This window comes from Lathyrus oleraceus, chromosome 5 (assembly GCF_024323335.1).
Source record: "Lathyrus oleraceus cultivar Zhongwan6 chromosome 5, CAAS_Psat_ZW6_1.0, whole genome shotgun sequence".
Taxonomy (NCBI): Eukaryota; Viridiplantae; Streptophyta; class Magnoliopsida; order Fabales; family Fabaceae; genus Lathyrus; species Lathyrus oleraceus.
The window spans coordinates 250,843,249-250,915,337 of record NC_066583.1 but is presented as its reverse complement, the minus strand read 5'-3'; the positions used below and the strand labels follow the sequence as shown (position 1 = coordinate 250,915,337).

The 72,089-nt window shown below is 35.8% G+C and overlaps 1 protein-coding gene across 1 annotated transcript; it reads left to right on the top strand.

Annotated features, from left to right (window-relative positions):
- The first annotated feature begins 35,454 nt into the window (after positions 1 to 35,454).
- Positions 35,455 to 38,295, top strand: LOC127080032 (uncharacterized). The gene is made up of 5 exons (XM_051020368.1): positions 35,455 to 35,598; positions 35,689 to 35,883; positions 35,977 to 36,087; positions 36,178 to 36,241; positions 38,275 to 38,295. The coding sequence occupies exons 1-5, from the start codon at positions 35,459 to 35,461 to the stop codon at positions 38,293 to 38,295; spliced, it is 531 nt and encodes a 176-aa protein (XP_050876325.1). The 5' UTR covers positions 35,455 to 35,458.
- Positions 38,296 to 72,089: the final 33,794 nt, after the last annotated feature.

Genomic DNA, 72,089 nt, shown 5'->3' with positions numbered 1-72,089 from the left:
CTCCACACAAACAAATGCAAGAGGATACGGAATGCCAATCGCTGGTCTTACATCCATCTCCTAACACACACAAGAAGGTTAACAAACAAACAAGTTAATAGGGAGTCCGGAACTCGAGCCTAATAACTGCCAAGCAAACGCACATAAAAAATGAAAAGGGTGCTCGGAGAGATCTCGCACGATCTCCTGCCTACGTACCTCATCTGGTATGAGGATCAGGGCGACGTAGTTCCCCTTAACAGGGAAAAAGGACTAGCCTAACCAGAGACTGGGAAATGACAAACTAGAAGGGAGACTGGCTCGAGCCTAATAGTTATCATGTAATCCACAATAGTCCTAGGTTGAGGTTTCTATCTAACTTGCACAGGTAGCAAGCTATCTTAAACAACACAAACAGTCATAAGCACAAAAACAAGCACACACACTATATACAAACAGATGGGCTCACACAAGGCTAGGCTTTAGTCAAGGGGTCATGTCAACCTCGACAAACAAGCCACTGTAACAGGGTGGTGTTAGCTCTTAACCCTAATATTGAGAGTTAGGGTGAAGCAGATGAAATAGGAAGTGAAGATAAGACTTCACAGCTCTTATCCCTGGCCTGGGAGAGCTTCAGACAAATGAAAGTGTGGGAGTCCAGAATGTGGGACTCTACTCCACATGACTGACACAACAAAGATCTTGGGTTTTGATTCATAGTGCATCAACACAGTGGTGTGAGCATGATGAATGACTTAACTGAATAGCAGGGGATGGATTGCACATCCCTTGTATCTGCCAATGCCTCTTCACTTAGGAGGTCTTTGTATGTACAAGGCACAACATTAAACAATCACAAGCATTGCCTCTTAAGGAGGGCTTCAGGCAGATGCCTGCCCACATAACAGGACAGGTCTTCCAGACTACATGAAGAAGAGATATCATACCTAAGTGGTTAAGCAACCAAGCAAAAGCAAGTTCAAATTGAACTTAAGCAACTTATGTACCTGTTGAAACATCACACAAATCAGTTCAATTATACAGACAAACAAACAACAACTAATATCAAACAGTCAAACCCAATGAGCAAAGGCATAAGCCACAAGTCAAACTCAAATGAGTTAACAACCCTACAAAACACACAAGGTTAGTAGTCAAAAGTAAACATCAAAGGCTCAAGTGATAGAGCATCAACAACTATGGAACTTGAATGCTCAACCTGAAATCAAAGCTCAAACATAAGCAACTAACCACTAGGTCAAAGCCTAGGGTCAAAGATGGAGAAAACATTTAAAACAGAAGCTGAAATTTAACATGAATCAACTTCAAACACATCTTGAAACAATCCAAAAGGTCTCATCTCAATATCAATTACCAAATCCATTTCATGATCAATTGAAGTTCAAGGCAATTTTAAAGCTCAAAAGTGACCAACCAGAATGAAAAATCTCAATTAAATCATAAATGATCCAAACAATTCCAAGAAAATTCATGCTCAATCACAAGATCCATAACATGTATCATACAAAAAATCAGGGCAATTGGAGATCATTTGGTATGGCAAACACATCACATAAGTTGAACATCAAAAGGTGTGACACAAATTGTCACACCAACTTAACATGATCATAAAACAGAAATGACACATGATAAAAATACCAAATCAACACCAAAATGTCAAGCAATGAGTCTAGTTATAGCATGCAAAAGTTTAGAATCATTGGATCAAAGACCAGTATTTCACAAATGATATAGCAAGGCAAGGTCAAGCAAGCATACATGTCCAAACATCCTAGCACAAAAAATTATCCAACCATGCACAACTTTGGAATTAATGCTCAAAAAATAGTAGACAAAATCGGATCACAATGAAAAAAACCTCATAATTTTTGGATCCGTATTCAATTTGTTTTGATTTTTTGAAATTTGAAAATGAAATGAAATAAAAGTGTGACAATGGAAATGAATTAAATGAAATAATATTTAAATTGAATTAATTGGCGCTGAAGGGATGAAACGTCGCATTTCATTAAAACGCTGGCAGTCAACACCAGTCAACGCGGGCGAGAGCCAATCAGAAGCGTGCATGGGCATTGACATGCACCAATCACGTGCAAACCCTAAGAAACACAATAGGCAACGCTTTTTCGTGGTACTAACAGATCAGAACCGTTGCCAAAGACCTGCATTTCATCTTCTTCATCGTGCAACAGAGGAACAGTGTATTGTTCATACACTCAAGAACAAATTCTCCATATTTTAAAAATAAGCACATCAACACACAGCATATTCATCATAGATCATGAATCAAGCATGGATTGAGCATGGATCATCACATTAAGGTCAAATCGAGCAAATCAAGTTTCACACATGAAAATTCAAATTAACCTAACTCAGTCAATATTGCATGGAAATTCATGGTTCAAAGCTCAGAATGATCAGCACATCAAGATCTACAATATTATCATAATAATTTTGAGAAATGAGAGATTCGATTGGTGACCTCTTGTAGAGCAGATCCTTTGAATCGTGTTATCCATGCCTTGTGATGCTCCAATATTCCTCTATGAAGCTTGTGAAGTTGATTGGATGAAAGCTTGAGGTTCAATTGCTCGTGATTCAACCAGAATTTGGATTCACCATTGTTGAGTTCAAGCTTGCATATGCTTCAAACAGGCACGAATTGCTATGGATCTATGTTCAATCTTGCTCAATGATGCTTCTAGATGATGATTCAACCAAAGGAAATGCAATTTGTTTGAAGAAATTGAAAGAAAATTTGAGAGAAAAAGTGTGAAAATTTTCGATCTAGATATGAAATTATGAGAAGCTAACTGAAAAACAGTTATGGTTTAGGCTTATATAGGTTCCACTAACCAAGCTTTAATCAAGTTTAAGCCAATGCAAAGTGTAATTAGTAAGAATGAGGTGTAAGTGCAAAATGAGTTTTTCACCCTATGCATGAAATGCATGGTGAATAGTGCATGAATTCTGATTCAAATTCACTTAAAATGCTGTTTTGGAGCCAATGGAAATGGTGTAATGTTCAAATAATGCATAAATTTTAAATTCCATATTTTCCCTCCAAAAATCAAAGGAATTTCCAAATGCTCATGTGAATGTAATGCATGTCATGTAATGCAATATTTGGAAATTATAGGTCAAAATAAGAACAATGCAAAAAGAGCCATCCAATTTGGAGTTTTGGTTGAGAAGTTATGTCCATTTGAAGTCCAATGCATACTTTGTCAAGTTTTGATCATATATCCTTAACCACACATGAGAAATTGATGGTCTTGGACTTTTTGGAAATGGGAGAGAAAGATCTACAACTTTCATGTTCAACAAAATTTCATTTGAAGCTTTCTCGATGATGTAATCTTGAGTTGAACCTTTCCATTTTTGGCAATTTTGAATTATAGGTCACTTTCTATTTTTGGCAATTTTTGACTGGACCTCAAATTCATCAATGTTGATGTTTGAAATGTCAAATGAGACTTGTTTGAACATGAATGAAGTATTTCTAATCACTTCCCACCTCCAAATCTAACAGTTGACTTTGCAGTTGACTTTTATGGTTGACAGATGACTTGAACATGCACAGATGATTTTGAGCCTCAACCACTTGATGAAATAACTCCAAAATGAAACCCTAGCTTGTACAAGCTCAATAAAATCATATGATGACCTCCACCTCAATAAGGACCTCATCTCCTTGAAAAACCCTGACTGGTATAATGCAGCTGATTAGGGTTGACCAGAGGTCAAAACCCTAATCCCAAGGAATCTGATCAGAAATAATGAACCCTGATGATGATGTACTATTTCCATCAAGATAATACTCAATCTCCTTGAGAAACCAAGAAACCCTAATTGAAGCACAAACCTCAGATGATTAGTGATCAATTCAATAAGACCCTCAGGCTTGCATCTCTTAACCCCTTTATTTTCTGAGAAAGACCTAGGAGGATGACTTGCTTATTTCACATGATATGCGAAGATGTAATGCCTAATGTCCTAAAAAATGAAATGCAATATGCTAAGCTAGTCCCAAGAGAGGAGGGCAAATTTTGAGGTGTTACACTAGAAACCCTGCATCCAACTGTTTTTGCACTTCTTCCTTTATCTTGACAGCCATCTCTGGTCTTGTTCTTCTGGGCTTCTGCTTGACCGGAGGACAATCCTCTTTGAGAGGCAAACGGTGTACCACGATATCTGTGTCAAGCCCGGGCATGTCCTGATAAGACCAGGCGAAGATGTCAACATACTCTTGCAGCAATTCAATCAACCCCTTCTTCACATTGTCTTCCAAAGCAGCCCCTATCTTGATTTCTCTCTTGGCGTCCTCGGTGCCAAGATTAATCACTTCAACAGACTCTTGATGCGGTTGAATAACCCTTTCCTCTTGTTTTAATAACCTGGTAAGTTCTTCAGGGAGTTCACAGTGTTCATCACCCTCTTCTTCAGCTTGAAAGATTAAATTTTCAAAGTCGAAGCGAGCCATAGCAGAACCGTTATCAATAGGATCCGGTGATGTGCATCTGCATGAGTGATGGTATGTGCTTATGAGTGTGAAAAAAAAGTGGAAACTAAACAAAAAATTGCCATTTTTTTTGAAAAACTGCAAAAATAGAAAGACAGGGAACGAAATATTTGAATGCAAAAAGACGTCCTTTATTTATGATAAAAAATGCAAGTGTCACATAGATGAGCCCTACAATGAGTCATTACGCCCTGGCGGAACGTAAGACTTGGATATGCATGAATAAACAAATAAAATTACTCCTCCAGACAAGTGGCTTGGACAATCTCCTCAGAAGACCAATTGTTGAGAACTTCACCCGGGATCCTTGGACGCACCCAATTATCGATGTCGCAATCACTATCCCCATCTTCATTGTTGACCGCAGAGACTAATCCGACTTCTCCTTCAACCATGTTAACGTTGGCTCCACCATGTTGGGGCATGGGATTGTTGACGACATTAGGAGTTGGTGCAAAGTTAACGGCCTTTGAATCAATGAGGTCCTGAACTACGTGCTTAAAAGCTTTGCAGTTCTCAATATTGTGGCCAGGTGCCCCAGAGTGGAAGCTACACCTAGCGTTGGCGTCATAAACCATCGGAAGCCTACCAACGGGAGGAGCCAGAGTGCGCAACTGTACAAGTTGTAGTTGTTGAAGACTAGAAAGCAACTGAGCGTACGACATTGGAAGAGTGTCGAAACGCCGGTCCATCGTCCTTGGCCTCGGTTGATAGCCGGGTCTGTTACCCGGTTGTTGTGGTTGGTACTGAGCTGGTTGACGTTGTGGTTGTTGTTGTTGTAGTGCTGCTGCAGCTGGAATGGTCACAGCCACAACGTACGGTTGCTGATGATAGTTCTGAAAGTTATTCCTCTTGTTATCCCTGTTCTGATAAGAAGATATGGCACTTGCATCCCCTTCTCTCCTCTTCTATCCCTGAATGAACGGCTTCTTCACCCCTGATGAGGATCCATCTCCACTCTGGGTCTTGTATGTCCTCAGGTAATTCTCCACCCTCTCTCCGGTAGAGACTACATCAGCAAAATTGGAGGCATTGCAACCCACAAGGCGCTCCAAATAAGGTCCTGGCAGAGTGTTCATGAACATGTTAGCCATTTCCTTCTCCAACATAGGAGGTTGAACACGGGAAGTTGTTTCTCTCCAGCGTTGAGCGTATTCTCTGAAGCACTCATTGCTTTTAAGAGACAGATTTTGAAGTTAAGTTCTGTCCGGAGCCATGTCTGCATTATACTGATACTGCTTCACGAAAGCCTCAACCAAATCCCTCCAGCAACGGATATGGGCTCTGTCCAGCCTCATATACCATTCCAGGGATGCCCCAGCTAGGCTGTCCTGGAAAAAATACATAAGCAACTTTTCGTCATCGGAGTATGCAACCATTTTACGGAAATAGGCTTGCACATGGGTCTTCGGGCAAGAGTTGCCATTGTATTTGTCAAATATCGGGACCTTGAATTTCGGTGGCACCCTCAAGCCTAGGACCAATCCCAAGTCAGCAACGTCTACTCCCAGAGGATTCTGTCCTTCCACTGCCTTCAACCTCTCTTCCAATCTTCTAAACATGGGGTCCATACCATGATCCATACCAAAGTCTTCCTGAAGCAGTGGAAATTGATCGTCCTGATCATCATGGACGGGTGGTTGACCGGAGGTGACATGTAGGATCGGGGTAGGCCCCGGTCCATTGGGTCCGTTAGCCTCTCCAGCTGGAGGATCAGTCAACGTCTCTGGTTGAGTAGTGGAGGGATTCCTCTGCATCATCTGCCTGAGCTCTTGCTGTCCCTGAGCCACCCCTTGAACCACATCCATGAATTGGTTCATGCGGATCTTCATCTCGGCGAACTCTGCATGTAGGATTTCCATTACTCTCTGTTGGTTTCTGCGGGTACCGTATCGGTGAATGCCTGGGTCAGCTATCCTGCTAGTGGAACACCAAATAAACTGAGAATACTATGGAGATACCTGTTATGCACGACATGCTAATGTGTATGCAAATGCAATGACATGTTTATCAGTTCCACAAGTATTCTACCCCCTTGATTCCAGTCTCACATTTGATAAACAGTGTAAGAAAAAAAAACCCGACTAGAATCAAGAAGAAGATATGAGCCCCTGGGAATAGATAAACATGTGTTAAATGATATGAATGAAAAATGATGTGAATGCAATGCAGTGGCATGGGAATCCGGATAACTGTATCTGCTTGAACATCTGTCAGGTTGCACTGTCTGGAGAGAAATTAAGAGCACACCAACAAAGGTCATGGGATGGATCATGTTATCCTTAATATCAACCACCCATTTTGGTGGATTATGGCTTACACCTTATCAACACCCAAGTTTCATTGATATTAAGGATACCTGATCGGATCAACCATGAATAAAGGGTTTGTTGCAAGTCACGAGCATGGAGTTTAGGTTAAGAACCACCCAAAAGGAGTGTACTAAGGTTTAAACCTGCCAAACATGTTCTACAAAAGGTTCCCATAGTCATAATCCCATCTTTCAGATATTATCGGAGGAACGACTACTCGTATTCCAAAAATATTCTCAAGAGAGACTCTTATGAGTGTAGTATCGCATAACAATCGTATCAAATCTTACACTTGAACGACTTTTACACTACGTCCTACGAATAGGCCAAGATGGGTTTGGTAAACTAAGGTCCTCGGCTTCTAGGGTCTATATTGGAAAAAGTAATGTCTAACCACAACTTACTTGTGTGACATTATTGATCTCAACATGACCTCCACCAAGTGAATGGGCTTGCAAGTCAACTTGCTAAGGAATAACTCCACACAAGTCGACAAGACTATGCCATTCTCCTATCCTAAGTGCACTCGAGTTCGGGTATAGAACTCATCTCACAAAGATCACCAAGCAGCCATAGCCAGCCAACAGATACAACAATGATATGTACACAATGCAATAAGGTAAAGCAGGTAAATAAATAATTGTACAAAAACATGAACACCCAATAAACAAACAAACTACAAAAGCTAGGAGGGACTCGCTTAGGGAAACCGGATCCCCAGCAGAGTCGCCAGCTGTCACAACCTGAAAAATACAGTGTGCGAAAAAACAACCGGTGAAAGAAAATGACAGAAGAGTCGCCACCGTGCGTTATTTATCCCAAAGGAGGGAAAGGAAACGCTCGAAGTAAACCTGGAAAAAGGAAAGGAAAATACAAGGTCTCGCAACCAAATCTTGGGTTCGGGACTCGGTTATATGAAGGGAAGGTATTAGCACCCCTACGCATCCGTAGTACTCTACGGGATCCACTTTTGTAGTTCTTGTCTAAAGGGTGTGAGTTTATCTTGTGCTGTTTACTAAAAAAGGGGTTAAATGAAAATGACTCGCGCGGATGTGGCATCCACTGCATACGTATCTCATCTGAATATGAGAATCAGAGTCTTCGTAGCTCGGCTGACCTATGGGTTGGGGGGGTATGTGCTCGCTAAGACATCGCATCTTATGCCTACGTATCTCATCTGGAATGAGAATCAGAGCAAGCCGTAGTTTGGCTAACTATGGGGTTATGTATTGGGTTTTGGACGAACGACGTTACTACGCAATCTACCGGATGCTCGACCTTTGGAGACTTACTCACCTGTAGTAGAAGGAGTAAACGTGTGTTTAAGAGAAGAAAAATCAATGAAGGGTTAGGGTTTGGGATGCTCATGCAAAAAGGCAGTCCTTGACGAAGGAACCGCGCTACCTGCGGAGATACGAACACATACAAAACAAACATGTATAAAGTAAATGTGCCAACAAGGCAATCAGAATAAATCTCCCAAATGGTATCCCACAAGAAAAGTGGAATATCCAGCGAGCTATCCCTGCAAAAGTCATGTGAGCCTTCACAAAAACTCAACAAAAGGGTTAGCGAAACAAGATAAGGATTAGGAGAAAACATGCTATGACAAACGTAAGTCAGATTAGAGCAAAACAATATGGTTTTTCATGGATAACAATATGGTTTCAGAAACCTCAAACCCTATGGCATACACTTCAGAAATTAAACGATTAAGCATTCAAGGCATTATTTATACATTCATACATAATTATCACACATTTAGAACATTCAAATTGAAGGCGTAAAATAATGGGAATAAGGCAAACCTGACTGGAGAGCTTGATTGAAATTGAGTTGCACCCGTGAGGTTTACAAAACAATCTTTAGGGTTTATGTGAGGCAGAGGTGATTCTGTGCAGTTGAGTTCCCTTCAGGGTTTGGAGGCTGCTCTGAACTCTGTTAGCTCTTCTCTCACTATCTTTTTCCCCAAAGTTCTTTTCTCACTATCTTTTTCCCAGACAGGGTAATAGGAATAGAATGAATATTTGTTTCACTGAAACTCTGAATTTATAACCTGATTTTTGTGGACCTGTGGGCTCAAATGAGAGAGGTCTTAGTCCAAGATTTTTCTTTTTATTATTTTTTTTTTCGTTTTTCGTTCTTTTTTCGTTTTTCGTTTCTTTTTTTGTTTTTTTTGTTTTTTTTGTTTTTTTATTAAAACACGTGGGCTTCGCCTAGCGAGCATGACAGCTCATGAACAAACCTTTGCTCCTTCAAGATTAACGTTTTGACCGACGAATAGACCCCTGTTGGAAGTAACTCAAGTCTTTCCCTTGTGTTGACTGGTTATCTAAATAGAGCCCACAAAGTGTCCTGGATGATGTTCAAGCTTCTTGGATCCGATTCCGATTGCCATGATGAAATGCAAATGCTAAATGACCTAAAAATGCATGCATGCATGAGGTGTAAAGCGTATGCTTCCAGAAAAAGTGAAGGGTAAATTTTGGGGTATTACAATGAGTTGACAGTATGGAAAGAAAGATATCATGTCAACAATTATGTTTCTTGCACGCAACACTCAAGTGTTTCATTTCTCAAGAATGATCATAATTACGCCTCAGGATAGACGTTTGACGTTCCAAGAAGAAAAAAACATAGAGAAGGGTGATCGGCAGTCAAGGATGAAATTTTCTAAACCTTCACCTTGATATTCAAACATGAGGGCTTATGAAGAAAATGTTCTAGACCGGCCATACCCCTCTCCATCCGACTACCTTGAAACAAAATGCTATGGATCAAAATGTGTCAACCTGATGCTCAATCATGCTTCTAGAATTTTCTCCTGACTACTGACTATCATGTACCTTGCTATAAAAGATTTACGCCTCAAGCATATCCAACGGTCATCCGCATTCCATGCCTGGAAGATAGAGAGATTGTTATTTCTCCCCCACATATATAGGGAATGACGTCATTTCAGCTGACAAGTTTCAAACACTATTTGAATACTCTATACTCTTTCACATGCTAACTTGAGTGTTGGAGTTCTAACCCTGCAGGTACATCTCGCTCTGTCACATCGGAAGCGCTACTCCTCAGCAGCTTCCGTACTTCATTCTATTTCTGATTCCAAAACAAAACAATTATTATTTCATTAAACTTAAAATTATCCAAAAAAAATAAATTTAGCTCATACTGATTAAAGTAATCATAAGAGAGCAAAATCTTAAGCTACACATTTCTGAACAAGAAGATAGAAATGATAAACCTAAGGATGACACTTTAATCACTTCCAAATTGTTAATCAGTCAGTGACGTGTTCTGTCACGCCTCCCAACATTGTTTTCCTTTAGATCTTATGAGACCAGAGTCGCAACAAAACTCTGGCTTTTACATAATTTCTCTTATGCAAAATTATTTCTAAATTTCAAAACCTCTTTCTTCATTACATTGGAGATTTATTTATATAGGTTTCCTCAACGGCCTAATGTCTCTCTATTTGGATCTTAAGCCTTTATAATTATCCATTAACTTAAGACCAAAGAATAAATCATATTATTTTATGTTTTATTATGATAGTACAATGCACATGGGAGACAACATGGTATTGTGGCAGTGTTGCAAATGTAGCAACAACGTAAGAGTAGCAGTAAGCAAGCTAATACAACTTTTCAGACTTTTGTCCTCTAGCGTTCATCCTTATCTCTTTTACTTTAAATTGTATCCCTAATTTCTTCCCTTTCAATGTTTTCATGTCAGTCCTAATGTTGGTGATTCAAACCTTCTACTAGCATTTTTTTTCATCAAGGTCTAGTGACTATAAGTCATAGATTTCTAGCGTGATAGAACTTGTGACCAAAGCAACTTCTAAATATAAAAACAACATAAAAACTAAAAGAAATAGAACTTAGTGCTCTTATCACTAATTAAATAAATACATGAAAACACAAGTAAATAATCCTAAATAAGTATAACTTAACTAGATAATTCAAGTATTAACGAGTTAACTATCTCATGATAAATGAGTGATCAATTTCATGACATTCAATTTTACAATTTAGAGTGTCAAAAGTTATACAATAACCCTTATCACACCATGGACTAACGTTAAGAAGATTACTTTAAAGGATTTTCACAAACAAAACGTCATTTAGGTGATTGTGGAGGGATTTTTCCATAAATTTCTAAATATCATTTACAAAATTCTATAATTTTTCGGACTCCACGACAAGTTACTCTCCAATTACATGATTTATAGAATTCTAAACCTTTTCTATAGAATGAAACTATTATCTTTTCAGCGGCAACTTATTTTATGTGGAGATCAATCATCCATTCCAAAGAGTCATTTCACTTCATGATTCAGACATCATCGTCATTACTTTGGGTTAGTTATAACATTTTTCTTCTTCTTTTTGACATACAAATGTTTTACATTTTAGTTTTGTTTTATTTTATAGTATAAAGTAGTCTAAAATTCAACATTTTTTTTTAGTATAAAGTAGTCTAGATTATTCATAGTATAAAGTAATCTAGAATTCAACTTTATTTTATAGTATAAAGTAGTCTAGATTATTCATAGTATAAGTAGATTATTCATAGTATAAAGTAGTTTAGAATTGAACGTTTTTTCTTAGACTACTTTTTAGAGATAAATTAATGGCCTTCTTTTTATATTTTATGTGATTGATTTTCTTTTCTCTCAATTTTATTTTATTTGTGTTTTATGATTTTGCTTGTGATTAAGATTTTAAATAATAGTGATAAAAGAAAATGTGATTTGATTGTAATCATTGTCTAAATTTTAAAAATAGCTATATAAAATATATGTTTTGAGTTTTGAATTCTTAAAATATATATTTTCTTTAAATGGTAAGAAAGAACATATAAAAAATCTCATTATGATTATAGAAAATGCATATTTTATTCAAATTTATTTTTTAAAAAAGTGGTATTCTCTTGAAAAAAAGTGTGTGAAATGTTTAAAGAAATTGAGAAAGAATTTAACTTTGTGTCGGTAAGTTTAAAGAGTTGTTTAGTGTTTAAAAAATTGAGAATTTAAATACGTTAAATAAATGTTGTCATACTTTTTACTAAAACTAATTCTTTAAAAAAAATCATTTTAATAAGTTTTAAGAAAGAGATTGAATCATATAAAATTAATTTTATTATAAATTATTTTATTTGAAAAAACATAAAAATGCAAAAAAATTATATATTCACTATTTTTTTTATAATCATTTATTCAATCTTTTCGTGTTTTTTATAAAAATTATGTATTCAATCTCTAACTATATTAATTAAGAATTTTCTCTAATAATCCTAATTAAAAACTAACTATAAGAATTTAAAAAACATAATAAAACATATATTAACATTATTAAGATATATATACATAAGACTTGCCCAAAGTAAACAATTAAGAACAGTAATTTATATAAACATACATATCACAAGATATATGCATGTTCACGTGAAATAAATCATGATACATACCTATCACAAAATATATATAACTAAAAAATAACAACCTAAAAACAATTATAGTATGACAAGTGGATACATTTTTTTTAATATGACAAGTCAATTATTAAATTTTTAAGTTAGATTTTTATTTTTCTTGTATTTTTTTAATTGAAACTCTATTTAAATGTTCTAAAACATTTGTATTTTTAGAAAAAATAAAAATAAAAAAATTATTATAAATAAAGGTTTATAATTACGATTGTTCTTACTTCGACCGATGCTATAAAAATACCCGTCCATTACGATATTAAATTATGGATTTAATTGAAATACATTGACAATTTAAAAGAATTTTACACCATCAGTTAATCTTAGACGTTGATATTGGAATAAGTTTGACTTTTATTTTAAAAACCTATAAAGTAATACAAACGGGTGATGATAATAAATCGACATTGTAAATCTTTTTACACTGACAGTGCATAGTAATTAATCCGTTAAATTATAGTACGATTTGTCATGAGTTTTATTTATTAAAAGATTAATCAACTTTAATAATACATTGTTATCTATTATTAAAGTAGCTAGAAAATAGAATAAACACATGTTATAAAATTAATATGAATAAAATGTATCAAAATAACTTATTCATAATATTTAAAAAGAATGACTCTTTTATTAAAACTTCTCATTATTCAACAAAAATAAGTTTAGCTCATATTGATTAAAGAAAATACAACAGAGAAAGATCTTAAGCTAAACATTTCTAAGTAAGAAGATATAAATGATAAACATAAGAATGACACTTCAATCATTTATAATTTGTTAGTTAGCAAGTCACATCTTTTGACACGCCTCCCAATATTGTGTTCCTTCAGATCTAACAAGACCGGAGTCGGGATGGACCTCTGGCTCTTACATCATTTCTCTTATGCAAAAGTCTTTCCAAATTTAAGAATATTTTTCTTTATTGCATTGGAGATCTATTTATAGAGGTTTTCTCAACTGCATAACGTTTGTCTCTTTGGATCTTGGGCCTTTACAATTATCCATTAATTTAAGACCAAAGAATAATACATATTATTTCATGTTTTACTATGATAGCACAATGCACATCGGAGACAACATGACATTGTGAAAGTGTTGCAATAGTAGTAGCATTGCGCAGGAGTAGCAATCAGCAGACCAATACAACTTTTTAAATTTTTTTCGTTTAGCATTCATCCTTATTTCTTTAACTCTGTCACGTGAGTCCTAATGTTGTGATTTAAACCTTATAGTAGCATTTTCTGCCTCAAGGTCTAGTGATATAGATCATAAATTTCTGTCGTGACATATGTTGTCACCAAAGCAACTTCTACATATAAAAAACAACATAAAAACTAAAAGAAAGAACACTTAGTGTTCTCATCACTAATTAGAATAAATACATGAAAATAAACACAAATAATCCTTAATAAAACATAAATTAACTAGATAATTCAAGTATTAAGGGGTTACGTATCTTACAATAAATTAGTTATCAACTCATGATATTCAATTATACAATCAACGCGTCAAATGTTATGAAATAACCTTTATCGCACAATTGATTAATGCTAAGGAGATTATTCTTAAGCACTTTCATAAACAAAATACCATTTATGGTGATTGTGGATGGATTTCCACAACACATTCTCCTAATATTTTACATTTGTTATTGTCTCCATATGTAACGAAGTCGCTCTATTTCTTAATGAAGTTAATGAACAACGATGTTTCTCATGTCCCATAACTTGAACATCCACTATCTTGGAACAATGTCCTATTTGTGTTAGAACAAGATTTAGTTCAACATCTATACCTCGAGTTTTGATGAGAACAATGTTGTATTTGTGTGAGAATAATTTTGGCACCCTAATGGTTTGTTATTGTGTAGCTTTAATAACCAGTTCTGATTCTGAGTTTATGATGTGCAACATCATCAGTTTCTGAATATTGTGTTCTAAATTCCGCTTCTGCACTAATCATGAGAAGTTCTGAAAGATGTCAAGTTGTTGCTACAATGATCTTTCTACTTTGTGTTGATTCATTCCTGAGAAGTTTCTGAAGAGACGTTATGTTGATGTTGCATTGCTATCTTCGTTTATGCTTCTGGATGTGACTCTGATCATCAAGCTTCTGAAGAACGGTAAGCTTCTGAAGAATGGTAAGCTTCTGAAGTTTTGTTACTTAGCTGAAGATTCTGAAGATCTCAATCCAGACGTTGAGGTTATCAAGGTTCTGACTGAAGAGTCTGAAGATTCTGAAGATACTAAAGATCTCAAGCCATAATGCTGACGCCATCAAGGTTTTGACTAAAGACTCTGAAGTTTCTGAATCCACCTGTATGTTTCTTCATCTCATGCTTCATCATCTATTCTTCATAAGCCAGTGAATTTGAAGATAAGATCAAAATGGGTACGTGATCAAAAGTACATGGTACAAATCAAATATTTTTTCCACTACCTGGTATTGTGCAAAAATGACAGTACTATACATCACACTTGTCACTGATATTATGGGTGAAGGAGAATACTATGTATCACTCCTTTCACCAATCTAACAATGGACAACCACTCTATTGGTATCCCCATTTTACCCTCCAACGGTCTCTTTTCTTATGCTATATAAGTAGGACTTAGAGACTTGAAGAAAAAACTGAGACACACTACAATATTTGACAAGTATGTTTCTTCGTGAAAAACTATCATTTTTTTACACCGTTTTTCTTTAAGTGTTTGTTTTTCATTTATGTAAAATCTACTTGTGTAGAAGCAACTTGTAAACACAAAAACCTTTGATTCAAATTTGTTGTTTGTGATTCCTTAAGAAGACTAAGGTATAGTCGGATCCTCGAGAAGACAAAGAAGGTTATTCTTTTTTATTATTGTAACCAGTTGATTATAGTGGATTAAGTCATTGTGTATAAGACAAAATCACCTTGGAGGATGGAATGGAGTAGCTTTGAGTTTCAAGCGAACCAGGATAAACATACTTGTGCTTTTATCTCTTTATTCTTCTTATTTGTGTGGTGTTCTTGAGTTGGTAAAAAGCGTTTGTTTTTAAAACCCAATTCACCCCCGCCCTCTTTCTTGTGTTTTTCACACCTTCAATTAGCATCAGAACTCTAGTTATTATTGTAATAAATTTTTTATCAACACTTCACTGTGTTCAATATCGATCTAGTTTGTGTGAGAAACAATGGCCACTGCTAATAAGAACGTTGTCGCTACTAACAACAATGAGAGAGATCACTATAGTGATAAACCACCAATCTTTGATAGTGAGAAATTTGATTACTGGAAAGATAGAATCAAAAGTTTCTTTCTTGGATATGATGTTGATCTCTAGGATCTTGTAGTCGATGACTATGTTTATTCAATTAATGCTTAAGGAAATAATATAGCAAGAAGTGCTATGACAAATCAATAAAAGAAGGATTTCAAAAATCATCATAAGGCTAGAGCAATATTGCTTAATGCTATCTCTTATATTGAGTATGAGAAGATAACTAACAAATATTCTACTAAGTCTATTTTTGATTCCTTGAGAATGACTCATGAGGGGAATGCTCAAGTAAAGGAGACAAAGGCTTTGGGCTTAATCCAGAAGTCTGAAGCATTCATAATGAAAGATGATGAAACCGTTGAGACTATGCTCTCAAGATTTCAGATGCTTGATGCAGAACTGAAAGTTTTGGACAAAGGATACACTACAGCTGACCATGTCAAGAAGATAATTAGAAGTCTCCCTAGAAATAGAGACCCATGGTAACTACTTTGAAGATGGAAAAGGATCTTAATAGTATTAGTCTTGAATAACTGGTTAGTTATTTGAGAAGTACAAGATTGAACTCGAGGAAGATGAACCTTAGAAGAGAGGTAAATCTGTTGCTTTAAAGTCTAAGTCTAAGAAGACAATAGCGTAACAAGTTGAGGAAGACTCAGAAGTTTCTGGTAAAGACTCAGAAGATGATGATGAGCTATCTTTGATTTCTAAAAGGGTTAACAAACTCTGGAAGCATAGATAGAATGGTCAAGGAAAGTTCATAGGATCTAGGAGGACTATTGGTCGTTCTAATTCTTTGTTTGGATAAAAGAAGCAAGGTTCTAGTAAAGAGGCTATATACTTTGAGTGCAAGGAGTCAAGCCACTATAAGAATGAGTGTCATAAGCTGAAAATGGACATAAGGCCTAAGAAGAAGTTTTCTAAAGGCAAGAAGGGGTTGATGGCTACATGGGACGACTCAGGATCCGAAGAAGAAGATTCTGATGAAGAACAAGATAATGTTACATTGATGGCAACTATGGTTGATCCAAAAGGTTCTGAAGAACCAAAGGACAAGATGTTGTCAGAATTAGAATTAAACTCTGATTCTAAAGAGGTATTTTCTGAACTATCTCATTCTGATTTAGAATCATGTCTCTTTGAAATACTGGAAAAGTACCAGAGTCTTCAGAGTAGGTACAAGGACCTTAAATAAGTCCAAGTAGTTGCTTCCGAGACTCATAGTGAGATTGAGAAAGATATTTCTTCCCTAAATGAAAAAATATTTTCTTTAGAAAGTAACAACTCTTCTTTGAAAAGTAAAATTTCAAAACTAGAGGAAGAAATAGTCTCAGAAGCTTCTGGTACTGATTACATCATTAGATATGACAGAGCATTCCAGTACTTTCTGGCTAAAAGCATAGGTAGAATAAAAACGGCTTCAATGATCTATGGAGTTAGAAGAAATGGCAAGAAAAGTTTAGGTTGTACATAAACTATAGAACCTAGCAAAATTTAGAAGGTAAAACCGAAACCTCTCTATGAGCATTTTGTGCATGTTGGCATTGAGCTTGATTTTTCTGCACAGACACATAAGCTTACAAAGGGTAAGAACTCAGTTCTGAAACCTAAGTATCATGCACAAATTTCACTTGATTATCCTGTTGCACAAAGATCCACGGGTGTAAGAAACTCTAGGAAAACTAACAAGAGAGGACCCAGAAAGTGGGTACCTAAGGATAATATCATATATGTTGCAGACATCCTTAGCAGCTCAGTTGAAACACCAATCATGATACCTTGACAGTGGATGCTTGCAACTTATGACGGACAACAGGTCTATGTTCCAAGATTTGGAACTTAAGCCTGGAGGCTTCGTTGGTTTCAGAGGAAACCAAAAAGGGAAGATCATTGGCTCCATAACTATTAGTAACGGTAAACTTCCTTCTATTACTAATGTTCTTTTGGTTGATGGTTTGATGCATAACTTATTGTCTATTAGTCAACTTAGGGACAATGGTTATGATATCATTTTTAATCAAAAGTCTTATAAGGCAGATAGTCAGAAAGATGGTACAATCCTTTTTAACAAAAAGAGAAAGAACAATATTTATAAAATCAGAGTTTCTGATCATGAGGATCAAAATGTAAAATGTTTAATGTATGTTAATGAGGAGAAATGGGTATGGCACAGATGATTGAGCCATGTTAGCATGAGAAGGATCTCTCAGCTAAATAAGCTTCGATTAGTCAGAGGCTTACCCAACCTGAAGTTTGCTTCAGATGCTCTTTGTGTAGCATGTCAGAAATGCAAGTTTTCTAAAAAATCTTTCAAAGTAAAAGTTTTTGTTTCTACCTCTAGGCCGTTATAACTTCTGCACATTGATTTGTTTGGGCTAGTGAAAACTGCCTATATCACTGGTAAGAAGTATGGATTGGTCATCGTTGACGACTATATTTGTTGGACATGGGTAAAGTTCTTGAAACACAAGGATGAGTCATATTCTGTGTTCTCTAGTTTCTACTCACAAGTGCAAACAGAGATGTATTACAAAATAGTCAGAGTCAGAAGTGATCATGGTGGTGAATTTGAAAATAAACATTTTGAAAACCTTTTTGATACAAATGGCATTTCCCATGATCTCTCCCGTATTAGAAATTCACAACAAAATGGGGTTGTAGAAAGTAAGAATAGGACTTTGTAAGGAATTGCCCACACCATGATCCAAGAGACTAATATGGCTAAGCATTTCTAGGCAGAAGCAGTTAACGCAACTTGTTATATTCATAATAGGATCTCTATTAGACCTATTATGGGTAAGATTCCATATGAATTATGGAAGAACAGAAAACCCAATAGTGTTTATTTTCATCATTTTGGTTGTGAGTGTTTTATGTTGAACACTAAAGGGAATCTTGGCAAGTTTGATTCTAAGGCACAAAAGTGCTTATTGTTAGGATTTTCTGAATGCTCTAAGGCTACATAGTCTTTAACACTGAGACACGAATTATCGAAGAATCAATTCATGTTATATTCAATGATAAGCTTAGCCCTGAAAAGTCAGAGCTAGTTGAGAAATTTTCATATATGAAGATTAATCTTTCAGAATCCAAGGATAAATATTTTGGAGAAAAAGACTCAGAAGGAAAAGCTAAAGAATCTGAAGCAAAAGACTCAGAAGTGACTCAACCAGAAGTTGTCGTTGGTCCAACTCATCAGAAGAAGAGTAGACCAAGAACTTCTCATTATGAAGAATTGATTCTAGGAGATAAAGACGCATCAGTTGGAACTAGATCTTCATTTAAACCATCTGAAGAAACTCTTGTAGGTTTGGTATCTCTGGTAGAGCCCACATATATTGATGAAGCACTTATGGATAATGAATGGATTCTGGCTATGCAAGAGGAACTGAATCAATTCACTAGAAACAATTTTTGGGATCTTGTAAATAAACCAAAGGGTTTCCATGTCATTGGAACCAGATGTACTTTCAGAAACAAGCTCAGTGAGAAGCGAAAAGTTGTCAGAAACAAGGCTCGACTGGTAGCACAAGGTTATAGTCAGCAAGAAGGTATAGACTATACAAAAACATTTTCTCTAGTTGCCAGGTTAAAGTCTATTCGTCTTTTAATTTTGTTTGCAGTCAATCATAACATCATTCTTTATCAAATGGAAGTTAAGAGTGCATTCTTAAATGGGTACATTTCTGAAGAAGTGTATGTGCACCAACCACTTAGTTTTGAAAGTTCTCAAAAACTAGATTTTGTTTTTAAACTGAAAAAGTCGTTATATGGTGTGAAACAAGCTCCCAGAGCTTGATATGATAGACTAAGTAACTTCCTTTTGGAAAATGATTTTACTGGAGGGAAAGTAGACACAACTCTCTTTTGAAAAACCTTTAAGAATGATATTCTGGTTGTGCAAATTTATGTTGATGATATTATTTTTGGTTCTACTAATGTTTCATTGTGCAAGGATTTTGCTAAGTCAATGCAGACAGAATTTGAAATGAGTCTGATGGGAGAACTTAAGTTCTTTATGGGAATCCAGATTGATCAATATTCAGAAGGAACATACACTCATCAGATCAAGTATACAAGAGAACTTCTAAAGAAGTTTAACTTGTCAAAATGTAAGCAAGCAAGGACTCCAATCCATCCTACATGCATTCTGGAGAAAGAATAGGTAAGTAGTAAGGTAAGTCAGAAGCTACTCAGAGGTATGATAAGCTCTCTTCTTTATCTAATAGCTTTTAGACATGATATTTTATTTGGTGTCTGCTTATGTGCTCGCTTTCAATCAAATCCTAGGGAAACTCACTTAACTTTTGTTAAGAGAATCTTTAAGTATCTGAAAGGTACTACTAACCTTGGTTTGTTTTTATAGAAAATCAAGTGAATACAAATTAGTAGGCTATTATGATGTTGAGTATGATAGAGACATAATAGAAAGGAAAAGTACTCCTGGAAGTTTCCAATTTCTGGGAGATAATCTGATCACGTGGTCCAGCAAGAGATAATCAACAATTGCATTTTCAAAAACCGAATCTAAGTATATCGCAGCTTCTGGATGCAACACTCAGATACTTTGGATAAAGAGTCAGCTATTAGATTATCAGATATTTGAGAGTAATATTCCTATTCTCAGTGATAATACTTCTACTATTTGTTTGTCTAAGAACCCTATCTTGCATTCTAGGGCTAAGCATATTGAAATTAAACATCATTTTTTACGTGACTATGTTCAGAAGGCTATTTTTCATTTAAAACTTGTTGATACAAATCATCAATGAGTTGATATCTTCACGAAACCCCTTGTTGAAGATAAATTCGTTTTCATTCTAAAAAACTTATTTATGGACTTTTGTCCAGAATGAAAAGATGAATTTCAGAATGTTAAGCTTCCAAAACTCTTGATTAGGTTCTGATAGTTTATTTGTTGATTCTGAGACATGAGCTTTCTGAAGTGAGGAAGTTTCATGAATAAAAAAGGTTATGATCAGAAGAAACTTATCGATTTGTCTTCTATATTTTGAATAGTTGTTGCATTAAATGCTTGTTATTTCATTTGATATCATGTGGTTCTTAGTGGTGATAGTTGTCCCACTTTCTGAGCATGTGTGATAATAGTGTGACACATTGGGTTTCACATTTCTTGGAATTAGGTTAAAATCGTTTACATTTCCCTATGACAACATTTTCCTTTTGATGTCATCATTGCAATATTTTTCTATAAACCCACTTCACTCGCATTTTCACACTACACGCACTTTACTCCCACGCTTTCAATATTTCAAACTTTCAAATACCTTCTCAACAATTGTTCATCTTCATCTTCAACATTCACCAATGGCTGCTCTTTAACAACAACAACAATCTCCTATTCATTCCATTGCTGATGAGAATCATCCTATTATAAAGGGATTCATGAGTTAATCCTCAATACTTTTGTTGATGAGTTAATGGTTCTTTGTGAAACGATCGTTGACTTCAAAAATATGAAGGCTAATGGCTTCAATTTCTCTGAGATATTGGAATTTTAAGGGTGAAAGGGATTTTTTGAAAGATTAACTGGTCCAGTTTATCCAATGCTTGTGAAGCAGTTTTGGATACATGTTATTGCTACTGATGACACAATTTCTTCCTTCACTATGAATAGGAAGATTGTTGTCACTGAGAAATCCATTGTTGACCTTATTTCTCACAAAGGCTTTGAAAAAAGGGTTTACAACATCAAATCTGATGCAAGAAAAGAAGCTATGGTAGCTTCAATTATTTTCAAGGAAGGAACAAAGTTGGATGAAGGCAAAGGTCCAAGGGCTAAAGACCTATCTAATAAGTTAAGGGTTTGGTTCAAGATAATTCTGGGATGTATTCATCATCTATCTAATACAAACTCCTCTGATTACATTAACACTAATCATAAGTATATGTCATTCTTCTTGGAAAAAGGGTTCAAATTGGCACTTCCAACGATCTTGTTCAAGTTTTTCAGGGATTTTATTAGAGAAACTAGAATTAGAATTATGTCTAAGAAGGGAAGGTTCATTCCAAATGGAAGGTTAATTTCTGACCTTCTAGTTGAAAATGGTCTTATGGATGACCTTCTGGTCAGTGGTTTAATGGAGGGGCTAGTAAAGGATGCTGGAAAGATCTTCTAGGGGAAGAATCTCAAGAGCATGGGTCTCATCTCCAAGGTAGTCAAGCCAAATTTCATTCGTTTGAAGGAAGATATCTGTGGAACAAGGATTCTGGTTGACAACTTCCCAATCTTCACCAAGATTGATCCTCCAGAAGTTCTGGAACATTACCTTGAGAGTTGTCCTAAAGATGGCGTAGATCCAATGGTTGACTCATTCAACCTGCCAGAGAATTACCCATATATGCATGGGAAGAGGAAGAAAGAGTCTCGTGAAAAAGGATCTTCAAGACCACAGAAGGAGAAGAGGAAAGCTTCTACATTTCCTGATGAAGATGAGGTGCCCCTCAGTGAGCGTCAGAAAGCAGTGCTTCTGAAGGATACTTCTAGTGTTATCCAACAGTCTTCCAAAGCATCAGACACTCATGCTTCTGGTAAGCTTCCTAAGGCCATCAATATTTTTGTTTCTGATTCTGGAAATTCTGAACGTGTCTTACCAACACAACCTTCTCCATCTCCTTCTCAAAACATTCCCATTTCACAACCATCTCCCACAAATACAACTGTTATAGAAACTCCTAAAGTTTCTGAAACTCAGTTACATCATCATCAACAACAACAACAATAACAAATACCACAAACACCACCTTCTACACAATTACCCTCATCACCCATTCCACCTTCATCTTTAATTATTTTTGCTCCCCATATCGAAAATCCAAATTTCACAACACCTAGAAGATCTCCTTCGAGAGATTGTAGTAACTTGGTGTCTGAAGGTACTCCTGAAGGCATGTTCAATTTTGAACCTGAACTGAAAGTATCTGATTCTGAAATATACGAGGTCACTCCCTCTCCCCTTCCAGTTGTTTTTGGTCCAGGTCCTCATCCAACTATAACTGATCTTTCTGTCAGAATCCCTAGCAACCCCAAACTAAAATAACCAAATGTTGGTAAGATTCTGAAGAAATTCAAATCAGACTCAAGACGATGTCTTCATGCTGCTATGAGGGCTAGTTGTTTATTAGCTAATCCGACAGAGACTGATGTTGCTTGGGAAGCTTATAGAAGCTGGATGAACTCTAATATCTCTAAGATGAAGAACTTTGGCTATAAAGTTTTTGAAAGAAACTTCTATTCTGGGTTTGTGTCCCTTATGGAACTCTGGAAGTTACGACATAGTCCATTGTGTCTTCCTGCTCCGGAGGTTAAGGAAGTTCCTAAGGATGCTGAGGAAGATTCTAGTCATCCAGAAACTGTCATGCAAGATGTTGCTGCTCAGTCAGATGCTTCTGAAGAATAACAAATTACTATTTTTGATAATCAATAGTATGTTGGAACCTCTTCTGGGGTGATTTCTGAAGTACTTCTGAAGATCATAGATGATATGCAAGCTAAGAGTGCTCTTGTCAAAGAACATCTGGACAAGCAAGAGATGATGTTTCAGTTGATTCTCTCCAGACTTCCACCTCCTCTTCCATATAATCCTTAGCCTTATTTTAAAAAAATGCACTTTTTTGTTTTTATTTTGTTTAAGTGTTTTTGTATTTTCTGTCTTTGTAACATGATTGTACTTTTTCTGTCTTATGGCACATTTTAATAAAATCATGTTTGTTTCTTTCCATTATTTTTTTTTTGCTGTGCCTTTTTGATTGATGACAAAGAGGAAGAGATGTATTCAGGGGGAGAAACGTAATTGATTTTGATATACCTATATTCACGAATCAGAATCCAAACATTTTTTAATGTTTATGCTAATAACTACTTCGAAGAATAGATTGTTAATTGTCTTGCAGGGAAAAGTCATGAACATCATAAGCTCTAGAATTTTTTCAAATCGGAACTTAAGTTACCATTTTTTGAAGAAATGGTCCACTCTTTGAGTCTGAAGCTTTAACTCCGCTGTTTGAAAAAGATTTCAATTAGGAATCTGAACCAGACATCAGTTTCTGAGGAATTTAAAATTCTCCATCAAGCTATGAGAAATTGTGAATTCCATGTTGGTCAGACTTGACTCAACCAGGTCCTAAGGTTTATAACAAGGGTCTGAAACTCTTTAAGAAGAATTCAAAACTAGACTCTAAAAGCTCTTTCAAAGAGAACCAGGCCCTAAAGCTTCTTCAAAAAGAGTTCAACCAAGCTTCTGAAGTGAAGTTCATCAGAATGTTAATGTTAACGACCAATGCTCTGGATAACATCAAGCAACTTCTGAAGACAAACCAGATTCTAATGGAAGATCATTCTGGTGCTTCAAAAAGGTTAATCAGGAAAGTGTTCTTTCATTCTGATTTTATCTTGGTAAGATTATACATCCTAGGGGGAGCTTTGTCCTTTCGTAAGATGTATCCTTCTGTGATTACCCTGTATAAAATCGTTCATTCAAATACATGTCTTTCTCATCATCAAAAAGAGGGATATTATTAGAACAAGATTTGGTTTTGCATTTATACCTTGAGTTTTGATGATAATAATGTTGTATTTGTGTGACAACAATTTTGGTACCCTAATGGTTTGTTATTGTGTATCTTTAACATCCAATTCTGATTCTGAGTTTATGACGTGCAACATCATCAATTTTTGAACAATGTGTTCCAAATTCTACTTATGTGCTAATCATGAGAAGTTCTAAAAGATGTCAAGTTGTTGCTGCAACGATCTTTCTGCTATTGTGCTGATTCGCTCCTGAGAAGTTTCTGAAGAGAGATATGTTGCTGCTACAACGTTCTTTGCGTTTATGCTTCTGGATAAGACTCTGATCATCAAGTTTCTAAAGAATGGCAAGCTTATGAAATTTTGTTACTTAGCTGAAGATTCAGAAGATATCAAGCCAGACGTTGAGGTTATCAACATTCTGACTGAAGATTCTGAAGATACTAAAGATCTCAAGCCAGACTGCAGACGGTGTCAAAGTTCTTACTAAAGACTCTGAAGTTTCTGAATCCAGCTGTATGTTTCTTAATTTCATGATTCGTCATCTATTCATGAAAAGCCAATAAATTTGAATATAAGATCAAAATAGATACGTGATCAAATAGTGCATGGTACAAATTAAATATTCTTTTGACTACCTGATATCGTGGGAAAAGGACAGTACTATACACTACATATGTCAATGATATTATGGGCGAAGGACGGTACTATGTATCACTCCTTTCACCAATTCAACGCTGGGCATCCGCTCTATTGGCATACCTATTTTTCCCTCCAACAGACTCTTTTCTTATGCTATATAAGTAGGACTTGGAGACTTGAAGAAAAAGCTGAGACACACTACAATGTTTGACAAGCCTGTTTCTTCGTGAAAAGCTATCATTTTTGTACACAGTTTTTCTTTAAGTGTTTGTTTTTCATTTGTGTAAAATTTGCTTGTGTAGAAGCAACTTGTAAACACAAAAACCTTTGATTCAAACTTTTTGTTTGTGATTCCTTCAGGAGGCTAGGGTATAGTCAGATCCTTGAGAAGATAAAGAAGGTTATTCTTTGTGATTATTGTAATTAGTTGATTATAGTGGATTAAGTCATTGTGTATAAGGCAAAATCACCTTGGCGGTGGACTGAAGTAGCTTTGAGTTTCAAGCGAACCAGGATAAAAATACTTGTATTTTTATCTCTTTGTTCTTAGTATTTGTATGGTGTTCTTGAGTTTATAAAAAGCTTTTGTTTTTAAACCCAATTCACCCCCCTCTTTCTTGTGTTTTTCACACCTTCAATTGGCATCAGAGCTCTGGTTCTGATTGTGATAAAGTTTTTATCAACACTTCACCGTGTTCAGTACTGATCTAGTTTGTGTGAGAAATAATGGTTGATGCTAACTGTAAGGCCCTAATTTTGACCCTAAGATCCCTCATGGCATCATATCATTTGCTCAATGCATTTCCTCAAGGATCATAGCATGTGTGGCTCCTTTACCCTTGGGTTGGACTTGTATGAGTGGTTTGAGATCACCAAGCATGCTTGAATTACATATTATTTCTTTTCTTATTTTGATTACTAACCAAAAGCACAAAAATATGTCACTAACTCTTTTTGTTTTGAAGCTCAAGTGATCATGTATGCCCATGCTCCTAGGAGGCTTATAAGCTCAATGAAGTGGCTAGATGAAGATGAAAGCAAGCATGACAATGGTCCACAAAGCTCTCAATCATTATATATGTCTCCCAAGTATCTTAATTTTCCAATTTGATCAAGATTACCCAAAGGGCTTGAGGTTTGTTTCCCAAGGAAACCCTAATTCAATTGTGCATTGATTGTGCCTTGTTCATGAAGCAACCTCAACCCATGATCAAATTCAATCAAGGTAAGTTCTTTAATTCATTATTTTATGCATATATGAGCCTATGTGAGTATCCTAAATCATTCATTCATCAAGATTTGAAGTTTGGCCTTGAGAAGTTGACCAGTCAAGTCATCTGACTAAACTGAGGATCACTGAGACACAACTTTTCATGTATTTGTTAAATGAAGATGACCCCAAGATAAACAATGTTCTTAAGAACCATATGAAAAACTTTCATATTCATCAAAAATCCATTTGAAACTTGGAAGGTCATCATTCATTTCAAAACATTATAGGTCATTTTGATTGAAACCCTAACTTTGGGTCAATTTTGCAAGGACCTAATTTCTTCATTTTTTATGATTTTGAGGTTATACAAATTGCATTGGAAAGATTAAAATGTCTACTTCAAATGTTATGTTGGACAAAATTTCATAATCCTAAAAGAAACACATGTGATAATACAAAACATTATAGGTCACTTTGAACCAAAACCATTGAATTTGAAAAATGTCCAACGTCAAGTGCCCATAACTTTCTAATTAAAAATTCAAATGATTCAAATTTTAAATCTAAATTTATCATCTTGAAAATATGTACAACTTTGATGTTGGAGGTTGTTCAATTTTAAGCTTGCATCATTAAAACAAAAGGGCTTGAAGTTGATCACTTTTGGTAAAAAAATTCAAAGGAAACCTAGACATGTTTTGTACCTCAAACTTCAAAGCCAATTTTCATAATTTTCCAAATTCCAAATGGATTTTTGCTCAACATAGATTTTGTTCCATATGTCAAGAGATTTCCAACCATTACTCATACCACCAAGTTTTGATTTTTCATGTGTGACTTTCGAATAGCTTAAGGTTTATGTTCAAATATGCAATTCGCATTGAGACTCCATGCACAAGCTAACACCAGGCTAATTGCACATCCAAAACATCTGCAAATGATCTCAGCTTGCAATTCCATTCAATTTTAGGCCTCACATGCGCCTGTACAGGCCCATGCATGGAGGATCCAAAGTTCATGCACACGAGCATTTCACTTCCTTACATCAAGCTCAGCTATAAATACATGTGCTTCTCCATTCAAAAATCAACCTCAAGGTAATCTGAAAGGCTGCTGAAGTGAAAACCCAACCTCACTCAAAGGAATTTCCATTTTCATTTTTCAAATTCAAGCTTGAATTTCAACATCCTTAGTTGATCTTCAAGCCTTAATTCCTTAGCCTTGCATCCTCATTACCTCAAGATCAAATTGGAATCAAAAGCTTGAAGAGATTGTGCTGTTTAAAGTTGCACTTCAAAGGTATATCACTCAACTGTTTTGATCTAAATCTTGGTATACAATGTGAGTTTCTCTGGTTTGAATTGTTTTCTGAAATCCTCGAGCAAGAGGCAGGCCAATGGTGGTCTTAATTTCATGATTTGAGACATTTCAGTTTGTGCACCTTGATCTTCAACCTCAAATTTCTCATTACATAGAAACATTGAGGAAGATCCAAGGTTACATGGGTGATGTACATCACCCCAGCTTCATTTTGGTACCACGTTTGTTTATTTTTATTAACTTTAAAAAACCTACGCATGGTGGCCGGAAGTTGTTAACTGACCGAAGAAGATGGTGGTTTCCACCACCATCCCCACGTGGATGCTTCATGGCCATCAGATCTTGTGGAAACGTTTTAATCTTGTCCATTGCTTTGGCTGACTTATTTTAATTCCGGTTGTGGCGCGCTTGACCAAGGCATATGGTGTGTCCTCACTTCTGAACCGTGTGATAAGGCCACGTCATTTAATGAAATAGATCCAAGCGCCCCTGATTTTTGCTATTTGCTATTTTCTGTTTAAATTTCTTTTAATTCTTTTTATTTTCAAAAACTCTTAAATATTTTATTTGAAGTCACAAAAATATGAGACCAATGGCAAAAAAATTCTTGAAAAATCTAATTTCATAATCTGAATTTTAATTATTTTTGTGACTTCATTTAATATTTTTTGTGAATTATTTTGTTTTTAATAGTTTTTAATTCATTTTAAATACTTTTTGATATCTGAAAATTCCAAAAATATTTTCTTAACCCATATGGATCATGATAAGTCAATGAAAAATAGTCTCATCAATTTCTTAATTGATTTGAGATTTATTTGAGATTTTAATTCATTTGTGTTATTTTTCATTGTTTTTAATTGATTTTAAATAGTTTCTGATTTCAAAAAATTGTTGAGAAAATTTGTCAAACCTTGTTTGACCATGTTAGACCTATGAGAATTTAATTGGACTTATCCAAGTTGATTTGAATTGAATTTGAGGTTTGACCATACTTTGTCCATTTTAATTTTGCATTTATTTTCATTCCAAAAATACCAAAAAAAATATGTTTGATTTGTTGACTTCTAATCTTCATTTCTCTTCTGTTTTACATTGGTTGATGATGATTTGATTCACATTTGATCATTATGTTTTGACATTTCATTTGAATTCTACTTTTATCCACTTCATTTCATCTTCATCCTTTTTTTTTGGCCAATGAGTTAATGATTTGTGGTTAGTCTTGACATATGAGAGGCTTAACCTTATTTGATCCAAATCAAACTCAACTTGATCCAAGATAGTGAGTTGCTTTCTGTCCAAGATAGGTTGCTTCTTAGTCAAGCAAAAAACCTAAAGTCCATACAAGGCCTTTCTTCTTTTCTTTTGGCATGGCAAGTTGTAGGAGCTTGGCTTACTAGTCATGATCTCTAACTTATGTTTATTTTCCTATAGTTTTATTGGCCGACCTCAGATAGGTGTGACTACTACATTAGTCCACTTACGATTGCTTAACATAACACTAAATTGTCTTATGACACACTAACATTAACCACTAATTACTAACTTTAATTTGAGCATTTATTTCTTGCAATTTACTTTAATGCAATTTTCTTTCTTGCTCATTTATTCATATTGCTTTTCCCTTTGCTCACTTGAACATATATTTTATGTTTATGTCATTTTCCTTTGGCTCATTTGAGCTCATTATTGTATATAAGTATATTATTGATTTGTGTTTGTTTTGTTTTTGTTTGTGTGAACCCAATGCAAAAAGGAGAAAGGACTTAGAATTAGGACCTTACCTATGCTTAAAGGAGTTCAAGAGCAACTAGGCCTCATGCCTTTAGAATGCTAAACTTGTTGAAGAGCAACTAGGCCTCATGCCTTTAGAATGCTAAATTTTAAAGTTGACTTCAAAGGACCTCCTAATCTAAACTCATTATTTGTCCATTCTTCTTATTGTGTTATGAACTTTTTTATGTTTGCCCTTGTGTGATAGGGATTCCATCTTGAGATAGTAGGAAGGACCATTGTCATGAGTAGCCAAGCTAAGAGAGACAAGCCAAATGGAGATCCTAGGAGCTTGAATATAATATTTGATTGATTGCTTGAGTGATTGTTAAATCCAAAGGAAAAGAGCATCTTGAATCTTCTTTATGATCTCAAGAAAAGGAACTCCAAGGGTTTTATCTCTTCTCTTACCTTTGTATGCTTTAGGACTAGCCCTTCTCTTCTTCTCTCCACTCTAACCCAAGCCAAACTCATTTTGTGCAAACTTTGACTTTGTTTCAAATTAGAAACCTAGGTCTTATGCCTTTGATTTTCCAAACTCTTTTCATTAATACTCATTGTGAATGAACCTTAATTCAACTTTGACTTCATTTTGTAAATACACTTAACTTGTAAATACAACTCACTTCAAGCTGTTTTTTGTGGCTCCAATGGCTACCTTTGTTAAAACCTTTTTTTCATAAACATTAGCCATAGGTTTGAGTTATCATAGTGGTTGATGTAAACCTCACCTTATCCCTAGTGATTGGACTATAAGTCTTCCATACTTATTATAGGGTTAACCCCTCACTAGTATATTGAAGCTCTCCTCACATGGTGGATTGTTGGTTTAGGTTGAGTTTTCTCCCTTTGATAACAAAAGACCTTAAGGCTTTTGCTCAAATCAATTCACCAATCTTTTGAGATTTTTACCCCGAACTAAGAGGTTTTGATCCTACCTTTGTGATGGTACGTAGGCAGTGGGTTCATCCATTCAAACAACAAATTGTAAATATAATGTTTATTCTCTTCTCATCCCTCCAATCTTGTTTGCACATATTTTCACAAATACCAACCTACAATACACACTTGCAAAAAGGGCTCCCTTAGAGTACTAAGGATGTTTTGGATGCTTAAAACCTTCCCATTTCATTACCAACCCCCTTACCCAGATCTCTGACATTTTTATTAGTTTTTGATTTGATAAAGCTTCTTACTTGATTTTTGTTCGCTTTTTAACCTTTCCTTTGGACAAATAAAAATACGGTGGCGACTCGAATTGTATGCTTACTTTTGATTCAGTCAATAAATCTATAGGTAACGAATACCCCGCTACAGAAAAGTGGTGACTCTGCTGGGGATGACTGTTATTTCCTAGTGGGTTTAGCCTACTTTTTGCTTGTTGTATTGTATGTTTATATTTATTTGTGGCATATTTTTATGCAAATTTGGGATACTGTATTGTTTGTAATGTATGAATTGCTTGATATATATCAATTGCTTGTGTGCTTGGTGGTCTCTTGTGAGATGAGTTCTATACCCGAACTCGAGTGCACTTATGATAGGAGAATGTCATAGTCTTGTTGACTTGTGTGGAGTTATTCCTTAGCAAGTTAACTTGCAAGCCCATTCACTTGATGGAGGTCTTGTTGGGATCAATAATGTTACACAAGTAGTCGTGGTTAGGCATTACTCTTTCCAATAAGAACCTTAGAAGCCAAGGACCTTAGATTACCTCGCCCATTTTGGCCTATTTTAAGACGTAGTGCGAAGGTCGTTCAAGTGTAAGATTTGATACGATTGTTACACGATACTACACTCATAAGAGTCTCTCTTGACAATATTTTTGGAATACGAGTAGTCGTTTTATCCGATAATATCCGAAAGATGAGATGATGACTATGAAGGAGAATGGCGATCCAAAATGCAGCGGAATTTAAAATTTCTCATTTTATGATCCTTACGAATGGGCATGATCAGTGATAGAATCGTTACCTCTTGTGGCGATCACGAACGTTGAACGATGACAACGCCTCTACTCAGTCCACACGAACGGATTCCTTCAATCTCAGTGCTAGCTGCTACGAATGAAGGCTTTGAGTGAGAGAGAAAGAGAAACGAAATTGCAAGTGTATCAATGCTTCTACACAAGGGTTCTATTTATAGAACCACTTGTGTGGGCTGCAAGCTAAAAGGTCCACTCAAGTGTATATGGCCCATATCTTATAATATGCCAAAATCACTTAAGCTCGTGGTACCTTACCATATTTCGTATTCTACTTAAGTACACCGTACCTTACGATGTTCTATAATTCACTTAAGGGCACCATACATTACGGTATTCCTTAATTACTATATCTCTCATCAATCTGTCCTTTGTGTGTGACCCTATAGGTTTTCGCGGCATTGGCAATTATATTAAATCATGTATTTAACATAATAAACAGTAAGCGGTATCTAGCAACACATCACTGCTACCCAAGACATGGAAATTTCATGTGATCTGATAAATCCTTCTGTGATAATAATTATGTGTATAATTACCCGTTTGCCCTTATGTCTATATTGAACACAAGGCATAGACCGTGTCATCCTTGTCCAGTTCAATATTGGGCCCATAGACAGTTATCCTGTTACGCAGGATGGACAAATTCCATCTAGGTCACTCATGTCCCTTAGCATGCTTCGTGGAGTACCCATCAACTGTCTTTATGGTCATCCAGTTATGGACAACGTTTGATCAGCAATAAGGCACTCGACTCTACATCTAGGGTCCACAGTGGTTTCAGGTCAAAGGGTGGTAGACACACTACGCCAAAAACTGGAATAGATAGCGCACCTTAGAGGGCGCTTTATTACTAAAGCGCACTCTAAAGTGAAGAGAAAAAATAAGGAGCGAACAACTGGAATAGACAACGCACTTTAGAGGGCGCTTTTGTAACAAAGCGCCCTCTAAAGTGAAGCGAAAAAATAATGAGGAAATGGAGGGACACCAATAGAGGGCGCGTTTATGAAAGTGCCCTCTAAGGGTACCCTTAGAGGACGCTTTTAAAAAAGCACTCTCTAAGTCCATGTACATTTCCAGTTTATAAGGCGCTTTTGGAAAGCCTTAGAGAGCGCTTTTAGAAGCGCCCTCTTAGGCCCCCTTTAGAGGGCGCTTTTTTTACACAAGCGCCCTCTAAGGTCCCCTTTAGTAAATATTAAAATTATAACATATACTGCATGTCTCTTTATTTTCCCTTGCTATATGCTATTTCGTTTACGTAACTGGGTTTTCTCTCTACTGCAATTACTCTCTACTGCGATTACTCTCGTCCTCCGTTCGTTCTCCCTCCCTCACCGTCGTCGTCGCCATCGCCTTTTTCTACTGCTGCGTTCACGTTCACTGAGTTATCTGCATCCACCGTCGCTGTTCACTTTCTTCTCCATCGTTACCGTCACCTTGAAGGTATTTCTCTCAATAGTTTGTATTTTCAGGTGTTTGATTAGGGCATTTTCTAAACTGAGTTTTACATTTTGTGCATTATGTTGATTAATGTTGTTTAGGGCAAACAAGCACTATATGGTGTTCGTGAGCACCTTGTTGAAAATAATTTTTTGTTATTTTTGTGTGTATGGTTTTGATCACTGAATGTTGTATGTTGTATGGTTATGTAAGGTTTTTTATTTCTGATTGAAAACTGATGTCATTTGGAGTGTGTTTGAGCTTGTGCTTGGAAGTTTGATGATTATGGATGCAAGTTTGTTCATGTTCCAAACACCATAAGTTTGCATTGGTCTTTTGTATGCAGTAGGTGTGTGTGAGTTTGTATTCAATAATGATGAAAAAAAGAGAGAGTTTAGATTGTTGTAACATGAGAGAAATGGAAGGTATATGAATGTGTTTTTTGTGTAGCTTCACGAATATGGTCATTGTCTTACTTGGGTCTTATTGAATCATTTCTATATTACAGATAAAATGGCTAGTAACCAAGACGATACCCATGACGTGAGTGGATCACGTAACAATGTTGAAAATGAAATCAAACGAGGATTGACTGTTATGAAGTCAATCATTCGTGCAAGAGACAAGGGTGAAAAATTCGAAGTACATTGGAGTGCTGAAGACCAACTAATTGAGCCTAACGGTTCAATGTTGGCAAGTTACATTGGTTTCCTTGTTCGACAACATATTCCGATTACATGTGATAATTGGAGAAGTCCGGAATTGAAGGTTGGGTAAGAAAAAATATGGTCCGAGATACAGGTACTTACCATATATTGTTATATATTTTTTTGTTGACTATTTGTTGACCATATATTGTTATAATATTACTTATAATAACACACTCCATGTGTATGTTTTTAGAGATCCTTTCACATCGATGAAAGCCGGCAAAAATATTGTATTCAATTGGCCGGAAAAAGACTCCTAGGATTTCGATCCTTTTTGTCCAACAAAATTTCTCAAGGATGAGGAAGGAAAATTTATTGAAGCAGAACGGCCAATGAAGTATGCGGAGATTATTTCAGCCGAAGAATGGGATAACTTTGTCGCCAAATGAAGAAACGAAAAATTCCATGTAATGTCTATTAATTATGGTATTATACAATTGTTAAGATACTTGGTTCTGATATGCCTTAAACTTTTTTATCCAGGAAGTAAGCGACAAAAATCGGAAAAGGGCATCAAAACCCGCGTATCCGTACAAAAAAGGGCGTACGGGATATGCACGGTTACAACAAAGAATTGTGAGTATATTCAAATGCTATGAGCTTATACATTGTCACAATATGTTATAATTGATGATCTTATAATCTGATTCAATGTGTAGCTAGCCGAGGAGAAAAGTGACGCAACATCTCTTCCGGAGCACGTATTGTGGAAGGCTGCTCGGGTTGGGAAGGATGGGGCTGTCGTTGAAGCGGTTCAAAATGTTTATGACGAATGTGTAAGTATATATAACATTATTTCTTTAATTATATCGAAAATTTTGTTAGACATATAATTCATTTTTAATCTCCTCTAATAATATTTCAGGAGACTTTATCCCACACCTTACATTCAACCGAGGTCCAGGATTGCAGGAGCCTACTTAGTCGAGTACTAAATGTTCCTGAGTATTCCGGTCGTGTGAGGGGTAAGGGTTTTGGTGTGACTCCGTCGTCATTTTATAAAAAACCAAAAACAAAAAATCCTACCAACAAAGAGGTGATGGAGACCTTGGCGGAGTTAAGGGCACAAGTACTCGAACTGCAAAAGGAGAATGCAAGGTATAGAGAGGAAAGGCGCGGTTCCGAGGCAAAAGATACTAGTGACCGAGCTAGTATCAATTGTCAACCGAAATTTCCCGAGGTAATTATATATGTTATTATGAAATTAAAATAGCACTTTTTTACTTGACACATATACACATTAACAATAACATATTTATTATTGGTTTAGGGCATTACACCTTGTCAGCTGTATCTATCGTCACCAACTTATCGCATAGTTGGCAAGGGAAAAGTGCACAACACTTCGGGTGAATTACTTCACCATAATCCCCTCCCGGTGGGATATATGAAAGTTTTGGTTGACCTTGTATTAGATACGGACGCGCTTCTACCATTACCTGACGTTGTTTCAGAGACAACGTTGATGCGAGATGCAGTCGGATCCTTTGTTGGATGACCGTCAGATCTAATTTTCCCAGATGCCGAGGTATATATGTTCTAAATGATTATGACTATTTAGTATTCATATTTCAATTCAGCTACAATTATGATATTTAATCAATCCTTATTACATGGTAATGTTAGACTCCTACAAGACCCACACATAAAGTTGGTAAAGGGATTTCAAGACGCATCGAGTCGGTTGCATCTCAAAAAGAGGTACAAATATATATACCCATTAAATTATATACGCAACGATTCTGTTGCATCACAAAAAGTCATGATTTAATTTATATGAATTTTTAGGTTCCCGGTCGAATGTTGAAAAAAGCTGATAAGGATATTCCAACGAAGTCCGGGACAAAAACAAATCCTAAATCTCAAAAAGAGGTACAAATATATATACCCATTGAATTATATACACAACGATTCTGTTGCATCACAAAAAGTCATGATTTAATTTATATGAATTTTTAGGTTCCCGGTCGAATGTTGAAAAAAGCTGGTAAGGATATTCCAACGAAGTCCGGGACAAAAACAAATCCTAAATCTCAAAAAGAGGTACAAATATATATACCCATTGAATTATATACACAACGATTCTGTTGCATCACAAAAAGTCATGATTTAATTTATATTTTTAGGTTCCCGGTCAAATGTTGGACAAAGCTAGTAAGGAAATTCCAACGACGTCCGGGATAAAATCTCAAATTATGATGCGTCTTGAGAAAATGGTGGAAGAGTCAGATATTATGCACGGCGCCATCCGTAGTGTAGATATGGATGAAGGTGTTTTCGGAATTGCTCATTCCGAATTAATTGCAAAGGAGGACATGCAGCAACTTTTTGAACACGAAGAATTGGGCATCGCTGTCATTCATACATACATATGGTACTCCGATCAATCTATTATTTACTTAGTTGAACAATTTATTTACACATTTCAATGAGTAGTCTAATGTTTATTATGTTTCTATTTAAGGTATATGTATGACACATTGATGCGGGGAACTGAATTGTGTAACCGATTCAATTTTATTGCTGCTTCCCGTATCAACACAACGTTTATAACGAAAAATCCAACATCCGTAATGAATGAACTAGTCGATAGATTCATGGTGGCCGGCGATAATACTACACCCAGTTTGTATTTTTTACCGTTTAATTCTGGCAACGGGTTAGATTTTCTTTCTAATAATTTCATTCTAATCTATGTATATCTTTTACGTAGAAAATTTGCATGCATCTAAATTTTTGTTTTATTTTACAGTGGTCACTGGGTGTTGGTTGCTATGGATCTTTCGAGACTAATGGTGTATTATCTCGATTCGTTACCGGGTAATTGGAGTAAATATCCGAGTATGAAGAAGACGGTTGACGCGTAAGTGAAATTCCCCTAAATATTCGTGTGTATTTGTATATTTAATTATGTCTGTCAGATTGATCTCAATATACGTTTTTATTTTGTTAGGGCAATACTAAAATTTAGATCGAAAAAGAATTATCGTAATAGGAAGGACATTACCTGGGTCAGAGTTCAGGTATATATTAAGTTTCTTATTTTTGCTTATAATAGTGTTTGTTTTTTTGCTTATAATAGTGTTTGTAAGAAATTAACTATATATATATATATATATATGTATATATATATATATATATATATATATATATATATATATATATATATATATATATATATATATATATATATATATATATATATATATTGTTTTTCTGTGTAGTGTCCTCAGCAAAACAATTCGATCGATTGCAGATTTTTTGTATCGAGATTTATGAGAGATATCATTGCGTTGAATCGTATAGACATCCCAAAAATGGTATGGAATAATAACTTAGGGTTTATTTTAATATTATCGGATATTTCATCTAATTTGTTACTAAATCATGAATATGTTTTATTCTCTTAATTGTAGTACTTTGACGAATACAAATCTTACTCAAGAGCTCATTTGGATGAAATGAAGGATGAATTGTGTCAATTCATTATTGATCATAGAATCATATAGGTTGTAGTTGTTGTACATATATGTATGGAATGTTGTTGTACATGCATGAATATCAATATATTAATGTTGTATATATGGAGGATTAATGTTGTATATAAATGGATTCATGTTGTATATATCAATGGATTAATGGTGTATAACATTGGATTAAAGGATGAAATCAATATGAATTTTACACTTTTGCAGCATGCGAACAGGTTCCCAATTAAATACCCACTGTTTTTCAAACAATTTTTTTTAAAATAACTAACACTTTAGAGGGCGCTTTCTGTAGGAAGCGCCCTCTAAACACTTTACATTGACAACTTTAGAGGGTGCTTTGTCCAGAAAGCGCCCTCTAAGGTGGCCCTTTATGGACCACTCCAGAGGGCGCTTTTTTCTGAAAGCGCACTATAATGTGGCCCTTAAAGGGCCACTTTAGAGAGCGCTTTCTCCAGGAAAACAAAGCGCTGTCTTTACCTATGCCAGTGCCACTTTAGAGGGCGCTTAAAAGCGTTGTTATAGGCCAATATAAGCGCCCTCTTTTCCCTTATTTGGCGTAGTGACACCATTATCACCATGAGAATAACTTATGACACTTTGCATAACATTCTATATAGTATTCTCATAGCGGGTCAATCCAGTATAAATATTACTCTTAATATTCATACCTATGTTTGAGACTTGATAACTCCTTATCCATGATCCATGAGATGTGATCATCAGTCTATAAACATAATAGTCTTCATGCTTTAATGTTATCCCACTTCACAATAAAGCTCGACTACGGATACTTTAAGAATAGTATCCTTATGTTTAATGTGATCTCATGATTAAGTCACACTTGATACATTAAATGGAATATCTATTCCAGGGACTTTATTAAACAAACATAATAAAGAAAAAGCCTTTTATTATTAATAAACAATTTGATACAAGTACCAAAAGTATTGGCCTCTAGGGCATACACCAACAGACTATGGGGACCTTTTTTAGAACATGATTGTCAGGTTTAACCATAGTACACTCCCTTTGGGTGGTTCTTAACCGAGACTCCATGCTCGTGACTCACAATAAACCCTTAATTCACGGTTGATCCGTTCTCGTATATCCTCAATATCAATGGAACTTGGATGTTGATAAGGTGTAAACCATAATCCACCAAAATGGATGATTGATATTGAGGATGACTTGAGCCATCCCGTGACCTTTGTGTGGTGTGACTTGCTTGATCCTTGAGTGTGATTGTTGCATCCATGCATTCATGCATTCATTTGCATCCATATCATCAACAATGAAATTTTCAAGGAACTTAAGAGGTCTATTTGCAAATTTCAGACATGGATAAGCAAAGAAGGAATACGAAGAAGTACAGTTTCAGACAACCCGACTTGAAAGAGTTAAGGAGTTTGACATCTTATGTATTAGATCCCTTGGAGTTCAAAGCTCGCCACCTAAAGATTCTGTCTATTCTTTCTACTCAGGTGGATGAAGGTCTGATGAGTGTGCTAGTACAGTTCTATGATCCTCTATATCGGTGCTTCACTTTTCCGGATTTCCAGTTTTTGCCTAAACTTGAGTAGTATGCCTATCTTGTGGGTATACCTATCTTAGATCAGTTGCCGCTCAGTGGTTTGGAGAGGGTTCCTTCTTCCCAGGAGATTGCTGACATGCTTCACCTAGATGCATCTGAGATTATTGCTCATATGACTACCAAAGGTGGAATTCAAGGTCTCCCATCTGATTTTCTCATCGCCCAAGATACTTTGTTTGGGAAGGCCATGAGTGAGGACGCCTTTGAAGCCGTATTTGTACTTCTCATATATGGGCTAGTGTTATTCCCCAACATCGACAATTTTGTGGATGTGAACGCTATTAGGATTTTCTTTACTCTTAATCCAGTTCCGACTCTGTTGGGTGACACTCATTTCTCTTTGCATATGAGGAATGCAAAGGGTGGTGGATCCATTGTGTGTTGTCTGCCTCTGTTGTATAAGTGGTTTATTTCGCACTTGCCTCAGACGCTCGCCTTCAAGGAGAACAAGGGATGTCTAAGGTGGTCTACAAGACTTATGTCTCTCACTAATGATGATATCTTTTGGTATAACCGTGTGTATGATGGTGTCCAGATTATTGACTCTTGTGGTGAATTCTCCAATGTGCCTCTTCTTGGTACATGTGGTGGAATTAACTACAACCCTGTTTTGGCTCGCCGACAGCTTAGGTTCCCCTTAAAGGATAAACTTAATAACATTCTGTTGGAAGGTGTGTTCTTTCAAGAGGGTAAAGATCCCTAAAACTTGAAGGAGAGGATGGTCCGTGCCTGGCGCAAGATTCATAGGAAGGGAAGGAAAGAGCTTGGTCCGAAGAATTGTATTGCTTTGGAACCCTACACCTCTTGGGTGAGGAGGAGAGCTCTTGAGTACCGCATGCCATATGATTATCCGAGTTCTACCCTTATGGTTATGGTTGGGCCTTCAACCCTCCCTAACCAAGGAGTAGAGGAGTTGAGAGATGAAGATCGGTCGCGTGCTTGGGTTCGTGAGCGAGAGGAACTACTTCAGCAATTCAGAGATAAGGATGCAGTGATAGAATTTCTAGAGCATCAGGTTATTGATGAGCCTGATGACGTGGTTACTTCTCTTCTTCCTCAGTCATCCAGGTTTTGGAAGAGGAAGTATGATCGGCTCGCCAAGGAGAAGGCAAATATGGAAGCAGCTTATGAGAGAGAAGTGAATAGGCTTCGTGCAGCTTATCTTCCGGTCTCGAGAGCTTTGGACGATTGTTTCTAGGGCTCCATAGGATATTTATTCTCCTTTCCTCTTGTATTGTATTTGGTTACCAAGACTGTACTTCTTCATTGGTGTAAAATTTTCCAAATATTATTGATATGTGCATTCCATATATGTCTTAAAAGATTAATATTTTCAAATATTTGCAAATAGATCTCTATAAAGTTCCTCAAATAAAAACAAATCATATGCACAAACATTGCATGCATCATATGCATAAGCAGGTTTTGTTCAGCTCAGTGGTCTAACTCTTTGCTCTTCATTTATTTTGAAGACAAGTTGACGCACCGGTGTAACACAAGAGCTAATCTTCCAAAGATCATGGAGCATCTAGAACAAGAGAAACGGGAACTGAAGAACGAGATAGCTAGGTTGACTGCCATGATGGAGTCAGTTCTGACTGCCTAGAGCCAATCGTCGCCAACTCCTGCAACTCCTCCCGCGAGGACTATTATATCTGAGGTAGCTTTCTCTACTGTGCCTGCCGCAACAACTCATTTTGCGCCTACTATGCTAGCCGGGTTCCCTTGGGGAATGCCCTCCAATTTTGTGCCTGAGGGTTTTTCTCCTACTCTCGCCTCTCTGCCGACATCTAGCCCGGTCCTTTCTGTGCCACCTCCTGTTGTGCACATCTTACCAAGAGTTGAGGACACCATCTATCATTCTGAGCCATCTGAGGGCCCAGATGTTTATGAGAAGATGGACAAAATGAAAGACCAATTCTTTGAGCTGCGCAAGGAACTGAAGACTCTGAGGGGTAAGGACCTCTTCGGTAAGAGTGCTGCTGAGTTGTGCCTTGTGCCCAACGTCAAAATCCCTATTAAATTCAAAGTGCCTGACTTTGAAAAATATAAGGGAAACACTTGCCCTCTCATCCATATTGTGACATATGCCCACAAGATGTCAACATAAACTGACAATGATCAGCTTCTTATCCACTACTTCCAGGACAGTCTGTCCGGTGCCGCTCTCCGATGGTTCATGGGTCTGGAAAGTTCGAACATCTGCTCCTTCAACGATCTTGGAGAGACCTTCATCAAGCAATATAAGTACAATGTAGATATGGCTCCCAATAGGGACCAGCTGAGGGAGATGTCCCAGAAAGAGAAGGAGACTTTCAAAGAGTACGCCCAGAGATGGTGTGAGTTGGCAGCTCAGATAGTGTCACCCCTTGAAGAGAAAGAAATGAAAAAAATCTTTTTAAAGACTTTGAGTTCTTTCTACTATGAGAGGATGATTGCTAATGCTCCCTCGGACTTCACCGAAATGGTGAATATGGGAATGAGGCTAGAGGAAGGAGTCCGTGAAGGATGTCTGACCAAGGATGAAGGCTCTTCTGCAAAGAGGTATGGGAGTTTTACGAAGAAGAAGGAGGGAGAGGCATATGCTGTGTCCTCCCATATCAAGAGAAGATCCTCTGTGAAGAGGAAGAACATGCGTCCTGCCGTTAGCCAACACTATGTGGCTCATATAACACCTGCCTTCCGAGAAGTTCAACATCATCAACAACAACAACATCAACAATATTAACAACAACATCATCCACAACAGCAGGCCTACCAGCCTCGAAACAACAATAACACCAGCACCAACTATGAGAGGAAGATGGTCACTTTTGATCCAATTCCGATGACTTATGATGAACTCTATCCGTCTTTGATTGATAGAAAGTTAATTACTCCGCGTGACCCTTCCGCTATACCTACCAACCCTTAGTGGTGGTACAAACCTGAATTACATTGTGTATATCATTCCGGTGCTCCCGGACATGATGTGGAGAATTGCTATCCTCTGAAGACCAAGGTGCAAGACCTTGTGAGAAGTGGGATTTTGTTTTTCGAGGACGTGGGTCCTAATGTGAAGAAGAACCCATTGCCCGAGCATGGGAAAGCTGTTGTGAATATGGTCCAGGGTTGCCCTGGCAAATATAAAGTCCTGTATGTCAATGATATCAGGCAATCTTTGGTCGAGATGCACAGAATGTTGTGTGGATACAATTACTATGAGCATGACCATGATAGGTGCCAGGTGTGCACTATCAACGAGAGAGGATGCCGACAAGTTAGAAAGGACATCCAAGAGATGCTAGATCAGGGTATGATCGAAATACTTCAGAATCGTAATGAGGACGAAGTTGATGTTATAACTGTTGGTTCTAAGTGTTGGCAGCAATTTTGGTAAAATAAAGAGTGTTCACAAGATGTTGCATGTGATGTATTAACATGAGATATCTGTGTACCTGCTGGAGTTTAAAAAATATAATTATGCAGGATTATTTCAGGATGTCATACACGATGTCATGGCATCTGATATTATGTACCTGCTGGATATTTAAAATGGAATTATGCAAGATTATTCCAGGATGTTAGACCCGATGTCATGACATCCTGTACACAGAACATTCAGGGTGAATGTTATGTGTTATGTGATTGCGCATTTAATGGCAATCTATGTATGATTGAAGATCTGATTTGCAAATGCATTCAATCATTAATTACAACCCGATTTACTTATTTTCCAAAGAGATATAATCAGCTGTCATGAGAAGATTTAATTGGAAAATAGTTTTAGGGTTTTCAAGATGTCCAAGCCTAGCTGAATGCTTCTATAAATAGGACATGGAAAAACCTAATTTGATACACAACCGATACTGAGCGAAATATTGAGAAAGAATAAGGGTTTGTGTCTTGTTTGGTTGTGTGACTTGTAAGTCATTCAATTCATCCTTAGATGATTGAATTGGTCTGATTTGTGAGTTGTAATTTGTCACTCAAAGCTTTTAAGCATGCGTGTGTCTCTACTTGATTGAAGCTGTTAAGTAAGATTAAGTGTGTGTCTACTTGATTGAAGATTAAGTGTGTGTCTACTTGATTGAAGATCAAGTGTGTGTCTTTGAAGAGTGTCTTCTTTTCATAAGTAATTGTTGTTTATAAACACAGGTGTGATTGAGGGGGAGTGAGTGAGTTCTCATATCTAAGAGTGCTTAGGTAGAAATCACACGGGTAGAGATTAGGTGAAAAAGACTGTAACTTGTTGAAGTGTACTGAGAGTCTTTGAACTGATTCTATTTAGTGGATTTCCTTCCTGGCTTGGTAGCCCCCAGACATAGGTGAGTTGCACCGAATTGGGTTAACAATTGCTTGTGTCTCTTGCATTACTATTCTTTATCTTTATCCTGTTTGTATTATTCAGATATTAGTGTCGTGACATTACCTTCGACATCTTATATCTGATACCAGAATTTCAATAACCCCTGTGTTTAATATTCCTGAACCTGTTGTCGTCAAATATGATGGCAGCAAGAAGAAAGTGTCATCATCTCTTGTAATCAAGCCAGCGGGCCCTGTCCCGTATTCCTCTGACAAAGTTGTTCCATACAGGTATAACCCAGTAATGCTAGAAGATGGAAAGGACGTGTCGTTGCCCTCAACTTCCATAGTGAGCATTTCTGACGTCAGTGGTGTGACCCGTAGTGGTCATGTTTTCTCGGCTCCACCGAAACCCCACGAAGATGTTGTGAGAAGAACTGCTGTTGATAATCCTGCAGGTCATGTGGGAACTTCTTCTTCCAATCCGACACTTGTTGTGAAGGGTCAATGTTGATCCTGTTGTTGATAAACCTGTTAAAGCTTCTGTCCTGGTTGGCCAGCATGGCATTTTGAAAGAGGACTGTGATGAGATGCTAAGGCTCATCAAGAGGAGAGAGTACAACGTTGTTGATCAGCTGCTACAAACTCCATCAAAGATCTCTGTCTTATCTTTGCTGATGAATTCAGAGCCACACCGTGAAGCTTTGCAGAGGGTGTTGGACGTGGCATACGTGGATCACGATGTCACTATTGAACAATTTGATAACATTGTTGCAAACATAACCGCTTGTAACAATTTGAGCTTCTGTGATGCTGATCTTCCCGAGGAGGAAAAAGACCACAATTTGACTCTACACATTTCTATGAACTGCAAGGATGATGCCTTTTCCAACGTGTTGGTGGACACAGGATCATCGTTTAATGTGTTGCCAAAATCCACTCTGGCTAAACTTTCTTACCAGGGGCCTTCCATGAGGTAGAGTGAAGTGGTTGTCAAAGCTTTTGATGGATCGAGGAAAACTGTGATCGGTGAAGTGGAACTCCCGATCAAGATTGGACCTAGTGATTTCCATATCACTTTCCAGGTCATGGATATTCATCCATCATACAGTTGTTTACTTGGCAGACCATGGATTCACGAGGTAGGCGCCGTGACATCCACCCTACACCAGAAGTTGAAATTCGTTAAGAATAAGAAGTTGGTAGTGATATGGGGAGAGAAGGCTCTATTGGTTAGCCATTTGTCTTCCTTTTCCTATATAGATGCTGAGGATGAGGTTGGAACTCCGTTCCAAGCCTTATCTATTGTTGAGCCTTCAAGGAAATGACCTTCTTCATTTGCTTCCTACAATGATGCTAAGTTGGCCATTGAGCATGGTGCAACTACTGGTTTAAGACAAATGATCCAGATGGAAGATAATAAATCCCGAGCTGGCATAGAGTATTCTTTAGGTGTTTCCAACGAGTGTGGGCTGTTCCGGAGTGGTGGCTTTATCCACACTGTTGAAGATCAAGAGGCTGCTGCCATAGTGGAAGATGATGAAGAGGAAGATCTTGGCAACTTTGTTATCCCAAGCGGAATCTGCAACAATTGGATCGTTGTGGATGTTCCAACAGTTATCCACAAGTCCACGTAATGTGTTCATTTTGTTAAAGAAAACCTTTCTCCCATGCCAAAAGGAGAAGTGATGACATTGTTGGCACCATTTGATTAATACAATAATGTTCATTCAATAATTACATGTTAAATGTTTGTTTTTCCAAATTATTTTCCCTTTTTTCTTTTGCATGAAATTGGTGATCACCATAAAACCCTAAAAGAGAATAAAATCAATCTTTTCATCTGCATAATGGTTTGCCTTGCTTGAATTCTGAAATCTCTTTTATACTCAAAATCATTATGCAGGTTAATCAAACCCATTGAACATAATGATCCAACACAATCTCCCAACTTTGAGTTCCCGGTATTTGAGGCCGAAGAAGATGATGTTAAAGAGATTCTTAATGAGATTACCCGTTTGCTTGAGCACGAGGAGAAGATCATTCAGCCGCATCTTGAGAATCTGGAAACAGTCAACTTGGGGTCTGAAGACTGTGTTCGTGAAGTGAAGATTGGGGCACTCCTTGAAGAGTTTGTGAAGAAGGGGTTGATTGAGTTGCTACGAGAATATGTCGACGTCTTTGCCTATTCATATGAAGACATGCCTGGTCTGGATACTGATATTGTGCAACATTTCTTGCCATTGAAGCATGAGTGTGTACCTGTGAAGCAGAAGCTCAGAAGAACTCATCCTGATATGGCAGTAAAGATTAAAGAAGAAGTTCAGAAGCAAATTGATGCGGGGTTTCTGGTGACTTCTACATATCCTCAATGGATGGCCAATATTGTGCCCGTGCCTAAGAAAGATGGAAAAGTCCGAATGTGTGTGGACTATCGAGACTTGAATAAAGCTAGTCCGAAAGATGATTTTCCTCTACCACACATTGATATGTTGATAGACAATACGGCTAAATTCAATGTCTTTTCATTTATGGACAGATTTTCCGGTTATAATCAGATTAAAATGGCACCCGAGGATATGGAGAAGACAACATTCATCACACCTTGGGGAACATTTTGTTATCGAGTGATGCCCTTCGATTTGAAGAACGCCGGAGCCATGTATCAACGAGCCATGACTACCTTGTTTCATGATATGATGCACAAGGAGATCGAGGTGTATGTTGATGATATGATTGCGAAGTCGAAAACGGAAGTTGAACATGTAGAGCACTTGTTGAAGCTTTTTCAACGTTTGAGGAAGTACAAACTCCGCCTGAATCCGAACAAGTGTACATTTGGAGTCCGTTCCGGCAAGTTATTGGGCTTTATTGTCAGTGAAAGAGGTATTGAAGTTGATCCTGCCAAGGTCAAAGCAATACAAGAGATGCCTGCGCCCAAAACTGAGAAGCAAGTCTGAGGTTTTCTTGGCCGCTTGAATTATATTTCCAGATTTATATCCCACATGACTTCCACATGTGCGCCTATATTCAAGCTCCTCTGGAAAGATCAGCGTCATGATTGGGCCGAGGATTTCCAGAAGGCCTTTGATAGTATTAAGGAGTATCTGTCTGAGCCTCTGATTCTGTCTCTGCCTGCTGAAGGAAGACCTTTGATTATGTACTTGACCGTACTTGATGACTCTATGGGTTGTGTATTGGGTCAGCAAGATGAATCAGGGAAGAAAGAGTATGCAATATACTACTTAAGTAAGAAGTTCACTAATTGTGAGTCTCGGTACTCAATGCTTGAGAAAACATGTTGTGCTTTGGCTTTGGCTGCTAAGCGCTTACGCCAGTATATGTTGAATCATACGACTTGGTTGATATCCAAAATTGATCCAATCAAGTATATCTTTGAGAAGGCTGCTTTAACTGGGAGAATTGCCTGTTGGCAGATGTTGTTGTCTGAATATGCCATTGAGTATCGAGCTCAAAAGGCTATTAAAGGAAGTATCTTGGCTGACCACTTGACACATCAACTAATTGAAGATTATCAGTCTGTTCAGTACGACTTCCCTGATGAGGAGATTCTGTATTTGAAGATGAAAGATTGCGATGAGCCTACGCTTGATGAAGGGCCAGAGCCTGGTTCCCGATGGGGTATGGTGTTCGATGGTGCTGTTAATCAATACGGAAATGGTATTGGGGCAGTGATTATTACTCCTCAGGGCACACATTCCCTTTTACAACAAGGCTAACTTTCAAATGCACGAAAAATATGGCGGAACATGAGTCCTGTATCATGGGTTTATAAGAATGTATTGATCTTAGGATCAAGCATCTTGATGTTTATGGTGATTCGGCCTTTGTTGTTAATCAGATTAAGGGTGAATGGGAGACGAATCAGCCTGGCCTCATCCCATACAGAGATTATGTGAGGAGGATTTCAACTTTCTTTACTGAGGTTGACTTCCATCATATTCCTCGAGATGAGAATCAAATGGCAGATGCTCTTGCTACGCTTGTTTCGATGGTTGTGGTAAAGTATTGGAATGAAGTTCCCAATATTACCGTGATGCGCTTGGATAGACCAACTCATGTGTTTGCAGTTGAAGAAGTGAAGGATGATAAGCCGTGGTATTATGATATCAAGTGCTTTCTCCAAAGTCGAATTTACCCGCCTGGGGCATCTGTTAAAGATAAGAAGACTTTGAGGAGATTATCTGGCAGTTTCTACCTCAATGGTGATGTGCTTTATAAGAGGAATTTTGACATGGTTCTACTCAGATGCGTGGATAGACACAAAGCAGACCTGTTGATGACTGGAGTCCCAGAGTGTTCATTTGGTGCTCATTCCAATGGACATGCTATGGCGAAGAAGATATTGAGAGCAGGCTACTATTGGCTGATAATGGAGTCTGACTGCTGTAAATATGTGAAGAAATGCCACACATGTCAGATTTATGCGGATAAGATTCATATTCCCCCGACACTTCTGAATGTTATTTCCTCACCATGGTCGTTCTCCATGTGGGGAATTGACATGATTGACATGATAGAGCCTAAGGCGTCAAACGGTCACCATTTTATTCTCGTAGCTATTGATTACTTCACCAAGTGGGTTGAAGCGGCATCGTATGCGAATGTGACCAGGCAGGTGGTTGTGAAGTTTATCAAGAATCAACTCATATGCCGATATGGTGTGCTAGACAAGATCATTATTGATAATGGATCCAACTTGAACAATAAGATGATGAAGGGGCTGTATAGCGAGTTCAAGATTGCACATCATAATTCTTCTCCCTATAGACCCAAGATGAATGGGGTTGTGGAAGCTGCTAACAAGAACATCAAGAAGATCATTCAGAAGATGGTTGTTACGTACAAAGATTGGCATGAGATGTTTCCATTTGCTTTGCATGGATATCGTACATCTGTCCGCACTTCAACAGGGGCAACCCCTTTCTTTCTTGTATATGGCATGGAGGTTGTGCTCCCCGTGGAGGTTGAGATCCCATCAATGAGAGTCTTGATGGAAGCCAAGTTGACTGAGGCTGAATGGGTTTAAAGTCGTTATGACCAACTGAACTTGATTGAAGAGAAGAGATTAATTGCCATATGCCATGGTAAGTTATATAAACAAAGGATGAAGAAATCCCTTGATAAGAAGGTCAAGCCTTGCGTGTTCCGAGAAGGTGACCTCGTGCTCAAGAAAGTTTTGTCTTTCGCGCCCGATTCTAGGGGCAAGTGGACTCCAAACTATGAAGGTCCATATGTTGTTAAGAGAGCCTTTTTAGGCGGTGCTTTGATACTTACAACTATGGATGGGGAGGATTTCACTCGTCCTGTGAATTCAGATACAGTCAAGAAATACTTCGCCTAAAAATAAAAACAGAATAACTCGCTAAGTTGAAAACTTGAAAGGGCGACTTAGGCAAAAATGAGCGTCTCGGTGGATTGAAAACCCGAAAGGGCGGTCCAGGCAAAAGTTAGAGACATATAAAAAATGAATATATATATATATATATATATATATATATATATATATATATATATATATATATATATATATATATATATATATATATATAATATATATATATATATATATATATATATATATATATATATATATATATATATATATATATATATATATATCCCACTAGATTGAGTACCTCACCCTGGGGCAATCTAGACAAAAACTAGGGATTTGGCAAGTAACTGCATCCTGACAAGACTTCGTTCTATAACTGTCTTCTGTCAAGGACTCTCGCTCAGTCGTCGTCAACTGAAGCTTCAAATACATTGGATTCAGAGTTGGTGGAGAAATGGTCATTATGTTCAATGTAGCCCTTTTTCCAATATATATCACCAATTTCAAATTTGTAAAGATTAATGGAGTCTCGCCATTTGCGGACTACCAATCTATCAAATAAATTTGAGGCTTTATCTAATTCTTTGCACTCTTATTTTTTTTTGTTTAACAAATGTTTGCATGTTTTAATTGATAAATAACATTTTTTTAAACAAATAAAGTTTTTATAAACTATTTTTAAACAAAGTGAACATTCACAATGACTGAAAGGATAGTGGGAATGTCTTCAGTGCTCTCCCAAGGATAGTACGATTTCCAAAAGGTAAGACATTTGTTCATGTTCTGGAATGATTATATCCTCCTCATCAGTTTTCAAGTTGTCTCCCCAGCGAGCGCAAAGAAGAGTGACCCATCTTCAACTCCCTAGAGAGTCTGGAGTTTTAGCCTCGACCTTTTAGAGATGTGTATACCTCTATATCAGGTTAGCATTTGTGTTTTATCAATTATATGGTTGTCATCCCTTATGTGGACTGACCTAAAATCCCTTATAGATTGATAAAAGTTAATATGCTATTCATGAGGAAGTTTTTCTTTCCCCAGTGAGCAGCATTCCCAGCATGAGTAGAAGTCCTTGACAGAGTAAGCATGTGATCCCTACAAGGCTCTCTTTCAGATTTCTCCTCAACAGTGGTTTCCTAGAGCAATTGGTGAAGGGTTTGTTCCCCTTTTCATCCCTAGCATGGCACGTGTCGGCGTAAGATTCGTTTCCAATTCCCTCAGCCAAGACAGTTCCTCCGGAGTTACTTGTAGTTTCTCCCCAGCAGGTTTGCTTACAGCTCATCCCCAGTAGGGTTGCTTGTCAGCAGACTATCCCCAGTTGGATCGCCTACAGTCCATCCCCAATGGAGTTGCTTGATCCTAGCTTGACGTTTGTATCCCCCTTTGTGATTGAAGATTTCTTCCAATATTGGAGGACGATGAGGAAGATGTGTTATTTCCTTCCCCGGTGGAGCAATGGTTTTCTCTCTCTCCCCTAGCAGAGATGTCTCTTCAGCAGTTAGAATAGAATGCTTGATTGATGTATCTGTTTGGTGGTTGTTTCCCACAAAATTTCATATCATCCCTTGATAAGATCCCCAGTAGAGTTCTTCTATGGCAGATCTTATTGATATCTCTGCATGTTCCCGAGAATTGTTGGAAGATCCCCGACAGTTAATAGCTGTGACTTTGCTTGTCCCCGGCTGAGACTTTGCCTATCCCCGGCGGTGGTCCATGTCTCTTGGTAGTTGATGCATTCCCCACCAGAGCTGAATTTCTTCTGTGGGCCCGACCTTTCTCTTTTGAGATGTTATACCGGATGTCTGTCTGTTGATCCTCGAACCTGTGTTGTGTTAGATATGTCTGTTTTTCAGCATTAATCATACATAAACCATGCATATACATGCATAATTATAGCATTCAGATATTCATGTTGCATTCTCTGCCATATATCTTCGCTTGATTATCTCCTGCTATTGGTGAAACATTTTTCCCAAGCAGATGTTTGTGTCTGATCTCTCCATACAGAGTCAGCCCCATAGGCAGAAAGTGTCTATCTTTCTTTCCATATTCCCCACTGAGTTATGTCCCCATGGATGATTGTTGTTTTAGTTTCCTCCCCAATTATATATAGGGATGGAGTTACTCCCCTGAGTTATGTCCTTAGCTGGTTAAGTCTTGGTTGATTGTGTCTTTCTAGTTTGTTCCTAGATTGACTCCTTTCTTGTTATTCCTCTGCGGTTCCCTGTGGTTTAATTGTTCAATTGCTTAGTAACCAACAATTGTCCATCTTTTCCCCAGTGGATCTTGTGGCTTTCTGCCCAATAACTGGTAGTTGTAAGTCCTATTTCTGTGGTTTTCTACCTAGTAACCGGTAGATGTAATCCCCTCTTTGTTGGTTATCCCTATCCAATATTCGGTATGAATATTCCTTCATTTTTGAGTATTTCACCCAGTAACCGGTGATATATCTCTTGGATGATTGTTTTTGTCAAGCAATTTATCCCCCGCAAGTCACCTTTCATTTACCTCTTTATCTGGTAATGATTGTTTCTCCCTTTGATTGGTCATCATTTTATATCCAGTAACCGGTATCCTGATGTCCTTTCTCTTCGGTCGATTTATCCTTTATTAACCTAGTAACCGGTTGTGGATAATCTTCCATGCGAGTATGTTATCTACGTTATGACGGTAATAGATAATATATCTCATGTGCTCTTCAGTCAAAGTCTTTCTTCTTCCCCAGTTGAGTAAGATTCGTATATCATTATGGAATCGAATGCCCATCCTGTAGGACGAGTTTGCTTTTTCAGCCCTCCTTTTGGATGATGAGTGTCTTGGTTATATTCCTAATTCATGCATGGTTGGTCACCTATTATATGCCCAGTAACCAGTATCACTAGTGTTCCTTCCTTCTGCTCCCTATTATGAGTTTTTGTCCCCTGTGGAGTCAGATTTTCCTGATTTTAGATGTGCGTTTTGGTTTTTCCTCAGATGTTTCGGATGATTGATATCTCTCACCCTTATACCGGTCTTAGATATTCTTTATCCTTGAGCATGTTGTTCTCTCACCCAGTAACCGGTGTTTTGATAACATGTCTCTCTTTGAGTTTATTACCTAGTAGCCGATAATGTCTCGTTGTTTCTTCCTCAGCTAAGTCCTTTGTGGATTTCCCCATCTGAGTCCGGATTTTTTATCCGAGGTATCCTTTGTGGATAGTTTTGCTGTATTGGCATATTCCCCAATACATGCATCTTTGCGTCAGCTCGAGTCTTTCCATCGATTTATTTTCGTGGAATCCCTTTGTGTCTCCCAGCAAGTTTTCAAGTCGTGACCTGCTCGCGCATTTTTACCCTATTTTCCCCAGAGTCTCTGTCTCCCTAGTGAGTGTGTTACTCCTATGGACTTTCAGTCTCTCTCTAATTTCTTTTTTCCTTTGTGGCCATATTTCCCCATAGAGTATTAACTTTTGCATGCATACATCTGCATCATGAGGTCTCTTAGGGACCAAAATTTGTCTCTTTGTTATTATTTAAGCCCATTCTACCTCATCGAGACGAAGATTTTAGCCTTCATATCTCCGGCTAGAATGACCTTAAATAGGGGCATCTGTAAGACCCTAATTTTGACCCTAAGATCCCTCATGGCATTATATCATTTGCTCAATGCATTGCCTCAAGGATCATAGCATGTGTGGCTCCTTTACCCTTGGGTGGGACTTGTATGAGTGGTTTGATATCACCAAGCATGCTTGAATTACATATTATTGCTTTTCTTATTTTGATTACTAACCAAAAGCATAAAAGTATTTCACTAACTCTTTTTGTTTTGAAGCTCAAGTGATCATGTGTGCCCATGCTCCTAGGAGGCTCCTAAGCTCAATGAAGTGGTTAGATGAAGATGAAAGCAAGCATGACAATGGTCCACAAATCTCTAAATCATCATATATGTCTCCCAAGTATCTCAATTTTCCAATTTGATCAAGATTACCCAAAGGGCTTGAGGATTGTTTCCCAAGGAAACCCTAATTCAACTGTGCATTGACTGTGCCTTGCTCATGAAGCAACCTCAACCCATGATCAAATTAAATCAAGGGAAGTTCTTTCATTAATTATTTTATGCATATATGAGCCTATGTGAGTATCCTTAATCATTCATTCATCAAGATTTGAAGTTTGGCCTTGAGAAGTTGACTAGTCAAGTCATCTGACTAAACTGAGGATCACTGAGACACAACTTTTGATGTATTTGTTAAATCAAGATGACCCCAAGAGAAAACATGTTCTTAAGAACCTTATGAACAACTTTCATGTTCATTAAAAATCCATTTGAAACTTGTAAGGTCATCATTCATTTCAAAACATTATAGGTCATTTTGACTGAAACCCTAATTTTGGGTCAACTTCCCAAGGACCTAACTTCTTAATTTCTTAAGATTTTAAGGTGAGACCAATTGAATTGTAAAGCTTAATATGTCTAATTAAAATGTTATGTTGGACAAAATTTCATAATCCTAAAATAAACATATGTGATAATACAAAACATTATAGGTCACTTAGAACCAAAACCATTGAATTTGAAAAATGTCCAACTTCTAGTGCCCATAACTTTCTCATTAAAAATCCAAATTATGCAAAATTTAAGTCTAAATTGATCATCTTGAAAATATCTACAACTTTTATGTTTGAGGTTTTTCAATTTTAAGCTTTCATCATTAAAACATAAGGGCTTGAAGTTGATCACTTTTGGTAAAAAAAGTCAAAGGAAACCTAGACATGTTTTGTACCTCAAACTTCAAAGCTAGTTTTCATAATTTTCCAAATTCCAAATGGATTTTTTCCCAACATAGCTTTTGTTCCTTATGTCAAGAGCTTTCCAACCATTACTCATACCACCATGTTTGGATTTTCCATGTGTGACTTTCGAAGAGCTTAAGGTTTATGTTCAAATATGCAATTCACATTGAAACTTCATGCACAAGCTAACACCAAGCCAATTGCACGTCCAAACCATCTGCAAATGATCTCAGCTTGCAATTCCATTCAATTTTGGGCCTCACATGCGCCTGTACAGGCCCATGCATGAAGGACCCAAAGTTCATGCACACGAGCATTTCACTTCCTTGCATCAAGCTCAGCTATAAATACATGTGCTTCTCCATTCAAAAATCAACCTCAAGGTGATCTGAAAGGCTGCTGAAGTGAAAACCCAACCTCACTCAAAGGAATTTCCATTTTCATTTTTCAAATTCAAGCTTGAATTTCAACATCCTTAGTTGATATTCAAGCCTTAATTCCTTAGCCTTGCATCCTCATTACCTCAAGATCAAATTGGAATCAAAAGCTTGAAGAGATCGTGCTGTTTAAAGCTGCACTTCAAAGGTATATCACTCAACTGTTTTGATCTAAATCTTGGTATACAATGTGAATTTCTCTGGTTTGAATTGTTTTTTGAAGTCCTCGAGCAAGAGGCAGGCCAATGGTGGTCTTAATTTCATGATTTGAGACATTTCAGTTTGTGCACCTTGATCTTCAACCTCAGATTTCTCATTACATAGAAACATTGAGGAAGATCCAAGGTTACAGGGGTGATGTACATCACCCCAACTTCATTTTGGTACCACGTTTGTTTATTTTTATTAACTTTCAAAAACCTGTGTGTGGTGGCCGAAAGTTGTTAATTGGCCGGAGAAGATGGTGGTTTCCACCACCATCCCCACGTGGATGCTTCATGGCCATCAGATCTTGTGGAAACATTTTAATCTTGTCCATTGCTTTGGTTGACTTATTTTAATTCCGTTTGTGGCGCGCTTGACCAAGGCATATGGTGTGTCCTCACTTCTGAACCGTGTGATAAGGCCACGTCATTTAATGAAATAGATCCAAGTGCCCCTGATTTTTGCTATTTTCTGTTTTCTGTTTAAATTTCTTTTAATTCTTTTTATTTTCAAAAATTCATAAATATTTTATTTGAAGTCACAAAAATATGAGACCAATGGCAAAATTTTTCTTGAAAAATCTAGTTTCATAATATGATTTATAATTATTTTTGTGTTGTGAACTTTTTGATGTTTGCTCTTGTGTGATAGGGATTCCATCTTGAGATAGTAGGAAGGACCATTGTCATGAGTAGCCAAGCTAAGAGAGACAAGCCAAATGGAGATCCTAGGAGCTTGAATATAATATTTGATTGATTGCTTGAGTCATTGTTAAATCCAAAGGAAAGGAGCATCTTGAATCATCTTTATGATCTCAAGAAAAGAAACTCCAAGGGTTTTATCTCTTCTCTTATCTTTGTATGCTTTAGGACTAGCCCTTCTCTTCTTCTCTCCACTCTAACCCAAGCCAAACTCATTTTGTGCAAACTTTGACTTTGTTTCAAATTAGAAACCTAGGCCTTATGCCTTTGATTTTCCAAACTCTTTTCATTAATTCTCATTGTGAATGAACCTTAATTCAACTTTGACTTCATTTTGTAAATACACTTAACTTGTAAATACAACTCACTTCAAGTTGTTTTTTGTGGCTCCAATGGCCACCTTTGTTAAAACCTTTTTTTCATAAACATTAGCAATAGGTTTGAATTATCATAGTGGTTGATGTAAACCTCACCTTATCCTTAGTGATTGGACTATAAGTCTTCCATACTTATTATAGGGTTAACCCCTCACTAGTATGTTAAAGCTCTCCTCACATGGTGGATTGTTGGTTTAGGTTGAGTTTTCTCTCTTTGATAGAAAAAGACCTTAAGGCTTTTGCTCAAATCAATTCACCAATCTTTTGAGATTTTTACCCCGAACTACGAGGTTTTGATCCTACCTTTGTGATGATACGTAGACAATGGGTTCATCCATTCAAACAACAAATTGTAAATATAATGTCTATTCTCTTCTCTTCCCCCCAATCTTGTTTGCATAAATATTTTCACAAATACCAACCTACAATACACATTTGCAAAAAGGGCTCCCTAAGAGTACTAAGGATGTTTTGGATGCTTAAAACCTTCCCATCTCATAACCAACCCCCTTACCTAGATCTCTGACATTTTTATTAGTTTTTGATTTGATAAAACTTCTTACTTGGTTTTTGTTTGCTTTTTAACCTTTCCTTTGGATAAATAAAAGTGCGGTGGCGACTCGAATTGTATGTTTACTTTTGATTTAGTCAATAAATCTAAAGGTAGCGAATACCCCACTACACTAACAACAACGTTGCCGCTACTAACAACAATAAGAGAGATCATTATAGTGCTAAACCACCAATCTTTGATAGTGAGAAATTTTATTACTTGAAAGATAGAATCGAATGGTAAAAAAGTTTGTATTCCTCCGTCAAGGTATTACTATTAGATTATTTGACATCTTCAGTTCCCTCATGGATAACTTAAAGAGCATCCCACATTGCCTTAGTCGTCTTGCAATGTGATATTTAAAAAATTTACATTCACACCAGATGAAGAGATATATTTCTCGCCTTCAAGTCAAAAGACGTCTTTCTAGTTTCACATTCATTCCATTCCTTTGGTGGTTTCTTAACGAATACACAATCAACAATTTTTTTAGGAACCTTATCAAAAGTGTTACATTCATTCCATTCAATTACTTTCACTAGTGTCACTAGTGAAAGTCGTAACTCTAATGTACACTCCTTTCAAATCAATTTGTGACATATTAAATTTCTTTAACGGTTGAAACCTTATAAAAGTATTATTATTTATTTGTCATTTGAAAATGATCATGATTCTTTCTCCAGTTTTGGAGTGTCCGTGTTATATTCTTGTGTTGCGATTGTGTTCTTTATAATAGAGGGGACTCATATACATGTGAGTGACTAAGTTCCACATCGGCTATGAATGAGTATAATGTTGGATTTATAAGAAGGAGATTCACATATCAGTTGCCTTAGACTTTGTTTGGAAGTTTGGAGGGCAGGAGAAGGGATAGTTTTTGAAAATGATTTTTTTTTTAAATATAGAGTTTTTTAACATTTTTTGAAAGAATGAATTTGAATAGAACGGTAAAAGAGTATTTATCGTTGACATGTTTTTAATTTTTTGAACAATATAACAACAAAGATTATATTCGAACAATTTGTCTAAGTCCTCCAAACCCCTCATCTAATACAATTTTTAGTTCCTCCCAAACTAGGAGATTTTTGGTTTTTGCATAAAAATAAATTCCGCAACTCTCCCCACATAAATAATTCAATTCTTTTCACTCAATTATTCACTTTTTCAAAAGCATTCATCTTGTTGTTTATCTCACTTTTTCGGTCTCTATAACATGTGGTATCATCTCCCTAATCCTCATTAAGCCATGGTTTGGCTTAATGAGGATTTGAAGATGTATCATGTGTGTTGTATCCTATTATAAATTGCGGGGACTTAAACTTGTGGGAGATATTATTGGGTTCAAATGTGATGGTCTAAGTCTCACATTGTTTACATAAATAGATAAAATATTGAATTTATAAGAGAGGAGACTCAAAAACCTAATATCTTAAAGTTTTAGATGAATATGTGATGTTCCACATTCTTGTAGTATTAGAGAAAACTGATTTCATGCTTCAATGATTTTGTTAGTTAACTATTTCAATGATTTTATTAATTAACTATGACACAAAGTTAGTCATGTTAGAGACTTTAGCAAAAGTACTTTGAATCCTGGTGTAGTCTTAAATCGATGGAAAGAGTGCATAAACTTTGTGAATAATTGGTTGAAACCGAGAAAACACTAAGAAGTATCACAATATAGTGAAGTTTACTTACTACTAGATGATTAGATTAAGCATTCATAATAATCAAGGAAACTTAAGATAATTAATTACCAACTCTGCTTGTCATAGATACAAAGAGTGGCAGAGCTTATTTGGACTTACTAGTGTAAACACAGAGAGAGAGAGAGAGAGAGAGAGAGAGAGAGAGAGAGAGAGAGAGAGAGAGAGAGAGAGAGAGAGAGAGAGAGAGAGAGAGAGAGAGAGAAGAGAGAGAGAGAGAGAGAGAGAGAGAGAGAGAGAGAGAGAGAGAGAGAGAGAGAGAGAGAGAGAGAGAGAGAGAGAGAGAGAGAGAGAGAGAGGAGAGGAGAGAGAGAGAGAGAGAGAGAGAGAGAGAGAGAGAGAGAGAGAGAGTATTTTTAGTAAAAAAATTAAGAATATTTTTTGTATTTTAAATAACTTCGGCTAAGGACAAAAAGTTTTCTTATGATTTAGTTTGGGACACAAATTTTTATTCCTGATTTTTGTTATGTCTCAAACAATTTTTAAATCAAATGCTAAACAATTAGAATTGTGTTGTCAAATCATTTGTTTTTTAGCAAATCGAACATGTTTTTAATTTTTTTTTAAAATGTTTCTCACTTTAAAAATGATATTTGATGGAGAACAACACATGACTCAATCAAGAAGTAATTCATTTTGAAACTCCAATATTAAATAAAAAAAGCATATATCATCGAGTGCATTCATATATAGACTTCTTTGATTAATTTCATATAAAATAAGTATGTGTTAATTCACATAGAACCTTTAAAATTATCTTTAATATTTTTGTGTGTGAAAAATTTAGGCATCTACATTTATATTTGTCATCATAAAAAAAGTTGATCGGAAGAATTAAATTGATTTGAAGAATAATTACCATCCATTATATTTTTAAAATAAAAAATCTAAAGAGAGCAATTTATAATAGTTATTAAATGCGCGGATTCACATTCTTTGTTTGAGAGTTTGAAAGAGAGGAAAAATGAGAATTTTAGACGAGAAATTTAAAAAATATAGAGAGAGAAATTTTAAAGCATATTTTGAAATTATATTTTTGTATAGAATAATAAATGAATATTTATCATTGCTATATATTTAATTTTTAAAATATTATAATAATGTTAGTTATATTTAAAGAATTCATGTAAGCTCTCCAAAACCTTTCTTCAATATAAATCTTGAGTTTTTCAAATTAGCAGAATTTTGTACTATGTTTTTTAAAAATTTCTAATCAAAATCTTTCTATTTTTTTTTTTTAAAGTTCTCTCTTCACTTTTTTTCTAAACTCTCAAACAAAAGATAAAAATAGTCACGAATCACAACTTAAGTTAGTCATTCAATTTAATTGTCTAAATCAGAACGGCACAACAACTTTTACTTGTGTGTCTTTGATAGCGAGTAACTTGAACATCTCATCATCATTTTATCTAGTATATGGTAAAAAAAATGTTTTAGCACTCAAAAAAGGGCAAGAGGAGGTAATAACCCTTGAATTAACTAGTGGTAACATCACTGATAATGAGCATTCAAATTTTTTTAACGAATCATTATTAGAGTTTGAATCTTAATAATCACGATTTTCTGAATTCCTAATAAATACGTATTATTACTTAGTCTATACATTTTTTAAAAATGGAATTAATTACAATGGTACAAGAAAGTACAGGATCATATAAATCTCGATGTAAAAGATGGAAATCATACAAAATTACATAAAGCATAAAGATTTGACAAGAAAAAAAATAAAAAGCATACATATTAGGACTGTAAATCAGCGTGCCTACATTATTTCAAAGTCGAAGAAGCCTTGCCAAAAATCATTCGAGAAAAAGAGAAATTGAATTCAATTAATCCTTATGAAAAACTAAGTGAGCATTGAATATCATTAAGTTATTTTCGTAGAAATTTGTTCACTTTTAAGTCAGGCTAATATTTAAAACCGTCCTTGAAAAAGAGAATTATCTTGAGCGGTAATCTCCCTCAAAAGTAGCATGAATCTTGTTTTTTTAGTGTCAATAGTCTCCTAAAAAGTTCCACCCCACCCAAATTAATATTTTAGAATTTGTTTTTGAAGTTACTTAATTAAGTGTGATTAGGAAAATACTAATTAAGGGGTATGATTTCAGGTGCAGGAGGATGTTAATATTTGATGTCAAAATATTTAATAATTGTAAATTGATGAATTGAAAATGAAAAGTACATGTGTTTTTTTGAAAGAAGTAGATACCATATGGACCAATTGTTAAACATGAAGAATATATTTTAAAACTAAATATCATTTCTTGCGTGTAAGTTTTCCAAAGAATTATTATGATGAAAGTCATGATCAAATTTTGAATTTGAGAGCTCAATCTTCTGTCAGCAAGTTTGAATAAGCTTTAGTAACTAGTTCTATCTATGTTCATGTCAAACACTCGCTACGTACAATGCCAGAAAAATAAAGTGTATCGGCATCTAAGAAATAAATGGTATGCAATTTCCACATCAAGATTTCAAAGAGAGCACTTTGAAATCATATGCGCTCCTCTTCGAATTATGTTATCTTTTGTTGCAATAACATTATGCATTAGTTTCTGAGACATTAATGACTTAGCTAGTGGTATGTAAAGATTTCATATGATTTTTTTCCAAGAAGACTCGATTTGATCCGCTTGATACAATTGTAGGCATCTTTAAAAATAGATCATCATTTGCATATTTATCTAGATGAGCTTATCAGCAATAGTATTATCAAATGACAAGTTAATCTTCAAAATTTCTTTAATAATTTGAGGAGTCAAAATGGAAAATCCATGAGGAATATTCTAAATGAGTCTTGGATAGTTAAATTAACCTTAACAGTTTGCATAAATTGAATATCCATTTGTAATACTAAGTGTAAATCTTTAATTTTGTATCACAATCAACTGTCAGTTCATAAATAAATGTTCTTCCCATTACTTACTTGTCATATACTATGTTCCTCCAAAAAGGAAAAAGAATGCTTAATATCATGCCATATTTATAAAAAAAAAATATGATGCATGATTGTTTTTTTGTATCTTAAGTATCTATTAATAAGCATAGAAGATCATTGATTATTGATAGTCAATAACTTCCAACAAAGAGATAATCAACCAGATTTATTTATTGTCTTAATGTCTCTCAAGAAAATACCTTATTTAAACAACGGTGAGCAAATAATCTTCCAAGATGTATTATTCATCTTTTTATTTTCTATGCTACCTCTCCATAAAAAATTTCTTATGCAATAATCTAGTTTGTTAAGAAGATTAATTGACCATTCATAAATCTTGAGACTATACAGAGGCATGCCTTTATGACTATCTGAACCAATTAAATCCTACCCATCATAGAAAGAATGTGTCCCTTCCAAGTATCTAGCTTGGTCAATATTGTATCTGCTATGATTTAGAGATGATGAGTTATATGACTTTCGTTGAATCTAGGAACTTCAAGATAGTTAATTAGTTTTTGTCCCACAATGAATCCAATCATATATACAATGTGTCTCAGACTAGATTCAGAAGTACCTCATGTAAAATCTTGTTTTGCAGGTGATATGCTTTTAATAAGAACATCCCCTTTTAATAATGACAACTAATATCTTACGATAAGTCAAGCATGAACGGCTAAGCGGATAAAGATGAATAACCTAATCACTAGGGATTGAAGGACTTGACTATTATTTGATAGAAATCAAATTGAATATAACTAAATCATCGTCTCAAATCTACTCAAACAAGTGTCTAGAAAATAGAAAGCATTTGGCAAAACTTTGAAGTGCTTAGGACCCTCCTAATTTAGAATTGAGTGAAACAATTGTAATGCAAAATGGATTTATTGTAAAAGCGCGGGGCTAAAGTGCGCGCACACACACACACACACACACATTTAAATATATTTTCAAATTCATCTTGAAGTTGTGCTAGATGAATTAAGAACCGTCAAAATTGCTACATGCGAAATTTTGACTTATCTAATCGATTAGAACCTTTGTCTAATCAATTAGCTCAATTCAAAATTGAGTCCCAAACGATTAGGATAGTGCCTTAATAATGTGCAAAGGCTAGAAATCTTTTCCTTCCTTTTTTCTTACAATCGGTTATATTTCAAACTTCTAATCGATTGCAAACAGGTGCCAATCAATTAGTTGTTATAAAATGTATTTATTTGAAATTCCTTTTTTGATTCAACCTCTAGCATATAAATAGAGGTCCATTCCCCCATTTAATTTCATCCAGAATCGTGTTTTGACACAACTCTCTCTCTCTCTCTAAACATTTTGTTTACTTTCTCTCATTAATATTATAGCCATAATGCCTTTTTGAGAAAAATCCTTTTGTAAGTGACAATATTTTGTAATTCTGGAAGGGTAGAATTGTAAGTTCATCAAGGGAATATTTTGTATACACCTTGGTTGAATATTATCCATTTAGAGATTTGTTTATCTTAGAATCTAAGCCCAATAAAAGCTTTGGTTTGAGGATTATGTGATCAAATCTTAGTTTAGTTGGAGATCATCCTATATTAAAATCTCCTAGGTTCTTGGTCAGCCCGTGATAAAACCAAGATAGGCTAAAGCTCAACCCATTATTAAAAGCTTCATAGGTTTGAGATTAGCCTGGTATTAAAATCTCACAGGTTATTGGTCAGCCCGTATAAAACCAAGGTTTAAGTTGCATGAGTCCAATCTATGTAAAAGTTTGCAAGTTTTAGGAACTTGAAGACTAACCATTCCAAGGTCCTTTTTTGTGGAGATAAGACTAACCACTTCAATCTATCGTGTGGAGAAAGGACTAACCTCCTTAATTCACCATTTGGAAGAGAAAACCCAAATTATTATATACTGAAGTCTTATATTATTTAGTTGAAGGTCAACTATTGTTTCCTTGTATAAGAGGGTTTGTGAGTCTTTCCTACTAAAAGCTTTCAAGGTTAATTGATACTCTCAAGATCAATTTTTAGGGAGAGGAGTGGGTCATTTTCTTATTTGACCGAACCTATATATGTCGTGGTGTTTATCTCTTGCCTTAACTCTTTAATTTTATGAAATTTATATTCAGCTTTTTATTTCTGCTGCTAAGTATTTAAAAATGTTTTTAAACTATGATTTTATTCCCCAAAGATTTTCAAAACCAAATTTTATTAAACCATACAATTCACTCCCCGTCTTGTGACTGAAGTCTCAAATCCAACAAGTGGCATCAGAGCTTAACTCCTGTTTAAGGACTAATCTTCTCAAGAGGAAGATGACTTTTGACAAGAGATTTTTTCTAAACACACCACCACTTTTCAATGATAGTAAATTTAATATTTGGCAAGCTAGGTTTAGAATTTTTCTTCAGAGCATAAATCATGAATTGTGGGAAACAATAGTCAATAGTCTGGTTTATCCTACTTATCAAGTAAATGATGAAGTAGCATATAAACCTTTTTCCCTTTAGACCAAAGAGGAAAAGAGAAATATATACATAAATCTTAAAATAAAGAACTTTATAATAATGTCTCTAGATGATAGAAAACTTTATGATGTTCATCATTGTAAAAATGCCAAGGAAATGTGGGAGACTCTTGAAATGATATATGGAGTTTCTCCAACTAACAAACAAGAGAAAATGAACACACAAGAAAAATAAGATAATGAAACCCATCATGGATGTTTTTTTTAAACTTAGAAATATTGTAAAATTTGTTTGGAAATGTATTAGTAACAAATATCTAAGAATTAAGAATTGGAAATTTAATCCAATTCTTAAATCAAAATATGGGAGCCTTTATAAATTTTAGGAAAAAATCAATAAATAAGGAAATTATATAAAAGTTAAACGATCTAGTTCAACTACTGAAAGAGGAAGAAATCCAAACTGGAGAATCATCATCCTCATCATACTCCTATCATACAACTCACATGCAATCCTTCAAAAGAACATACTTAGTAGATGAACAATCATTAGAAGATTCAACATCCAATGAAGGACCCTCTTATTCAAGGAATGACAAAGAAGATGAAAAGTTTTCTTCAATACTCAAACAAATAAGAGAAGAAGAGACATGAACCTCAGGGAGAAATATGAAACAATCCTCTTCCAACTAAGAAGATGAAATTCGCTTAAAGGAATCCTGCAAGGGAGATACTATTCTAGATATCAAATCATCTTATGCTCAACTATTTAGAATGACCGATCAATTAGAAAAAGAAAATGCTAAACTATCAGAGCGTGCCCTAGGTCTTAAGGAATCCATAAGATACCTTAAGAAAATAAACAATTCTTTCAAAATAGAGATAAGTAATCTTAAAACTTCAAAAGGAGATGCAAGCCGTGTGACTCCCTAAAAAAAGAAGTACTTGAACTTCGTGAAACCCTAGGTAAATTTACTCAAGGAAATAAGAAGCTTGGCCTAATTTTATCTTGTCAAAGGCCCTCTATAAATAGAAATGTAATAGGATTTAAAAGGGATAAAAAACCCAAGAAAGTTGAAGATCAAAAGGACAATAAGCTTCCAGTTTATAAATGCACACATTATACGAGAATATGACACTTATAACCTTTTTGTTTTGATAATTGAAAGGATTTAAAGATAACCTTAGATCTTATGTGACTAATGCACCTGGGCCTAAGAAGATATGGGCACCAAATATGAAACCTTGGTGTTTTGTAGGTATGCTTTACATCTTGGAGTTTTGATGACTACGAGTGAAGTTATGCAAAGCATGGCATACTTATAAAGTATACAATATTTATGAACTCTATGATCTGAGGATGAACGATGATGGAAAATGTCAACCGTTGTAATCAAAGCAATTTATTTGAGAAATATCTCAAGGTTTATGATCCTTAGTGATCAAGTTGAATGAATGTGTTTGTAGTGGACTTATTAATTTTATGGTTTTACCAACTCTTGCATCAAATGATGTGTAGAGGAGGATACACCATATTATATTTGGTGTCTTCCCTCTTTGAGAAATATTTATCAATAATTTTTTATAAAGGAGGTACACATTATTTTAAGGTTAAAATAATGAAAGCAAACTGATTAACCCCTTAAAATAAGGATTTTAATTTTTTTCTCATCTAAATAAATTATTTTTTAATCCATACGATGAGTATTTTAGTATATTTTTTAGCAAAAGGGGTGCAAAAATGACAATTGGGGGTGCTGAAAAGTCAAAAATACAACATAAGGCCCAACATGCACCAAGGGGGCTGAACTACATAAGCCCAATCAGTTGGCACATAATGACAACCGGTTGAAAAAGCTTGACGCAAAGATTTTTATACCAAATCCAAGCTTACCTTGTGCCTCAAGCAAATCAAATCCATGCATTTATGAAGACTGCATAAAACCTTGATAAAATTGAGGATATAACTGATTGGGTCCCTTATCCAATTGATTATAAGACTCATAAAGGAAAGATTTTGATTTGATTTTTGACCATCACAATCTCCATTGAATGCTTGCCAAGAATACACACTCAAATACTCAGATGACACACTAAAAATAAGTATTCTCTTCTCATCTTTTGCCTTATATCTTTTCTATTCAAACCCCGTCTATGAAATTATTCATGTAAAACCATCATGAGTCCGAAAATATTGAGCTTCGCCTCCAGCCCCCTTACTGATGACTTCACCACTAGAAAACAAGATTCAAGGTTATTTCAACACTTTGCCAACCAAACACTTCTAAGAATTCATACCCTATCTCTAGAAGATGTCAAAGAATTCAAATTCTTCAAAACCTTTTAATAATTCCATCTCTCCACCTTTCTATGTATGCCTTGAAAAAGAATTTATACACCCCTTGTAAAGATGTTCTTCTCAAACCTTCATCTCACTGATGGAATACTTCAAAGAGAAATAAGAAAACATACGATAAGCCTCTCGATAGAAGAATTTGGGGAGCTGTTAAATCTCCCACATGAAGATAAAATCATTGATATTAGATATAAATCCAACCGATATAACTTCATCACCGATACATGCTCTCTTATGAAAGAACAATCACCATGCATACCTTACCCGTTCATTAATGGATACGTTCACCCTGAAAGTTGAATGATTCATTATGTGATCAATCACATCCTTTTTCCTATAAAAAGGAAACTTTAGCCTGTTAACCCAAGTTGATGTGGAAATAGTATAGTTGATAGAAAATAAAGTCAAGGTAAACTGGGCATAACAGGCTAAAGCTTAGATGACTTCCCTCAAATACTCACAACCAAATACTTCCTGAAAATCGTAAGTGGGAAAATTAATGTAATTAATAACAAGATCAACTTCATAGTACACCACTTCATTCCTGACTAAACCAAACTGCCACATGACCTATTCTTCTATGATGATCTTGATGCAGAATAATCTCACTTAGACTTTTGTTTCATGTGTTTTATTTGAATTCAATATATTCCTTCACATATTTTCAATTCCATTTTTGTAATTTGAATATCTTAGTAATAATATGAGTATTTGCTTTTGATTTTCTAAATGTCTAAGTTGCCATTGTCCGTATATTTATGTTTCACAATACATCTTTATCCACATTTTTTATTATGACAAAGGGGGATAAGTATACTCTCATGAGGAGTAGGGTATACTCTCTATTTAACTCAAGGATTTTAACCACTCCAAATACATATACATTGTTTTCTTTAAGAACCTCCCATAAGAGATGTGTTGTCATCATCAAAAAAAGGGGGAGAATGTGGAACCTTATTGTAGCGGTAAATTCATGACCATCAAGCTATGGATAAGCTTAATGTCAATAAAACCAGAGTCGCCACCGCACTTTATTGTTTCCAAAGGAAAAGGGAAAAGTACGAACAAAACCCAAAGATAAGAAGTTTTCAAATCAAAACTAATAAAATGACAGAGATTACAGGTAAGAGGGTTGATTACACATAGGGAAGGTGTTAGCATCCAAAGTGTCCTAGGTACTCCTAGGGAGCCCTTTTTTATGTGTGTATGTGTTTTTGGTATAAAATATGTTTCAAGAAATATAGTGTAGGGATGAGAAAAGAATTTATTAATTATATTTTTGTGTTTGACAAGACCTTCTGACTTGTGCCTACGTACCAACATAAAATGAGGGATCAAAACCTCGTAGTTCATGGTAGTAATTTCAAAATGGGTGAGTTGATTTTAATTAAAAGTTTTAATAAAAGGGACATAAAGGGCCCAAAAGTTTGAATGAGTGTTAGTTCTTTTTGTCTTTTTGAAATTTTAAGTCAATATGGTTAAGTTCATTTACAAATTTGATTTAAGAAAAATGGTTGAAAGTTTATCGGCATAAGGCCAAAGTTTCTAATCATTTAAACAAAGTCTAAGTTTGAAACCACAAGCAAAGAAATATTTTGAAAAGGGGGGGGGGGGGGGAGATTTTGAAATTTAAGAAGTGGGAGAAGATGAAGAGACTAATCCTAAGCACAAAAATTAAAAATTGAGAGTTGAAAATACCTGACCAATGGGATGCAATCCAATAGACAAGAATGTCACATAGATAACCCACTTTCCCTGTGGACTTTGAATCAAGCAATACTCAACAAGCAATTAGCAATATCATACATCACGAAGATCAAGACATTAAATAAAGATAGCCACATCCAAGCAAGCAAATCCCATAGCTACCAGTCCTCTTTGTCTTCTCATGTATCAGGTGAAATTCTCCTTGATCAACTCAGAATAAAGCATTAGACACAACATCAACATAACAGTTTGCATCAAGACAATGTAGCAGATGGATTCAAATAAATCTCAAGACTTGCATCAGATGAAGGCTCAGTCCACAATAACTTGGTCTCAAAATATTGGCATTGGCCAAGTCCTTTTTGCATAGGGAATGTTGCCTAATCCTAAGTCCAAAAGTTCAGATCAAGATCAACAATCCATCAAACATTTTTTAGGGTTTTTGTTGTTTATTAAGTATTTTAAGGTCCTAAGACCACAAGCATAATCAAAATACACAAACAATATATGCAATCACAAGATATGGCTCAAATGAGCAAAGTGAAAATGGCATAAATATAAACAAGTTTAATGAAATGTAAATGGCAATGAATGATAAATGACTAGAAAGTTAAATTGCATAAAGTAAATGACTTGAAAGTAAAGTAATATTAACAATAGTTAGTCAAATGTTAGTCAAGGTTAGTTAAATATTAGTGGTGTTTTGCTTTTTAATTGATTAAGTCATTCTTTAGAGAACACTCAACCATCTATTCACAAGCATGGATCCTTGAACCAAGACATCTTCCATAGGAAGGAAAAAAGGTCAAGTTTCCATACAATACCATGAAAGATGAGAGACTTACAATCACACTTACTAGAATGTTATGCCTTTAGGGTCAAATTTAGCTCTATGTTAAGCAATCGTAATTGGAATTATGTAGAAGTCACAACTATCTGAGGTTGGGCAATAAACATTTAGGTGTTAATGCATGTTAGAGATTTGGTATAATGAACCAAACTCCTAAAACATACCACACACTAAAAGAAAAGATCAAGAGGGATGAACCTATCTCATCCATACTTGTATTCGTTCATCTGACACAAGGTCATTGACGAACCAATTAGCCTTAGGATATTTGATATTTAATTGGTCAATGAAAGGAATGGGAAAGAATATGGGTGAAGATGAATGGGGAGGGAAGTGACAGAAACACAAATTGGTCATGGGAGGAATTTTATCAAATTAAAATCATTCATTCATTTTGGAGATGAAATATACATTTCATCAATCCCCTAAATCCAATGATTTTAATCCAACAAAAGTCAAATCAACCTTGACCAAGGCCCAAACAAATAGTCAAACATCACAAGACCATAAAAACGGCTCAACATGATTTTTACATAATTAATCAATTAGAAATCAAATTAAAAATGCATTAAAATTCAATTTAATTTGGTCAAAACCTAAAATCTCTTCAAAACACCAAATAAATGGCCAAGAGATTTATCCTAGGTCAAACAAGGTCAAAGGACCTTAGACAAAAAACTTCATCATTTTTGAAAGGTCGGAAGTATTTTTTTAAACAATTAAAAATATACACAAAAACATTTAATTCATGAAAAATATCAAAATCAATCCAAAACATGATTTTAATTCAGAATATGAAAGAGAAAAATATTTAAATATTTTTGGTGAAAGTCCCATATGTTTTGAATTAAAAATGAAATTAATATGAATTAAACAAAATAAAAGGATTAAATGAAAATTCAGAAATTTAAATAAAAATAAGAGAAAACAAGGGCCATCAGATCCCCCTCATTAATTGAGGTGGCAGATCTGATGGCCACGCGCGCGCTATTCACCAAAGACCTGAATCAAAGTGCCACACGTATGGTAATCACGACCAAGGGCCAAGATTAAAACGTTTGGACCAGATCAGATGGCTTGGGACCTGCCAACACACCACCAGAGCCCTAGCTCCGGTCATCTTCTTTGGTGATCACCATCGGACTGGTCCAAACACAACTTCATGAAAAGTGAAAAACAAGGACACTATATCAAATAGAAAATGCTCAGGAGCTCGAATCTGGCCTCAATTCTCTCCAATTCCAAGTATATAAAAAGATACAGGGATTTGAATTTTGAGGATCATGAATTGAGTTGCTTCGATTTGACCTCAAAGCAACTCAATCTTGTTGCCTACATTGATAGGACTTTAGCCAACCAAAAATCACAAAGAATAATGAAGAATTGAGAGAGAATCGAAGAGATGAAGTTTCTGAAATTTCACCTTCGAGTAGCTTCAATTCAACTTGATCTTGATCTGAATTTGCTTGATTCTTCCTCCTCTTGCTTGTAGTGATCAATTGAGATAAAAAGGGCAATGAATTCTTGAGGATTGAACTTCAAAACAGAAGGTGAAATTCAAACTCGATTTCAATGAAATCCTTAAGGAATTCTATGGTGTGAGGGTATGAGTTCTCTTGGCAAAGCTTGGGCAAGGTGTGTGTGTGATTGCTGAGGCCATGAGCTTGTTTAAATAGGCAAGGGAATTGGTTTTTGCACCACTTGAAATTTTGCCAAAATTGGAAACCAAGTTGCCTGGATGCATGGGCAATGATTTAGGCCTAAGGAATGACACAATCCATCTCCAATTCTTGTGCAATTGATGCTGAAGTTATTACATGGAAGCATGCAAAGAGGAATGAGCACTTGAATCCAAAACTTGCCAAAACAAATCCCACAATGGAGCCATGTGCAAGTTCCTAAATTTTGATCCAAATAAGGTGATCTTGGACTTTTTGGAAAGGTGAGATCAAGGGGAACAACATTCATGTTGAACACTTTTCTATTTGAAGCTTGGATCATGATGAATTTTGAGGTGGAAGTTTGGAAAATCAAACATATTTGAAACTTTTCTAAGTACCAAGGCAAATGTTCACTTCTTCCACCTTGAATAACTTTTTCTATGGACTTCAAATGGAAAACGTTCCTTTATCAAAGTCTTATCTCTTTCAAACATATTCAATTTGGTCACAAATTTGACCTCATTTGAATTTGGCATGAAGGTGTTATGCATTTTAGAAGTTGAGGAAAATCACTTGTTCAATGGTAGTGACTCAAAATGACCTATAATTTTTCCTCTTGGAACATGTATTTGAAAGTTGAATTTGAACTTATTCCAAACATCAAAGTTGGAGAGAACATCTTGAATTTGATCACGGAACTTTAATGGATTTCATCGGATAAAAATTGAGAAAGTTATGATCCTTGGAAGTTGACTTCCTAACTAGGGTTCAGACAAAATGACCTATAATCTTTAACCATAAAATGGCTTTCCAAGAAAAAATAGCTCTTGGATTAAACATAAAAGTTGTTTGAAGTGTCATAAGGAGTAAATTTTCTTTTTGAATAATTTTCATATGACAAAAATTGTAGGATATAGGGTCTAAGGAACCCCAGTTTTGACCAGTTGACTTTCTCTGGTCAACCACCATGAACCAACTTGAAAACTTGACATTCTCTTGATATTTTGGACTCATGGAGGATCACATGTGTGTAATATGATGTAACATGAAGTATCCCTTGAAATGCTTGATCAAATGATGAATAAACTTACTAAGGAAGTCACACAAGATACCCAGATGATCTAGGGCTTCCAAGACAAACAAGCCTCAAACTCTTGATGAATTCTTGATCAAAATGATATATGAAGATCATAGGGATCCATATATGATGTCTAGAGTCAATGTGAACCATCTCTTGATTGATCTCCTTGCATTGAGGGTCTTAAACCCTAGATATGACCTTGATGAGGCGTTGGTGGATGTACACACTACCTACTAAAGAAACAAATCTATACATAGACATATTTTTGGTATTTTGGTTAGTACATAATGAAAAATAAAATATGATACAATCAAATGTGCTTGGTGATCTCTCCCAATGCAAACCCAATGAATGAGGGGTAAGGAGGATGCCAAGGTGTGATCCCAAAGCCAATGCATATGATGAGATAGCATGAGGGATCTTAGGGTCAAAATTGGGGTCTTACAATTATTTTGCAGGTGACATGCTTTTAACAAGGACATCAGTAGGGGTGTATGGGGTTGGGTTGGACCAGTTTGGCCTAACTCGTTATCATATCCATTCAGATTTCAATGGGTTGGGTTCATCGTCCAACCCATAATTTCACGGTCAAAACCGACCCAGACATTTATGGGTTGGATTCGCGGATTGTGTTTCAATTAATTTCTTTTGTTAATATTTTTTCAATTATAAAAAATTAGGAAACCACAATTTAATATAATTACACACATTTCTAACACTGAAGTTGGATGAAACACATAAGATAATATATAATAAAATTCATCCATATGCCATAACATTTAATCATATTAGAAAATTCCACAAAGCACATAATTTTAATAAAATATGTAAGTTGAAAATGATACAAAAGAAAACAAGAAAGAACATTTAGCATTAAAATCACATAAATTCGTTGCTCTAGTAGTAATATTGGTGGTGAATAAATATTTTTGGAAAATTTATGGTTTGGAGGGATATATTAACTTTATTTTTTATTTAAAATAACAATAAAAAATAAAAAATCACTAATGTCACATCAACGGGTTGAAAAACTTAAACACGATACAAGAACCAAAACTATACATGTTATTGTGTGTTGGATTGGGTATACCCATAAATGAATGAGTTCGAGTAATTTATGAGTTGGTTCGATTTGGATCGGAGGGTTCGTGGGTCGATCCACACCAATAAACACACCTAGACATCAAATTTTGATGATGATAACTAATGTCTTATGATAAATAAAGCATGAACGACTAAGTGGATACAAATGTAAACCTAATCATTAGAATTTAAAGGACTTGACTATTCAATGATGGAAATCAAATGGAATGCAACTAAAGCCTCATCCCAAGGCTACTCATGCAAGTGTCTACAAAAGAGAAAGCATCTGGAAAAGTCTTGAAGTGCTTAGGACCTTCTAATTTAGCAGCAAGTGAAACAATTGTAATCCAAAAGGGCTCATTATAAAAGTGCATGGCTAAAGCGCGCGCGCGCACACACACACACACACACACACAAATAATTTTTTAAAATTTCTTTTACCAAAAGAAAATATTTTCAAAATCATCTTCAAGTTGTACCAGATGAATTAGGAACAGACAAAATTGCTATAGGCAATTTTTTTTGACTTATCTAATTGATTAGGACATTTGTCTAATATATTGGTTCAATTCAAAATTGAGTCCCAAAGCAATTAGGACAACACCTTGGCTAGACATATATTCCTTCCTTTTTAAACTTACAATCGACTATATTTCAAACTTCTAATCGATTACAAAAAGTTGTCAACAGATTAGATTGTCATAAAATGCATTTATTTGAAATTCCTTTTTGAGAAAACCTCTAGCCTATAAATAGAGGTCTCTTCCCTCGTTTCATCTCATCAAGAACTATATTTTGACACAACTCTCTCTCTCTCTCTCTCTCTCTCTCTAAATATTTTATTTACTTTCTCTCACTAATATTTTAGCCATGGTGCCTTTATGAGAAAAGTCCTTTTGTGAGAGGATATTTTATAATTCTGAAAGGGTAGATTTGTAAATTTATCAAGGGAATCTTTTGTATACACCTTGGCTGAATATTATCCATTTAGGGATTTGTTTGGATTATAAGTTAAGCCTGTTAAAAGCTTCGGTTTGAGGATTCTGTGATCAAACTATACTTTAGGTTGGAGATCAACCAGTATTAAAATTTCCTAGATTCTTCGTCAACCCTTGATAAAAACCAAGATAAGTTAAAGCTCAACCTGATATTAAAAGATTCATAGGTTCGAGATTTTCCAGATATTAAAATCTCACAGGTTATTGGTCAGCCCATATAAAACCAAAGTTTAAGGTTCTTGAGCTCATCCCGTGTAAAAG

Excerpts from the sequence above, each read along its gene's own strand:
- LOC127080032 (XM_051020368.1), top strand. The coding sequence starts at position 35,459 with ATGCACGGCGCCATCCGTAGTGTAGATATGGATGAAGGTGTTTTCGGA. Across the intron at positions 35,599-35,688 it reads GTCATTCATACATACATATG|GTATATGTATGACACATTGA; the intron begins GTACTCCGATCA and ends TTTCTATTTAAG. Across the intron at positions 35,884-35,976 it reads CCGTTTAATTCTGGCAACGG|TGGTCACTGGGTGTTGGTTG; the intron begins GTTAGATTTTCT and ends TTTATTTTACAG.